The sequence below is a fragment of the Anguilla anguilla genome, chromosome 11, assembly GCF_013347855.1.
Source record: "Anguilla anguilla isolate fAngAng1 chromosome 11, fAngAng1.pri, whole genome shotgun sequence".
NCBI classification, from domain to species: Eukaryota; Metazoa; Chordata; class Actinopteri; order Anguilliformes; family Anguillidae; genus Anguilla; species Anguilla anguilla.
In genome coordinates this window covers 8,529,094-8,601,182 of record NC_049211.1, presented here as the reverse complement: position 1 = coordinate 8,601,182, position 72,089 = coordinate 8,529,094, and the positions used below count along the sequence as shown (strand labels likewise).

The 72,089-nt window shown below is 40.2% G+C and overlaps 1 protein-coding gene across 1 annotated transcript; it reads right to left on the bottom strand.

Annotated features, from left to right (window-relative positions):
- Positions 1-15,123: 15,123 nt before the first annotated feature.
- Positions 15,124-65,244, bottom strand: ajap1 (adherens junctions associated protein 1). Its single transcript, XM_035380570.1, has 6 exons — positions 64,261-65,244; positions 39,961-40,724; positions 26,794-26,881; positions 26,250-26,492; positions 24,027-24,159; positions 15,124-20,590 (listed from the first exon to the last, which is right to left on the bottom strand). Exons 1-5 carry the CDS (start codon positions 64,287-64,289, stop codon positions 24,087-24,089), a joined length of 1,197 nt encoding a protein of 398 aa, XP_035236461.1. The 5' UTR covers positions 64,290-65,244; the 3' UTR covers positions 15,124-20,590; positions 24,027-24,086.
- Between the last annotated feature and the right edge of the window lie 6,845 nt (positions 65,245-72,089).

The following is a 72,089-nucleotide window of genomic DNA, read 5'->3' as shown; positions in this document are numbered from 1 at the left end:
CCAGAAAGCAAAAGACTTTGATTCTACATTTGCCCTTTAACTTTGACTACTAAACCAAAGCTTTAGCTTATAAGATTGAATGTTTTATTAAATAATTAATTTAGTTAATGTGAAGAAAAATGCTAATTAAAGCCCAAAAACTTGTCTTGTCTATATAACTAAAATGCTGCTGGTTAAATATTTCATAATATGGAATGAATGCCAAGTCGAATTATAACCTTACTTTGGTAGGAGGGCTACCAATGCTAGTAACCCCTTCCTTTAAAAAATATTAATAGCAAAATAACAAATGCAACTAAGCTAAGCCAGCAACTAAAGTAGGTAGCTTGCTAACTAGCCACCAATATGTCATACAACCACTTAGCAACAGGTCACAAATTATTCATATCTGTATAAGAATCTGAATAATAATGTCCTTAAATGACCAGCAAGCAAGCTTCAGTAAGCTTTCACAAAACAGGTTTTCGTGTGAGTGTGTGTGTTTTTGTGTGTGTGTAATTTAAGTCAGTCATTCTGTACAGCATTGACTTCAAAATAAATAAAAATTGGTTGGCAGTGCTCATTACTTTCGAGTCAAAAAGCCTCAAATTTATAATTCAGGCAAAATTTCTCTCTTCCCCGTGAAGGAGTGAGGCTCCGTCTCAGCAGAACGGAGACAGAGAGGCTTTGACAGCAGAGCTTTGCACATGCAGCCGGCTCTCACTCTTGAAAGAGTGAACCCTGGAACCCCAGCGCTAAGTGCGAAGCGCTAACCTTTGGAACCATCCTGTTAGTATAGGAGCTGCCTACAAGGAAGGGACCGGTTGTTTCGGTTTTAGGTTACACTCCCGAAAACAGACGTAGATGTAGTTACGAGTTTTAGTTTTAAAACCGGTTACTTCCGGTGACTCATGTCCACTGAAATCCACAGAGCAAATATAAAAGCATTCCTAAAGTACACACACCATGCCTAACAAGCAAACTTTCAGTAAATAAGTAAGAAAGTCGCCAAAAAAACAAAAAAAAATTGGCATCAAACTTAAATGAAGGAACCACTACTGACAGTCATTGTACATGCTCACAGCATTTCACTTCATCACAGATGCCCTGAGCCAGCTGGTCTTAAATACCAGCTGGGCCAGCACAGGTGAAACACACTCTGACTAATGAGGTGGCACCAGGGAGTGCCACACCTGACTGAAATTGACCTCAAAATGGAGCGGGAGAATGAGTAAATGCGTCATATTTGCTTAAGGCGGGGGCGGGGATGGGGGCGCGGGGGGGGTGGGGGGTTTTTTGTTCTCAGAGGCCCAATGTTAATCCACCAATTACCCTGGCTCAATTAGCTAATTAGCTCTACAAACCAATGCTGGGTCCCTTGTATATTAGACCACAGTAAACTGTTCGCTGTAGGGACATTATAACGGTGATAAATTCGAGATTGGTGAGTTTATCTGGAAATTTTGTGAAAGTTTCAGTACAAGTAAATTATTGGGCTAAATTAAATCATTTGGATGCAAAAGTCCAGAAACACATCCGGTGCCACTTGCCCAACCCTGGTGTAGCCCATGCTAATTGCAAATGTAGCCTGCTTTAAACAACACCTAAAACAAGGGTGTGAAAGTCCAGTCCTGGAGAGCTGCAGCACCTGTTGTTTTCCAAGGTGTTTCAGCATGAGTGATTCATTGAAGTCACTGATTGGCTAAAGAGTCCATGCACCTTGTTTTCAAATCCTTAATTGGCTTCTGTTTGAAAGGAAAACACAAAGACCAGCAGACACTGCAGCCTTCCAGGACTGGAGTTTGATACCCCTGGCCTATGCCTTGAAAGACTTCACAACAACGAGGAAAAATTAAGCACTTATTTTGGGACCAGCAGGAGACTTGCTGGAGATCAGCTAATGCAGTGGTGTCAAACTCGTTGCCATGGAGGGCCGTGTGTATGCAGGTTTTCATTCCAACCAATTAATGCTGCCTTAATTGAGTCCAATTACTCATTCAGCCATATGCGTTTAATTGCATTGAAGCACAGAATATAAGAAAATTTTTATTTAGACAATGCGGGTCACCATAGACGTCGGGTCACCATTGTGCACAAACCTGCATCCCTAATTCAGCAAATAATTTAACTAATTATATAATCAAGATCTGAGGCTGGAATGAAAACCTGCATACACACGGCCCTCCATGGCAACGAGTTTGACACCACTGAGCTAATGCATAACTCCATTGGATGCTGGAATAAAGACCTTCCTGAACCTAATGCACAGCTAACCTCATGTTAGTATGGTACTTTGGAAACCCGTCTTAATATGCAGCCGTGTACTAAAAGAAATTAGGGCACGCAATCGATCCACAGGGTCTGCTGGTTTTTGTTTCTCGCCGTGTGATCGACAACCGATTTAGACTCGAGAAACCAGGTGATCTGAATCTGCTGTATAATCAACAGTTTTTTTAATCTAATCAATTTCTGTACTACTTAATGACCCACGAAACCAGGTGATTTGAGTTAGCTGTGTAATCAACTGCTTTACCTGATCAATTGCAGTGCTACTCAAGGGCCCAAGAAACCAGGTGATCTGAGTTGGCTGTGTAATCAACTGCCCTAACTGATCAATTACTGTGTTATTCAAGTGTTGAAAAACAACAAAATCCAGGAGGACCTGTGGACCAGGATTGAGGGCCCCAGTCCTAAATGATCAAAGGGGCAGGAGCTCAGTCTCTAGTTTAATAGTCCTAATATGCATAGCTGCAGTGAACATAGCACTGATGCTCCTGACCTCAGTAACAATTAGAGTGAGAACTAAATTAAAGTGCTGTATATATATGTATCTTAAATTGTCTAAATTATTACCATTTTCTGCTGTAACCCACAGACGATCTCAATGACTGGATTCTGTCAGTGAACTTAAAAAAAAAAAAAAAAAATTTTTCAGAAAATTATTCAGATTTCAAGGAAATCAATAAATTCCATAGAAACAAACGCCGTGGAAAATTCCATGAATCACATTTATTGAGGATTGATATTAATCTTCAACAGAGAGATTAAATCTGGCAGTAAATTAACTGACAGAGAAAGCTTCAAAGCATTTTACACCATAGTGAGGGAAATTAATATTGAAATACCAATTACACTTTGACTTTCAATAAATCTGTTGCTGTTATTCAGCCTACTGGAACATACAGTGAGACAGCAGCGTGTGGTCCATCAAAAAAACTTCAACCTAAAGTTCTATGCTTTCAAAGCTATACATAAGAGATATTTTATGTGTGGAAAAAGGATTACCAAAAAAGACCCACAAATGCTCTCTCCTCCTCGGACACGGCCCCGAAAAACCAGGAGAGGCCCAGAGAAGAGTCACTGGCTGATCCCGAGATTTACTGCCGCAGCGCCAGAGAACGACGATTAATATTCAAAAACCCAAAAGCAATTTCTCTCGTACCAGACTGTGCAGAGAGGCTTCACCTCGAGGCAGGCCTTTGACAATGGGGGACAGATCAAAATCTAAGACCTTGACAAAGCACAGACTCAGTGAGCTCAGCCTAGCCCAGGGGCGTGCGGTTCTACTCCCACAGGGGCCCGTGAGTGTGCGGGTTTTTGCTTTCACCAATTACCCTGGCTCGATCAGCTAATTAACTCTACAAAACCAACAGCGGTTTCCCACGTATATTAGACCACGATAAAATGTTTGCTGTAGGGACATGAGGCACTTATCAGTTGTGATTAATGGGCTTATCCAGAAATTTAGCAAAAAAAAATGTCAAAACACCTAAATTATTGGAGCTAATTAAATAATTAGGAGCAGGAGTTGGAATGAAATCCAGAGACAGATACTGCCCTCCCTGCCCGACCTTGGCCTAGCCACCGCACCCTCGCACCCCGCACCCCGCACCAACGCCGACCATACATTTCTCCTTATGCTAGCCTGACAGCGACAGAAGACGTCTTAGGGAGAATGGATGGGCTTGGTGGTAGAGACCAGCATTAATCATTTTCTTATGGTTTTGGATTATTTAATGCGCAAGACTTATGAGGCTTATGAAGACGGTGCTCTTAATTAACATTAATGAATTCATTAATAAAACATCATTCACATTTATTGCACTCTCCGTCCTAAAGCAGGCATTACTCACCATTAGAAAATTACTTTAGGACAAACACTGGAAAACAAAGCAACTAATGCTTTGAATTAACTGATGTTCAACGAGCATTCACAAGTACTACTAAGTGGTTTACAATTTATGAGAGGCGCAGTAAAACAGTTATTATGAATGATACACATTGAAAAGAAATACATTTAACAGCATAAATATTTGAAATTAATGCATTACTCAAGCGCTAATTAATGAGACCTTAATACAGATTAATATCATTTCTGGTGTCTCATCATGTTAGTTGTGGAGCTATTGCTTTGTTTATGATGCATACCATATGTAAATATGATCATGATACACTAGCAAAACTCTACACTAAATCTCTCTCTCTCTCTCTCTCTCTCTCTCGCTCTGCCTCTGCCCCTCTCTCTCTCAGACGTGTGCATTAGAGCACACACAAATACACTAAGACAAATCGCCATTGTCCAGCATGATTACAGCAACTCTGAAGATGGACTAGCTATCCAAGTATGGCCATCAGAGCCAATCTCTGTCCACTCGGTGACCAGGAGACTAATAAACTCAAACTGGCACTGGCTAGATGGGCAGTGAAGTCTCTTTGATGCCTGCCTCTTGCAGCGAGTACTAGTTGATCACATGGCACCAAAAAGCAGCACACTAGCACACTAGCAGCTGTTAGCATATGCCGTCCACTTCACTGAACAAGACGTCTGTGCGGCCATGCATAATTCTTTTTAATGTACGGGAGTCATGGAATTCAGGGACCATCAGGGTGGGTAGATACTGATTACTGATCATCTGCAGTTCCTGCTAATGCCAGCTGGCATGGGGGGTGGGGGGTGGGGGGTGGGGAGTGGGGGGACAGCCAGGCAACAGGAGCATCATCCCTGTTAATGCAGATTCATCAGCATCTGTGAGGGCCTTGTTTGAACCCTGCTTACAAGGTGATGCCAATGCCCCTGTCTTAAAATTAAACTCAACTGAAGAATTAGAGGAGGTGCGTTTGAACGGTGCATATAATATTTACAGCCATTTTTCAACCTCTTAACCAGGGGTGTCAAAGTCCAGTCCTGGAGGCCTGCAGTGTCTGTTGGTTTTTGGCGTGTTTCAGCATTGAATGATTAAGTCATTGATTGAGTCCACGGACCTTATTCTCAAGGCCTTAATTGGCTGCTGACTGAACGGAAACCCCAAAGACCTGCTGACACTGCATCCCTCCATGACTGGAGAGTGACACCCCTGCTCTTAACCAAGCCTGAGCTCCCTTGGACACTGCAGTCCATCAGAAGACCTTGAAGGGTGTCTCTTGGTGTACTCAATAGTGGGTACTATCAAGCCTTCAGACAAAAATAGTCCATCCATCCATTATATATACCCACTTCTTCCTGCTCAGGGTCATGGGGGGTGCCTGGAGCCTATCCCAGCGTGCATTGGGCAAGAGGCAGGAATCTATCGCAGGGCACACATAGCATTCACTCACACACTCATACCTATGGACAATTTAGAGTCTCCAATTAGCCTAGCCTGCATTTCTTTGGACTGTGGGAGGAAACCGGAATACCCGGAGGAAACCCAAGTGGAGACGGGGAGAACATGCAAACTCTATGCAGAAAGGCCCAGGCCGGGATTCAAAACCAGGAACTTCCTGACAAAAATAGTAAATAGTGGAATTGCTTAACAGAAACACAGCATTAGAATTGGCCACCTTCTCTCTCCTGCATGCAAAAAACATTTTACGTTTTCCTTCAAATTCATCAACAGTAATAACTTTATCTGTACACCACATTCTGCACAATCATTAACAGCTATAGGCACCTTGGGGGGGGGGGGGGGGGGGGGGGGGTTGGGGTATGGCCCGAGGGAAACACTACTGTTCAGGTCTTACAGCTCTGGCCTCCTTCCCTGTACTCTGTGAATGGAAATGTTTGGAATGAGATAGTATATTAATTGTCATAGCTACATCTGTACAGACCTGGTTACTCTCAAAGTAGCATGATTTTATGTGTGTATGTGTCTGTGCCTGTGTGTGTGTGTGTGTGAGGGAGAGAGGGAGACAAATAGAGAGTTAGAGATGGTGAGGGATAGTGTCGGTCTCTCTGTCTTTGCATTAGACAAGTGTGCATGTGTTTCATTGAAATGTCCCAAGTTTGTTTTTAATCATAGGAGGAGATATAATACAATGTGACAGCTCTGGTTTTCTCACCAGTCTTCATTGAGAATATTTCAGGTGGGGCTTATGGTGTACTGAAGCTACGTTCTGTCAAAATGATTTTTAAAATGGCTGTGCTTTATCGGCATGAACAAGCACATCATAGTGCTCATGGTCTCTTATAGATTTGACTTTGTAATGTTGAGATGGCATTTGGATCGAAGAAAAAAAAGGGAAAGTATTCCGGCAGCATGTGGGTGCACAGCCACTGCCAATACAGTTTTACAAGAGAAGGACCAAATAACAATGAAACTCACATCCTACAAACCCCCTAAAGTTATCAACCATCTGTATCAGTCACAATATAAAACACCCCTAAATCTATGCATGCTAAGTAGCTTGCAAATAATCTTGAGCAGTGAAAATTAGGTATACTGGCTGGCTGATTAGCACAGTTCAATTTGGCCCAAACCCCTTATAAAAGAAAACCATTCTGTTCATAGCACTGACCTCAAGAGAAATAAAGACATAAAAAAACAGGAAACACTCACAATATTGTCCATGACAGAAGTGTGAGTAAAAGCCATTGCTGCAGAAAATATAATATCTGACATGCCATCGATATACATGCTGATGCAGAGAATTTCACCAATTCACCTTTGGTGCTCCCATTCAACTTTAAATCCGAAATAATATACATAAATTACAAGACAAATTACAAGGCTTGTAGGAAATGACAGTTAGAATACAGAATTGTGTTGTTTATTGAATACTTTTTGAATTATTTATTGTTAGAGAGTTTTCTTAGAGTCAATACTGGAAGAAAAAAAAACACACACTTGTTGCACTACTCTGTAGCTGTTATTCTGGTCAGAAATATTAATATTGGATACCCTAAGTGAGGAATTTCTGAAACAAACAGAAATTTCTTAAGCCTTAGGGCAACAAAAAGAGAGGAGGGAGATATTGCATATACAGTACTTGAATAACTGTATCTTCTGTAAAACACTAAAATCTCATCATTTTGATCCAGATGTCCAAATACATCAGCGGGCTATGAACACCACTGTTCCACCATTCCACCAGGAAAAGAAAAAAATATTACATTCCTGTCAGTCGAAACAAGACAAATGAGAAATCTTTTACAACACTGGTAATGTTCCTTTCAAAACTTATTACCTAATTTCCGGAAACACAGGTGTATACCCTAGAGCACCCATCCCATCCAAATCTTCTCTGACTCCTCATTTTTATGGGACTGACTGAACACCAAAAACAAATAATGACAATGTGTTATTTATCACCACGGGACACTGCATTCATGATGCTTTGCTGAGTGGTGTGTTTTCTGCTAATTGTAAGATCTAATTATATTTTTTTAAGTACTGACTTTTTCCCCCTTGAAATTACAAACCATTAGAAATCAATCATCTGTGACCAGATTCTCATCTGTGACACAGATTAGCTCACCCCCGTGGACTCAGATTCCTGGAATCCCCATTAATCCTAATTACAGAGCTTACTAAACCTCATCCTTCTGTAGATGACTAATAATGCATTTAAATAAGTAAATAAATACACAAAATATTTTAGAGCCGCACACTCTGAATACGGATGAGATGACAGCAGGCTGTTTGGCAGTGCAGAGCTATGCACCGGATGGATTCTGGTGAACCATGAATTAGAATCCCCCAACCAGGACTGCACATGCATTGTGGACTTGTTTGAGTCATTAGGCCCTGAGTTTCAACCAAAGATATTAATATGAATAGAGATTCATCTCCCCTTTAAAAGAAGTCCATTCATCCCACAAGTGTTATTTTTTGTTGTTGGTGTTGTTTTTTTTTTTTTTTTAGGTGTGCAGGTTGTTTTCCTGAACAAACTTACCTACCATTAAAAGAAGCGGGAATTTTTCTAATTCCCTTTGAAAAACAAGAGGTATACACATTTTTGACATTATTTACTGTACATTGCTGTAAATGATATAAGATTAGCAGGGTTGCGCAACATGAACAGACCAAACCCCAGTACCTCAGCAACTTAAATCTATTTATTTTATTTTATTTTTATGGTCCCATCAGTCTAAAGGATGGTGTTTCATTTACACTGCATTTTTCATTTTCTTGTTTCATTTCATATGGGTCTCTCTTTCCCCAGAACAAACACCAAATATACATTTCACAAGATATATTTCATTTTTAATCTTATTCCGCAACCACTGGTGCAGCATCTGCAAACATTTCATACATATCCATCTGTAGCGCATGCACTGCAGTCATAAATATAATACAATATGATATAATGTAAAATAATACAATATAATAATGTGAGGGAAGTGGTTGTTAAAAGTGAATGTTAAACTGCAGTCTTGTTTAGTCTACTGTATGTCTTTGGCATAGAGCAGGGGTATCCAGTCTTATCTGAAAAGGGCCAGTATGGGTGCAGGTTTTAGTTTTAGGCCAGCACTATAACACCTGGAGGACTAATTGACTAGTCCTAGTTTTCAATGAAGACCTTGATAAGTATAATTGGGTGTCTTCGTGCTGGGTTATAACAAATACCCACACCCATACCGGATTGGACACACATTACAGAGAGTGTATGATTTTGTATGTGGGCAACATGCCTTTTTTATGTTTAAAATGTGTTTATTCATACATTACTTCTTTTTAGTTTTTACTGGCATAAATTGTATGACTTTTAGACGTGCAAAGACAATAGAGAGACGAAGCGTTATTTTTATTAGAAAAATAATTAGAGCATGACTCAGGACTTTCAATCGAGATATTTGTTTGTGAATGTCACCCATGCTGGCAAGCGGTCAGCAGAATTGACGCTAAGCAAAGGCGACATCGGTGGTGATGAACAGACAACTGTACTGTGGCCTGTATGGAATTGGGAGTGCAATCATAATGTGCATTCACCATGCGGAAGTCTGCAGAATAGACACTAATCATTCGCTGCACACTGCTCTGCCCCAGCATTGTGATGGGTTGAAATGTGCTGGTCTTTGTTGAAACAGACATTGACCAATGGGAAGAATTAATAATAGTGGAACTCGAGGCAGTAAAATTAAGGAGAAGGAGATGGAAAAACAGACACAGAAGAGACACAACATTATTCAGTTTTGGAGCTGTATTTAAAATACTGTATCAACTGAATATGCTGGCATGAAAATATATGCATATGTTACCAGCCATTGTAAATTATTTCAAATATTAATATTATCCTATCCCAATTTCCAAAGGCCAAAATGGAGCGAGCCTCCCCAAGATCAAGACAAGCATCTTGGAGCGACCAATCAGCAAGCTTTACATGCTACAGGAAGCATCATTGAGCAGTATGATACATACCGACACCTTATGCATACGCATCTAAACTGATTTATAACTGAACAACACTACGGCCTTTTGAAATTGGAAAAGTGAGGAAAATAATAAATATTAAATCGTGTCTGAATATTAAATATTGCTCACAAGATTTAAAATTAATTGTTTGCCATTCAGAGCCACAATTAACAGGCTGGGATGAAGGGGCCATTTATGTTACATTAAATATTATTTGTTTTTGTTTTGTTTTCTTCCCCATAATTACCTTAGTTTACCTGGGTCGCCCACCCTTCTGCCCTGTCCTTTCATGATTTATCTGTTTTGTCCCTGATAATTATATGGTGAGGTAGGTGGGAGGGATGGGGGGACTAGTGTTCGAGTGAGGCACACAAACTGTTTTTTAAACATATTGTGTGCTTTGGAAACTAACAAGGGAGAATTATTTGCTAAAATGTATCTTCGGATCTCTCTTCATTGGAATACTTCCCCGGGTAAGTGACAAGAGCTCTTGTTCAAGATTTGCCACAATGCCATACTGACAAATCATCGTAATACAGCTGAAATACTTTCCGTTCATAGTGTTAAAACTCCCTCATACCATCATTGAGACGACCTGCATCATGAGCACAAACTCAGTATGGCGGCTGTCCTCTCATGAGCGTGAACTGCTTGAGAACTGCACTTCCAAACTCTGCCTGGTGATTTCCTCTGATCAACCCCTGAGCTGTCTCTCCATTGGTTCCTCCCAGTCATTCAATTACACTGTGTCCTCCTGTTGGTGGAATTAAAACATGTCTGAACAACACCCAGCCAGGTTTAACTAGAGAATGTACTTGACCTATTGATAACAGTGTAAGTACAATTACATCTATTCAAGCCTTTTTTTAGGTCCAGCTAATGACCAGACATGGTTTTTAACACACATTTAAGCCAAAGAGCATGCATTTCTAACACAGCCAGAGTTTTTCTTTTTGTTGTGTTAATTAAAAGTACTGCTTCCCTAGCGCCGTAAATCAAATCCTCTTAGCGGTACATGGTTTGATTGATTTTGAAATAAAAATCTGCCTTGTTAGCCTGTGACAGTACTGTATGTCAAAATAGTTTGTATGTTTAAATGTAACATCAGCTCAAATTCATCATAACAGGCAGGAGTAAAACCTGTCCACAAGTTAAGATGTGAGGACATAAAACATTAACATGTTAAGAACAGACCTCATTAATTACCTATTAGTCAACAAAACAACAGCCACATTAAAATATACCACATTCTAAATATTGCAAGTATATATATTCTTTCAGACAAAAAAAATGTAGTCCTTCTATCAGAGAAGCTGCACAAGGTCATTGAACCTTGAAACTCACAGTTCTGGCCCACAAACCTGATTTTCAAGCCTAAGGTCTAAGGAATGCAAATTGGTCTCTAGGGGAGCGAAAAAATAATGTGTTTTCTAGTTTCCAAAAATAGAATAAGACACTCACTTTTTTAATAGAGGAGGAAGGTTTTTTTTTCCTATTTGACAGACCTTGTAATAGCAGTGGAAGTCAGGTCATATATAGCAAACAAAGACAAATTACAATGACCTTAACCTCAGGTACTGAGGCGATAATCAATAGAAACAGTAACAAATTAAGAAAAGAGAAGGCCCTCAAAGACCATTTGTAAGGACCAGTCACTTTGGGATTTAACAACCCCCATTTGTTGGTCATTCATCCATATTACCAAGATGGCAAGAGGTCAAGTCTACAGTACCATTTCATTCCCGAGGCAATTTGTTGGTATTATGGTGGTCAATATTCCACATTTTTCTTTCAGCCCCTTAGATGTATCTGAAATGTTTTGGATGGGCTTTTCATTAATCTTTTCTCCCAAAGCATTTACAACAGCAATTTTCACCTGGGTGTACGACTCTTAAATAAAGCCTGACATAGTCTAAATGGATTCTTGTCTGATTGAGTTGAAAATGGACCTAGCTAACAGTGTTAGCATGAATACAAACAGAACAGCCCATTTTTAAATAAATTGTGGATTTTCTTTATTGACGTTCCATGGACGCCGGTGCCCACACCACTAGGGGGCAGGAGGGATGGGTCTACTGTATAATGATTTACTTAATGCATACTGCAGCCAGGAAAGGATACATATCAGTAATTAAAGGCTAGGGGCTATACTGGGAAGTAAGTTCTTTCTTTGATATAGTCCTGGATTAGTAACTGAATTGAGATGTCAGCATATTCAACATCATGGCATCTTTCTATATTGCAGCATACCAACTTAGTACAATCTAGATATCTAGAGGGGTAGAAATCTAAGTTGAGGGACATTTTGACACAAACTAGACTAGACTAGAGTAACCCTAATATAGCTCAAGTTTTGCCCAAATTCCACCCGGCTATGTCCTAGTCAGGTAGAAAACTTACACTTTTCAAACAAATGTTGCCGGGTTTTCACCTGAACGACTAGACAGCATTTCACTGACTTTTTTTGACCACAAAGATGATCTCACTGCATCATTGTTGCGTGGAATTTCACATTTTAAGTGTCAGTTATCCTGTCCAAAGTAAAAGATTGATAGCTTAGAATGCCAGAATCATACTTTATCGCCTGAAGCAATGCTTGCTGGTTCCCTGAAAGGAATTCCTCTTGTGCCACCACTATGCAATCCACACTGATTTGCCAGGAGCAGCACAGAGAATTTTGATCGGGAGGTCTGCCATAATTGCTCATATACTGTACATCAGGGGAATGAAGTTATGTTCTCCTTTCGTGCATGGCATGCTGCTAAGCGGATGTGATGCAGTTGGTCTTTCTCATCCTGGAGGAAACTGTAACAATTCTCCAAATGAAATGTGGACTCACAGAACCATATGAAGGCAAACCTAATCTAACATGAAAGGTATGTACAATATTGCTTTATTAATTTACTGAATGTGTAAATTTTGGGTTGATATACATTCGTAGCCTACAGTCTGGAAAATAATTCTTATTTGGTAAGAAATATTGATAAGTACTTTTGGTGTCTTCAGAGGTGTCTGAACCTAAATAAGACTATTTGTTTCATGTACTACTCTACATGAGCTTTTTGCATTTCAACATATTTTTATGACATTTTTAAAAATCAATTTAAACACATCATTCAGTTTTAGCAACACTAGTTGTCAAATTCAGCAATCAGCAAAATTAACTGAAGAAAAGCATTGCTTTGTTCCAGGCCCGATATCTAAAATAAAAGTGTAAGGACTTAAATGAACAAAAAGTAAGCTTTCCCCTATGACCAGTAAGTTAAAAATGCAATAAAAAAAGCTCTTTCAAAATGTGTTGTTGTTTGCTTGACACCAGTCATTGCAAATTCCTCTTTTTTTCTCTCTCGTTCTGCCTAATTTCTGTCTTGTAAGTTGAATGCACAGTCTTCATGGTTTAGTGCCCCAAACGATCTGTTTTTACCACAGGAAGCAAGGCCCTTCTCTGACTCCTGCATCGCTGCTCCACCAAATGAGCTAGCAAAAGGCATCTCCTTTCAGTCACCATCCTCCAGCTAATGGAGGGGTTGGGGTTTGGGGGGGGGGGGGGGTCGCTTGTTTTCAAGTTCAGCGTAGCATGAACAAGGGACATGAAAAGAACTTACATTTCAAAAGAACACAGAAAAAAATATATATTTAAGGTAGATCCTGCCCTGTCTCTGTCGGTGCCTCTCTCTCTCAGCCGCCCCGTGTTGGATTGCTGCTCTACACGAGAAACATTTCGCCGGAGGAAGGGGAAATCACTTCACCCCGTGCGCCGTATGCGCGGTTCTCTCAGCATAACAGCGATCGCGATCGCGCCCGCTTGATCTGAGATGCGCTGTTACCCACCCGGGGCACTCATAGCTGCTGTGTGTCCACTTGACGTGTTAGTCTGTGTCGCTCACATGTTAACACAAAGTGATTATGTACAGTAAGAGCACTCTGCCATACAATGAGCTGGTTTTGCATGCAAGGGGAAACGCAAATTCTAATGTGTGGATTGTGTACAGTATGTGCCTTATACTTGGGTCTCCAAATTGTTCTTTTTCGTTAACAACATTAAAACTTCATAGTTTAAAAAGCCTTCAGACACTTTTTTTTTTTGAGAAAACAACTCATGTAGTTTTATATTTTATTAATAGCAACATCAGAGTACTAAATGTACAGAGGAGGAGTCTGATGAGAATCGCATTTACAGTGCTTGCAAATACAGAGCTTAGAAGTACAAGAGTAACCAAATCAATATCACCTGGAAATTTTAACATATTACCAATACTTACAAAAAGAATAGAGAACTGTGATCCATAAGACAGAAAAGAAAAGTATACAACAACTGACACAGGAACTGCATCTGGTTATAATATATTTTTGTATGTCCGTGTGTGTGTGTGTGTGCATATGTGTGTGTATGTGTATTCTATTCATAGATCTTATATAAAAGTAACAGAGGTACTCTTTGATATATTAAACACAAATATAAAAAGATAAAGTTTTCACTACGTACAAAGTTTTCATTTAAATGGCACAACAAAATCTGAATCAGGTTTTGTAGAGCAGTATGGAGCAGTATGCGGCATATATCATAAGTTCATTCTACTGAACAAACTAGGTGGCATCAACTTAATGTTGCCCATCAATCAAATGTAAAACGTCAAAAAGGATGGTGCTATCCGCAAACACATTAAGCTTTGTAAGTAATTTTGTATGATGGAAAATCATTAAAGCATTCAGATTGGTGATGGTCGCAGAGTCTGGCTTTGTATCTCTTGATGGAGGTGTCAAGTGCTGCACTATAAGTGTCAGCGTAAATGGATTACATCATTTTCATTTCTACATTTTCTGAAAGACTCACCTGACCCCCAGTATACATGAGATATTACACATCTGTATTACAGTTCTGTATTAAGGTCTTTGTGCCTGAAATGTCTTTGTTTTTTTTTGTTTTTTATAATGGACTGGAGAACTAGCTGAAAATATCCTTTAAAACAAAAATAAAGAGGGGGGGGAGAAAGCCTACATTTATAAAGTGCAATTTGTTTCCGTTACAAGTTTGACAGAAAATGAATGATTCAACAGTGATTCAAAATAAAAAGTGTTCACACGGAAATTTGATATTTCCAAGACAATGTCAAGCAAAGTATACAGACTGTCCTGAAACACAATTTTTTTCACATTGCTTGGTATATTTCTGTATTGGCTTCCCGCCAGCCATTCCCTCTATGTACCCACATTTATTGAAATTACTCTGTTCCGATATATTTAAATTGCCTCTGTAAAAGTTACATACACCTGTACGCTGTACTCTGAGTGGAACAACAATTAAACCATGCACTAGGACTTGAAGAATAACTGCTTTAATCCAGACCTCAAAAACATGTATGATCTTCCACAGTGATTGCTATACAGTGCTTTTTTTAAGATAAAAAGTCTGTCATAAAATCAAGGAGCTATTTTATGAGGTTGCTGTCACATTACTTTCTGAAGTATAACCCCTGGAGACAAATTTGTAGATGGCGGCCTTTTTTAGCTAGTGTTTTGGCAATTTTTTAAAAAATTTGTTTATCTGCTTATTTTGTCCTCCATGAATGTAATCACAGACAATAAATAAATAAATTGTGTTCAGAAAAATGTTGTCATGGTTTTCTAACTAAATTGCACCATTAAAACACACAACAATCAGCTGAAGAAAAAAAAATCATACGTAAATTGTCTTCACATTTTCGATAAATAATATGAAAGTGGGAAATCTGCGGCTGGTTAAATGGACAAGTTGAATGTACAATACGAGTGACGTTCGTTTAGCTGTGAGGCCAAAGTAATACAACTCCATTTTATATCAAAACCTGACCTTTTACATTTTAGGGGGCCATTGTAAATCTGATTTACATGCTCAACCAAAATGGTCAAACATGCAGAACACAGAGGGAGAAAAAAATACAATGCATCTAAAATTTGACCTGTATGCATGAGAAGCATTAGAGCCATTCCCCCCATATATTATTTTATTACCATTAATTTACAGCCAGTTTATGTGGCCATTAAGCAGCATACAGTATTTAGGACGCAATTCACAAGGGTCATTACGGAAATGACCGCGCATCAGATCGGCTGGTATTCATCCATGATAGTTTTCAGCTCTCCTTTGCTTTTTTTTTTTTAATCTCTCCGCATGCCAATATCATCTATAATTACTCTAAGGGAGCAGTCGAGATTCTGAAGAACCATAAGTACTGGACGGCCTTCGAACCCATTTGTGTTTGAATGACGACGACACCACAAGCGCATAAGTGCTGACGGGATGTTTCAAAGATAGGCGCCACGCCTCAACTACCTTAGTTCCAGTTTTTAAGGTAGATTTTGTACTTTTCTAAATTTTGAGACTGCATGTAATACTGAAACAAATTCTAATGATATAGCAGATACAAATGGGGAATTTCTGTCCTTAAAAGCGTCAGCGAATGACGTAAAGCAATTTTTAAAAAACAGTGTTCTGAAACTACAAAGGCTTACGGTAGCAATTTCTTCCCTTATTTCAGGCTGTGGAAGGAAGTGGAGAGGGTGAGGGCACAGAGCAATGGTGCATCATGGGATATCATTCCGTCTCCATATCCAGAAGGTAGCAGGTTTCATCTCAACATCGCACCATCAACAGGTGCTCAGTCGTTTCTAAATGTTTTGTGAAAAAGTTCTTATTAAAAAAAAACAAGACCACCAGTGGATGCCAGCACATTACATCATCTGCAAAAAGAGTCTGGACTAACAGCCAAGACCAACACACCGGGTCCTGCTGTGTAACCTCTATTATGATTTCAATGAATTGACACCATAATCTTGTGTCCTTAGAGACATTACTTGGGTCAGAGAAAACAGATAAAGAAACACACACAAAACAAGTACAATCCAAAACCAATAATAAAAACCCTAATGTCAAGATTTGAAATTTACATATCCTTTTCCTGGAAGAATGTATCAACCAAATCATATATCAGGAGGATCTGGTGGCTGATTTAACACATTTGTTCAATAGCAAGTGTGCCATTTTACAATCAATCGAGAATATTGTTTTCTTGTTTGTCATTTTGAGAAAAAAAATACATCTGCAATACAGTTAAAACCATTCATTTTTATAGCAATATATAATGTGAAAACTGAAAGACTTGAGCATGTGTTGACACAATATATTCATATTTCCAAAAAAACTGAGGTATAGTGTAGGAACGAGAAGCATGTAAACAGTTCTGTACTAAACGGGTGTGCTCCAGTGCACTGCTATGATAAATTATTCAGAAAATGGTTTACACCTGAATGATTGGCAACAGAATGCTTTACATGAGGCAAAAATAGTTGTTGGACCACGCTTAATGACCTTAGAATTAATTACTTGCAAGAACATCAGTTAAAACATTATCTTTGTTACAGAACCAGTTTTGACAATGGCATAGCAATGGGAGAGTGAAACTTCACGAATCCCATAATGGGTAGACCAGCCCATCCGTCAATCCCTAATTCATATCAACCAATCAGTCTTTTCATTACAAAAGACTGCTGTTAGATAAATTCAGTGATCCATTCATAACAGATGATGCTGCCACTAAGTTTGGGGTTTACAAATCCTGGCTCTGCCACCACTATAGTGGTGAGTCTTAACTGATCAATAAATGCCCAGTTTAGGGATCATTGTCATTTTGTGCCAGATGAAAACCTCTCAAATCCTGCCCTGCTCCAGTTTTTTTTCTTCCTGAAGATTTAACATAAAAATGGTCCGCTCTTGATCTCGAACATGGTGTTAGCGTGAAAAAAATACAGTAGCCTCGATGTAAGCATTATGTACCCTATTTTGTTGGCTGAAGATATCGTACATACTGCTTGAATGCGCGGACCAGAAGTTTGGCACAAGGTCAATCTGAGTTATGAAAGAAATATCATTGTTGTACCCATTGTAGTCACAGATGTAAACAGAGACACAATTTCCCTTTCCCAGCCCCAACACTCCCAAAAAGAACAGGTAATCTTTTAAAAAATAGAACACCTGTACAGCAATGGAAGGATTTTGTATTATATATATATATATATATATATATATATATATATATATATATATATAATATATATATAATACATCTACACATGTATATTACAGCAACAATATAATAATCAGCCATCAGGCTCTTTCAATAAAAATATGAAATCAGGGCAGCAGCAGAACCAGCTCAGGTCACTCTCTGGTTGAGAATGAGGCATTATCTCTTATAGGAAATCTGAGGTGAGGGGCAGTGGGATATGCAGGCAGCAAAGCACAATGGGCACGGCGTCCGTGAATGGCTAGCACACAGCAGCGCACGGTGCTCATTTCCTCTTTCATTGTGTGATCTGGCGGGACCAACAGGTGCGTGCCCAGAATAGGCCCACTTGCGGGGGCAACCCACATTTACACTGTGTGCTGCCAGATGGCACCCAGACAGGTCCTTATGGGCTCCAGGATAACTGGGCTGAGGAGCGCAACCATAACATTACGGTGTCAGGGTACTGTCGGCCACGGGGTCACTGACTCGCATATATTAAAACATAACAAACATTTTTGGTAATTTCCTGCGGTTGAAACTGAAGCTAGCAAAACCGTTACATGACAGTAACTAATATGGGTTACTTTTTTATTTTTAATTGTTTTTTCCTGGATACACATTCTGTTTATAATAACATTGGGCTTCATTCACAACGTATGTGTACAATCACATTTAATCGTAAACTGTGTCTAAGAACGTTTTAAATAACATTTTGGAATTCATCTTTTTTTATTTATCTGTACTTATTTATGGCTGTTTCCTTATACTAATCACATGAACATGATTGCGCATAAAATTTGCAAACTGTCAGCATTCATTATCTCATACAATCATATGCACAAAAACAAAGGTCTGGACATGTGTCATGAATTCCATATTGGTATTTTTGTAGGAACATTTTTAGGAACAAATGTACAGTAAGAATAATTTAAGAAAAGTTATGTGAATGAGGTCCATTGTGTTTTAAGTCTTATACTATAATTTATTCATGTATTTGCATGTCCAATACGTACTGGAAATGCTGATGTCACAGATACTATGTCAACAGAGCCATATAAAATTGAATTGAGTGGCAGATTCAGAGTCTTCTCTGGTTTTCACTGGAGATGTGAACCTGGCACTCAATTCACCTTATATTCATTTTACATAACAAAATGGGCATCTTTAGGGACAGGATTTGGCCATAAGAGCTGTGGATGCCCATCGTAGGATGTCGGTATAATTCGTAAAATTAAATGGTAATTCTATTAATCAATAAAGCTTGCAAATAAAAAATCCCCAGCAGTGTCTGAACAGTCAACTAACACCACATTTAAAGCACATGAGTATTGTCAGTGGGTGGTTTCATGGCAGTTGATGTTGCAACTGAATTCAGTTGAGGAATGACACTTTATTCATTTGTATTTTTGATGCCATACTACTCAAATACTTGATCCAATAATAATGATAATATTTGTGGTTTTTAAACTGTCAATAAAGAGCTACAGTTGTTAATGGAATGGGAAATTCTGCTGCAGGTTTCAAAATGGCACCTCTGTCGACCATGTGACACACCAGAACATGTGACTGTCACCAGCGAATGAACCGCACCCTTGTACTGGCTTTGATGGGTCATGTCACACCACACAGCCGTCACTGACATGCTCACTCACACAGTACGCTACACTGAGACTGATTTTGGGCGCATTAGTAATTGCATTTAAAGATAAAGGCTTTCCTGGACTTGGATTAAGACGAGGAACGCGTGCGATGATTCTCAAATGCTGGCAGTGATGATCTGTTTTGCTTCCGCTTGCACCTCAGCTCCTCCTTGGCTCGGTGAAAAAGACATAAAACTGTCTTTTATCATTTAATAAAACTGGGATATGTCAGTTTAAACCAAGATGTATTAGAGACCTCCCACAAGAGATAGTGCCATTCTCGTTGTATTTTTAAAAAAAATGGTAATCATGGCTTGAATAAATGAAAATAAAATAAAAATCTCCCCCAAAAATTACATTTTAATGGCCAAGTATTAAAACTGTATTCCTATGTTTAAATTATCAAAAGTGAAACTTCATTTGGGAATAACCCTTTGACAGCATCATTTATTTTAAGAGTCTGGTCTGTATCTTGACAGTCATCTCAAATTGGGCACCAGAACATGATTAACAGTCCTGAGGTCCAGTCACAGTGGACCTAGATGTCGTGTTGTGATTCAATTGTTTGTTGCTGTATAAAAATACGGTTGGGATAGGCTGAATTTTTTTGTCTTTTCTTTTCTTTTGTTCTTAAAAGGGGATCTGGTAACAATGCCTGGAAGAAAAGTCTAGAACATAGCATGTACTGTAGAAAGCAATTTCTTCTTTTGTTATCACCGTATAGTGCTTTATACATTTTCTCTTTTGGAATTTACCACAACGCTTTATAACTATGTTAAAACATATTCATAAAAATATTTTTTTTTATTTTATTTTTTTTTTGTTTCTTTTGTTTCAAAAAGGGTACTGGATTGATGTAGGGGTACGACTTGGTAAAATGACTTGCCCATAATGTCTTTATTAATCCATGATATCCTGGATGGGGTCCTTCTGTACAGAATGTGGCACAAGTGGCATTATTGGCACATTGTTCAGTAACACAGTTCAGCTCGCACTGGCAGCAGCCATTGGCTAGTACACTCTCTTGTCTTCAGCGTGTCTGTGATTTGATTTACTCTTCGGTGCGCGCACGCACACACGTAATATATATATATATATATATATTCGCTCTAAATATATATTTTTAAATCACCATCGGTCTCTGGAAAATAATCTGGAGAGGCATCCGGCTCCACTGTCTCAAGCTGTCATTCATTTTAGAAAAATAAACTTCTGCGCTCATGTTCGGGCAAGGTCCCATTATTTTACAAAATTGGCTGTTGGTTCTTTGTGTAATTGCTTGTTTCGCTTGGTTTACAGGTTGACCAATGGAATCCTGTGAAGAGAAACAAAGCATTGCATTAACATATTTTACAAAAAAAAGTTTGTTTCATTAATTATTTCCTTGACAGTAAGGAAGCACAAAAAAGGATAATGTGTAGATCAGAATTAAGTGCAGGCCATTGTTTGATGTTGCTCTCTCAGATATTCCCATGAAAGCATATTGCTTACATTGCTCATGAAACATATACAGTACTTTCATGCTGCATGAGCTGTTGGGAATTAGTTGTCCACATTTATTTGGGTAACATCCAAACCAAAGAAAAATTAAACAGGTCTGAATGACAAAAAAATGTTTAAAAGACTTTACATTTCCAAAGAAATTGTGCCAAAACAGCTACAGTCCAAGCACTGTCAATGCAAAGATTATTCTGAGGCATCCAACATCAACTAAAATAACATTTTCACAACAGGTGCAGCAGTCTCAGAGAGGTTTAAAATTTCTTAATGAAAAAAAAGCTGAGAGACAAAACTCACAAGCTAAAGAGATGCGGTGGCAGACCAAAATTGTGATTTTTTTTTTTTTTTTTTTTTTTGTGAAGCACTACACAAAAACAGAAAAATTGGTCTTATCATTCAGGTATGTTTGCTTGTCTGTTGCATTTCTTCATGATACAAACCACATGAACTCAAGAAACAGAGTCCTGGTAAACCAGAGTCATGCCTCATAAAGGCATGCCACGAAAGTATAAGTCTTGGCCTCTATGGCATTATGGCCGGATCTATTCCAGTCCCGATATTACAAACATTTACAAACATTATTCACATCATTCACAAAATACATGCGCACATTTAATCATGAGCAGATTTTGAGAATGTTCACATTTCATTGACGGGTTTCAGCATATCTAGTTTAGGTCATTCAGCAAAAGGGAGTTTATAATTTCGCTTAACGTTCTTTGGATCGGTGTGCGGTGTGCACAGACATGTTCCCCTCACCCGCACAGATCCTTACCTTCAGGCACTCAATTCCCTTTCAAAACTGGGTCAATAACAAAGACTTGTTTCTTGGCCCCCCAAAGGGTTTGGACCGTCTCAGTATTCTCAGTATGTGTGTTTTTTTATCGTTAGTATTTAGAATTTTAAATGAATGCAGTTTACAGTTCTGGTGATGAAAAAGAAAAGCTCATTGGCATTCTGTGAAATGCACCACCTTTGATGTTTACCTCAGGTTTTACATTGCAACTGTACCCTTTCAACAAGCGAGTGGGAACATTCAGATGGACAAGTGGGAACAGATGAAACGATGCCATTTTATGGAACAAGAATGGCTATCATAGGCTTTAAATACAGACTTCCAAACACATGTATAGCACACATACACACATGTGGAACACACCATTGGATATAATCCTTCCAAAAATGACATTTCTTATATGAACAAGACCAGGTTAAAACCTAGTATATGGCTGGACCGAACCGGCCGACGTCACAGACAAGCGCGGTGTAACTTTATCACTCACTCAGTCAGTCCGTCACTCAGTCAGTCACAGACATGCGCGGTGTAACTTTATCACTCACTCAGTCAGTCAGTCACTCAGTCAGTCACAGACATTCGTGTTTGTAGGGCTGGCCCACTGTTGAGGTCCAGCCAAAAATCTAACAATGTCAGGCAAATGAGTAATCATTCCCTGACTATCAAATGACCGGACCACATATCACTTTAAATGTGGCCTGCAGATTTCATAAAAGTCCTTATGAAATTCTGATACCAGAATTAATGTGCAGGCAACAGGAAATAATGTTCTTAAGTAAGTTTAAATATAAAGAGAACATTCCTTATGTCAAGAATGATTTCAAGAGTACAGGACTTTACTTGCTTGCTATACTTCATTAAAATGGCACTTTCAATTTTACAAACTGATTATTCTTACTGTTTTTATGTCTTTTTCTAATATTAGTTACACAAAAGCAAACCTGTTGCTAGAAATGACAAATCCTAACTGCAATAATACAATTTCGCAACACCTGCTGTGCTGGTGCAGAAATTGTCATTCTGACTGCAGATATAGTTTTCTTCTACATTTTGTAGATATAAGCAACAATAAAAAGGGATTTAAAAAGCAATTCAAGCATAATAAAATTATTGCAATTGTAAGAGATGTATGATTAATGTTTTGTTCAACTCTAACACACAGAATGTGGTAATGTGATAAAAACTTTCTAAAGATGAATCTGAAAATGAAACAACATATATGATTCCTTAACCAGTGGGTTCAATTTAAAATCACTATACCCACCCAATGATGTCAATGAAAAGCAAACAATGTTTTTGTAGTTCAAATTATGTTCTTGCACGTGCAATCGTGCAATTGTTACATATCTTTTCATTCGTGAAGTCTAGTGCGTATCCATAGAATCACAGTTCATTTCGCCCGAAAAGCAGTCAGAACAAACTCTGTCTAATTATATAAATAATGGCTCACAGGAAAGATGCACTGACTTCTGACAGGAAACAATAAACAAATTCATGACGGGGCTTTTTAAAACAGTTTGCATCACATCAGTGCATGCTATTCTGTTGAGTGCATATTTTCCTTCGGTAGGCAGTCTGGAAGCAATCAAGTTACATTAGAAATTCTTACATTAGAAAGGTTGGCTGGTGACCTGAATAGCTTTTTAACATTAACAGACAGAGGAGAACAACTCTGCCACAACAGCTGTTGTTTATTTCACTGAAATATATTGTCTCACCAAAAAATTATATCCAATGTAAAAATGACAAGTTACATGTGCAAAGCATACACTCTATAGATTTGTAAATCTGTCTGTATAAAAAAATAATTGATATTGAAAGTCACAACTAAATGTCACCAGTGTGTTTCACAGAAACCAAACATACCACATCACAAAGCAATGCTAGCCAGCTATGTTTCCATAGAGTCCTTTGAGTAACTTGGCCCTGCGTGTTATAATACCTTTAATCCTGGTAGAAGACACGGTTACGAAAATGCATCTTTCACCTGCTGTACCTGAGTACTGGAATCCAAATTCAAGACTAATACATTTTGTGGGAACATGGACATGTACTTAATAATAGATGAACAGTACACAGAGTGCCACAACATTACGTCAACATAACATTTTTAGTGAAATATCAGGTTGGACACCTAAAAATTTCATAATTTAGGCCAATAATCTGGAAGTATAGAAAGATTTATATTTATTTATATATCTATCTTTCATGCTTCCATCACAGGATTCATACCAGCACAGCAGCACCGGAATAACGTATCACAAAAATTGGTAGTATAATGATGGACTTTGTGTACTTGGTGCACCAGGTGCAGGTATAACAAAGAAGGACTGCCTGAATGCTACTAACAGACAGTATCCAGCAGCAAACACATGGCTACAAGGTTAAAATAAAGCAAGCCGTAGGGCGAAGGCACAATTTGGCTATAGAATATAGAAAAGAAAGCAATACGTACCAGAAACAAAAAAATCAGGAAGTCTGAACCACCGACAGGAAGTAAAGGGACACCGGTCGGTCAGCAGGAGATCTCAAACCATTTCTCAGACACAAAGGCCACAGGAATTAGCTGCCGTTCAGTGGGCGAAGGTCTGCAGGGGGCGGAAAAATGTGTTTGCGAATGCTGGTACCAGACAGAACACAAAGGGTCCAAGTTAATTTGTCAAATGCACGCTCTCCCACACACAGGGAACAACGCACAGTACAATTTACTGAAGTTCATCTGAAGTGAAGCAGACCTCGGAACTTGGCAAAATTAAAGCAATATATACTCCACCTGCAATGGAATTACTTTTTATGATGCAAGAAATATATTTTTTTATATCTTATAATTATTCTTTAATGATCAGGCGAGTGATTACAGCTTTGTTCACTCATTGTAAATCAAGAGGACCTTGTGTTACCGTTTCGAAAAAGCCATCACGCATTGTCATCAAAAAGCCCTTTTCCAATAGTTTTGATAGACTTTGGGTTCCAATGGGCACTGTCTGGCTCAAAAGGGTTGGTGAGATTAGTTACCATAGGAACCACACCTGTGTCCCTCATATACCCACGTGTTTACACCTTTGGATGGACTGCATTTATATAGCGCTTTTATCCAAGGCGCTACAATTGATGCCTCTCATTCACCCATTTACACACACACTCACACGCCAACGGTGAAATGCTGCCATGCAAGGTACCAATCAGATCGTTGGGAGCAATTAGGGGTTAGGTGTCTTGCTCAGGGACACTTTGACACGCCCAGGATGGGGGATCGAACTGGCAACCCTCCGACTGCCAAACAACCGCTCTTACCTCCTCAGCTATGTCGCCCCCACCTTTGGGGAACTCTGTATATTCCTTCACGCCAGTCTAATATAATCTCATGCCGTGCAGTAGAACAGGGTGAAACTTTATTTTCTTTATAAAGTTATCATTGCGTTTCAACGTTGAGAGCTTTTACTGTTATTTATCTTTTCACTTCTCACTCAAATTTAAAATATAAAAATTCACACAGATATTTCAAAAAGCTATGAACTGGGGGTTTGGAAACTATAAAGCTTTATTGGTGTGTTTTTCTGCATACTGCAATTTCTTCTAAATAAAACAAAATTTACGAAGCAATGATTGAATGCTTAAAATTAGCATCACGTCTGCGTCGTGATCTGCATCAGTAGTTCATCGCTGCCGTTTGCATTTAATCACGGGAAACACGACAATTCACCAGAAACTCAGCCCCTTAACACCTTCCCACAAATAAGGTAGAAACAAGGTGCTTTGTGAAGCTATTGGAGTCGCTGGTGTATTTGTGCATGACAGCACGGAGAAATAAATGTAACAACTGATTTAAGAAATAAAAATGTGATGTGACACAGCAACACATTTTAAAATATTTTTCCCCTTCTCTCAATGACAGTTTAGCACGAGCCCAATGGCAAAGAAAGACAACAACAATAATAAAAATCAATAGAACAATCAAAGCAGAACGCAGAAGAGCAATGCGGTCATGTCTTTAATAAGAAACTAATTAATTTATTTTCCAAATTTATTTTCCAAATCTGTCAGTAGTTGCTTTCAGCAGCCATGCAATATCTATCGGGGCGCGCTTGAAATGAAAAATAAAAGTCGTGCACTTTAAATTTGACAGATTAAATTTTATAACTACAAGACTGATTGACTTGGGCCTCATACAGCCTCCTATCACATTATTAAACCCCGAACAATATCTCTTAATTCCTTTAGGACTTCAGGGGTAAAGAGGACGTTGCACAGGGCTGACAGACAGCCGCTCTATTAAATCTGTTCGCGGATAATCCTCCAAATCTCTGCAGCAATAATACACACAAAGTGCAAGGAGCCGCTTGAGCAGAAACCACATCTTTCCAATGTTGTCTTCCCTACGAGGAGGAATGCTGAAAAACAACGCAATCAGACACGGGCTTGTAGTTTACCCAAATGCCCAAAGGTGGTTGACTTTATAAGATTCGGGCAGTCAAGTTCAAAATGAGTCTTCACAGCCTTCAATGCAGTGTTTGAGGACTCCTTGCTAAATGAATCTCCTTCTACATATACACAGCATTCTTGATATGAACTTTAATTATACTTCAAGCATTCTTAAGTATAAAATAGTATACTTCAGGTATACTACACCATACTATTTTTTCTCTGACCATTGGCCTGAAAGTCAGCCGGGCCTTACCTATTTCCGTTGTATGTTGTCTTGTACACGGGGGTCTGCTGGATCATCTCGTCCGTATAAACGGGCACTGCTGTCCGTACGCACTCGTGCGAGCACTGTAAACTGTCGTTGTAGGCCGTGAAGATGTCCACGCTGCTCGGCACCCGCGCCGGGGTGAAGTCCGTCAGGTTCTGGCAACTCTCCTCCTGCTGGTTTATCTTCCGTTGATGGCTACTGTGGCGACCACTTCCGCTCTGTGCACAGCTACAAAAACACGTACCAAAAACAAAAAACAAAAATAAAATCGTACCCCGTACAACCGTCAGACCTGGAATCTCCACGTCTTAAAATCACACATTCTGTAAAAAAAGTTATGCCAGGCTCCCAAAGATAATTGAGGATTCTGCCTAACCATACAAAAAACCTTGCATGGCCCAGTGGTTATCAGTTTTATTGGTCTTTAGTCAAAAGCACCATTCTAGCAATGTAACACAATACCACAGATTACAGCAAATTAATGTAATTAAAATTCAGCATCTTAATGGATGAAAGGAATCTTTCCTACCAGTTCTTAAGGACCAGTGTTGTTATCAAGGCTGCGATTACCATGATTAGAGACACAGTGATTGTAATGATCTGGTGAACAGCCAGACCTGGAAACAGAGAGGAAAATCAAGGTATACAAGAGTCAGGTAATGGAAAAAAACATGTTTATGCAGAAATGCAAATAGCACAAATGGTTGGCGTGCAGCAAGAAAACCGCATTTCATTTCAAAAAAAGTAAACACATGGCCCCAAATTAGCTGTGATTTGGAAGTTAATAACATATTTCACCAGCTACCTTTTTTTCCAAATGTGTCATTTAGTTACAGATTACAGCTAATCACGAATCGTTGCCGTACCCACACAGGATGACGCATGGCCTGCCAATTTTGCACTGACGCATAAATCAGTTACGGTCCCATATTTTCCCATTTGACTGAAACAGAATGCAATCGTATACATTTAATCCACCATATCCCACGCTGCTTGAAGGTCGACTGCAGCTGAGTCTGAAACAAACTGGAGGCACTGTATCTACACATGGCAGTATTATTCATTCAGCATTTGTCTAAGACTACCATATGCAGATTAGACAGAGAAGGAGATGGAGTGAGTGTGTGAGAGAGAGGGGGGGGGGGGGGGGTCGAGGCCCGTTAATGCACTCATTGAAAAACGAAGAGGAACTTAGACTGGCTGCTGATGTGCCGAGCCTCAATAGAGATGAGAATCACAAGGACAAGCAGATCTGTGGCACTGTGGGAGTGTGCCCAGAAAAGGGCATCTGAATGGAAGTGGACACGGGGCATACCTTCGCTAAAATCGCTGCACACACACTTACATGACAGGCGTATCTTTCATCGCAATTACATTCCGTTTCTTGTTTTCCCCGAAAAGCACTACAACCAAATTTCAAATGAAACTGATCTTCCATTTTGCTTATTAGCCGCTACGACCCATTTCTCACACGCCATTTTTTGACATCTGTTCCCGTTGCTGAAGCCCATTAACACCACCGTATCAGACGACTCCTTTCCCACAACTCATGAATTTTGCATATTTCTCATGTGCATAAATTCAGAGGGTATTATCCGGCTTCCAGACATCCTCAACTGAAGCACCACAACTTCCTTTTTATTGTTTTTTGGGCCAGGGTGTTCATGCAAAGTGACCTAGAAACCCCCCTTGACAAGGTACAGAACTACAGTACACAGAGCTGTTTCAGCCTACCAAATAATGCATATGTCATTTGTCAGTGTATTTCCAGTCGATTACTTCAGCTGACTTGCTCATAAAGTGCACTTTACCAGACCATTTGACCCTTTGACTTTTATACTTTTTGCAAAGTCTTAAATACTGAGACCTTAATATCGCATTTTAAATCTCTAAAGCCTAACCAATCAAGTTTGTTTTCCAACAGGATTATCACTGCATCTGAATTGCTTTGGCTTCAGGCCTTGATGTTTGCTGAGGGCATCACATTATTTACCCCGTGAGAAGAGGTGTTTAAGGTCTAGCAGAACCACTTACTAGCCATGGTTACAAACGCTGGCTTAATGCATTTCTGCTGCTCATAAATGTCTTGGCTTCAATGTATGTGCAATATTTAATATGAGCTTGCTAAATATAATATCTACATTTAAAGACTTTAAATTTTAGTAAGGTGCAAATTTGGTTGGTGCTATGAATCTGGATAGAGCGTAATTATATGTCTGTGTAGTGGAAAGAGACCAGGGGGGTATTTCACGAAGCAGGATCACAGAGATAGTGAAGATATCCAGCTGAATAAAACCCAGAACAACTCTTTTTACTTCGATCCATGTTCCAGATTTGGGACAGTTCCGGGTTTTACTCCATGCAGTTATCCAGGTGACTCCGTAATCCTGCTTCCTGAAACAGGGCCCCAAATTGTTGAGTTCCGTTCAGACATTAACAATGCCAGAACATCTCCAGCAAGGTAAAAAGGCAATACAGACATCACCGCTTCAAATGGCTTCAGCTGAATGTAGCTCACATCCCTTTCCCCCACTCTGGAACTGGCATAAGTTTGCCCTCATTCTTACTAAATCCCTGCAGGACCCCACTTTTATCAGAATCTCTGCCAGTGCCATGCACGATTCCACCACTTCTAAGGAAGTATAAGACGAATTCATATCAACTTCAGCAGTTAAAAGTAAATGGCATTAGCCCATATAATGAGCCTGCCTATATAAGTAATATGATCATCGTATAAGAACTGACGTAAGAGAGCATGCTACAACACAAAAGATGCTGCATTCTATGTAAACCACTCATTATAAATTGGCAATTACTGCAGGCAGCATAACACTGCCCAACATCTTCCCCATTTACGTAATGTTCTCAAAATCTATAAAAACAACAACAACAACAAATATAGCTGCAAGCAGCAATGTCGGGGGCCACACACCAAGGGTGAGCCATAGTCCCATAGTATTTTGGTCATGGACTGTAAACCTAATCGAAATACCATCCATACCAACTTTAGTGTGTATTGATGGGCACCTCTGTTATAATTATTTGATAATAGCAATCCTAAAGCAGTGCTGTAGCGCCACCTATGGTGGTAATGGCATGAAATTGGATACATATGTTCTCCAATCCTTTTCAAAGAATGAAGAAGAAGAAAAAAGAAGATCAAAGAAGAATAATTTTAAAAAGAATCCTTGGCCCAACAACAACAACAACAACAACACACACACACACACACACACACACAGTTAGTAGACAGCAACCAGAACTGTGCTGTTCTTCCATTGATCTTTCAAAAGCATTTTATGCAAATGACCAATGTTAATTCTAATGGAAAATGGTTCCAAGCAGAAAAAAGCAGCTGGCTGCTTTCGTAATTATCAACCAAACAACTTTCTTTATTAGTCTGTATTGCATAAAGAAATGTAATAAAAAAACCAGCTGATCATATTTTTTGAAGGTAGACTAACAAACCGCAATTTTATTTAGTAAATCTGTGGTCAGTGGGTTCACTGCATCATGCTTCTCACTTCTCCAAGTGTTTTCTCTTAATTCATTCAGGCAGCATAATTTGAATGCAGGCATATACTTGTAGCTTTAAAAAAATAAAACTCATCAGAGTTTGGAGAAATACATTTACCTTGTGTTATAGATCATAGGAGAGTTTTTCAACAGCTTGTGCAGCACTGTACGAAATTAAAAAAAACCTTGAAAAATAATGCAGAATACTGGAACAAAAAAGTTTTTAAAAGAATACATGTCACAAAATGTGTTTAGAAATGGCATATGATGTTCAATAATTGCCAACACAGAGGTCACAACATTCAGAACCATTAATTTGTATGCCATTAAAGCATAAATGACCCTCAAAGAACTCAGGTTCAAATCCACTCTGCTCTGAATGCCATTTTATGAGTGAAATACTATAAGACTGATGACTAAAAAAGCGTAAAAACATACATATTTTGAAATAGCAATGTTGCCAATCGATTTCAATAAGATACAGTAGTAGTTGGCATATTTGGTTCGGGCCGGAATAAATCTTGTAGTGAGAGCACAATCCAGATCTGGCTACGTGCCCAAAATTCAAACCGATTCCATTCTGTATGTGAAGTACTTCACAGGCCCCCAAAGCCGAGCGGAGAATTGAAACTGGAACAGCTCCAGGAGTAACTAAAGTGTTATTTTCATTTGTATGTACATATATATGATTTGCATGGATATGTGTATACTGTAGGAGAAAAGGAGAAAAAGAAAAACATGAACGGACTGCTTGCTTTGCCTTGCAGGGTTAAACCATTACCCAAGTCTGAACGGCGAAGCATTGTGCTGCATTATTTAACCGGCAAACTCGCGGTGCTCCGCCGATCTCACTGTATTGGCACACCGGAGCGGCCTATACACACCGATGAAGTGCGTGTCAGGGACAAGGGTTACTCCACTGTCACACGGGCGGGGAGGAGAACAAGTTAGTATGGCGTGCGCGCGAGCGGCACTCAGAGGCGCTTCTGCTCCCGCGATTAAAACCGTCTCCCGAGAGAGAACGCCACTGTGACTGCCCACCGGCCCACCTTCCTCACAAACGTGCCAGCTGACCCAGGTACCGCGCATCCACACGGTCTCGCAGTGCTAACGTGGAACCGCGTCCAGGGGAGAGGAGGAGTTCGCTGTTTGGACGCGTTCCATCCCTAAGACGAGCAGCCACGTTTGCTGTTTGAAGATACTAAATGGAGCTGTCGCAGAGGTGCTTTTTTTTTTCTTAACTGCCATTCCTAATTGTTACCTTACCTCACCTTACCTCGTGTCTCTGAACTGCATTTGCACTTGGATGCTTAGCAACTGCAGCGTGACAAGGTGGACAAGTCGTCAACCCCTGGAACCATGACAGCACCGCCAAACTGTACAAACTCCTTGCCCTTGCAATTAGGGTCATTCCGTTGCCAAAGACACATTAACTTAACAGAAAGCAATTTGCAGCCCTCGTTCTTGAGTCTGACATCACAAGGCTAGAGCCACGAGTGTGGGGCTCTGCAAGAGATTAATATCTGTACAATTTCAGAAAGAGACAAACGTTGCCCTTGACCTTGATCAACAGCAACGGGTCTGCTGATGTGGACCTATTCTTTTCAAGTCTGATGTCAGCAGTGCTGATTTAAATGTGAGCTTGCTTGTAGAGGGACTCTTTTGAATTAAGCAGATCAAATGTACTCAGGAGATAATATCAAGTCAATCAAAAATGCATGCAGTCAACTAATCAGCACTTTTTTTCTTAAACGGTAAACACTTCATTATGGAACAGTAATGTCTTCTGTTTGTTACGCAAACATATTTGACAAGATAAGATGACACTTCCATGATGTTTTCAAGCAAACCTATGAACGTACAGGCAGGCTGAAATATTTTCTCATTTCAGCCAACCTACCGGAGAAAGAAATGGCAAATCATGTGGCTCCAACCTCTCATTCGCATCTGGGGTTTTGAAAAATGACTCTCTATGGTCACCTTGCTTGCAGAGGTGCAGGGATACTGGCTTTTTTTGGACGAATCAATTCTGATTACCAAGAGGAAGAGGAGTGAGCAGGTGTCTGACAGAAAGGGATAAATCAAACTTTGTCAACTCATTTCGCCAAAATTCTGATCGACTCCAACAGGAACACTATTCAAACAAGAATTCAGAATTCACGATTCAACTCATTCAGAATCCCAGGGGCTCACCCACACAACTCAAATTTCAGTATTTGCCAAGTATATATTAACACATAAAAAAGACCTCCAGTTCCAAACCCTAGAAAAAAAAAACTTGGCACAGTCATGCACATGGTATGGGAGAAGATAATGCCTATAACAATCAAACCTAATATGGAGAGATATGCCCAAAAATCCTGTTGTCTTGCTCAGTGATGAATGACAGGATTTCCAATCAATGAAAGGCAGTGGAAAATCTGGCTAGCAGGCCTGACAGCAGCAAATAAACTAATGACACCCAATAAACTGTTTGTAAGGCAGTGGAAAATCCATTTTCAGGATACTATACTTTTTCTTCTTTTTCAGGATGCTATAATTTTCAAAAAAGCGGATAAGAAAGCCCGTGCCATTTTAGGAATACCTAGAAGATACATAAATGTTCATTCATGTTACTCATTCAATAAAAAAACAACACATTTATTTAATTTCAGAAATTCTTTTGAGGAAGGCTCTAGTAAAAAGTCAAGTTATTTATTATTGTTGGCATTTCACAATTCTACTGAATTATTGGGAATTCATTACTACTGTAAATTGACAGCGTGAGCTATGACAGGTTGCACAATGGCAGTTGACAGCATTTCAAATGGAATATTCCGTTGGCTTTTGTGTCTCTTATTCTTCAAGTAAAGCCGCAGCTGGCATGATTCTCGGCACAAGAGAGACTCGGAGTTGAAAGTACTGCGCTTGAACGAGTTTAAGAAGACAGCGCATCAGGAGGTAGTCCCTCTCCGGTTTCCATCCAACACATAAAACCAGAATAGTAGTAGGGCCTTAATGGTATTTTTATGCTTTAGGGTTCATTTTGATTTGTGCCTAGCCTCTTTTTTTCCCCCTCGTGCTCTGTACCGTTCTGCACTGCTGCTAAGATGAAAATCGTCCCAACTGACTCTTGCAAACTGAAAATGTTCCTCATCTATAATGCATTAAAGGTCCGAGGGGGGTCCAGCCTGCATGAACCTTAATGCACGCCACCACCCCACCCCACCCCCCCCCCAAATCCACCCGCTCATTGTCTCTCCTGTAACCTCTGTAGCATCCCCGCGCAGAGAAAACCGTCCGTTAGGCCGCACTGACGATTTGCCGTCGGCAATTAACTCCGATGTCAGAGTGTCAATCGCTGGTTTCCATGAGTCACGGCCAGCCAAAACAGTTATTGCAGGAGAAAAAAAAAAAGAAGAGAAAGAAAAGTGGTGATACACACAGCCAGATCCATAGTTTATTTGAAACTATTTTTGCCAGAGTCCAGCATTATTTAACCAATCTGCACGCCAAACGTTCACAGAAAAGAGAAGGCAGACAGACTCCCACCTATCCATCACTACTTGGTACTAAATTAAGTTGTCCCTGTATGTGGCTACATAAAACTACCTTTTTATAGCTACCTGGTGGCACCTCACGTGCGCGTTAACATTTCGCTTTCGAAAAGGCAGTTTGGCAAGTAATTTTCACACGGGGCTTATGTCGTCAAACTGCATCCATGAACAAATAAAATGAGAACATAAGTTTTAGTAAAGTAAAAGTTTTTATTTGTATTAAATCTAGGTCAGCTACTGAATTATGTGGATCCATGTGACACATTTGTTATACTGTGTTAAACATAACAAATACTGTAATGGTGTTGGAGTTTTGTATGTGACAACCTACAGTCCACTTCACTTTCTGTCAGCTTGTGAACTCATTTGCTGAAAACGGTAAGTACCTTACAGCTGCTCATATGTCTTCTTGGGTAGGATTAGTTTAATCAATGCAGCGCTTGACAGAATTTTTCGGTCAACAATGTCAAGCCAAGATTAAACATTTTGTGGAAAAATACTCAAGTTTATTAATGCAGAGTAAAGGCCAATGCTATTTTTATGATTTCTTCAATCGCCATGGTAACCAGATCCTCCATGGATAAAGCCGAGCAATCATTCCCCCCCTCCCCCCCCCAAGAACACGTAAGCGCTTTTATGCATATTTAAATGTACGAAGTTAACAGAAAAGAGCATGTCTGACAAATAAAAATCTAAAACTTGACAAACAATCCATTCATAAATAATCATGTCCTCCAGGGCTACTCAACTCCAGGTCCTGCAGGCCGCAGTGTCTGCAGGTATTTGCTCCAATCATGCACTACAACCCCCTAATTTCACTAATGAGCTTCCTTCCTGAACCAAGGAGATAAAATAATCATTATGAATAAAATAATTATACATCCCTTATTCATTTTTAAGGAACTGATGGTAGGGCTGGGCTGGATATTCTTGTTGTTGTTGCCGTTGTTTTATTTTTATTTTTAAGTGTTTAATTAACCTTTCAACCTCAAGAATATAATAACAAGCCCTGAATTATTGGGAGTGAGTCCTAGCACAGTTTTAATCATCTCGTACGCGTAGTCGCGCCGACAGCTCCATCTGCGTCGCTTTCGAAACGGCGGACAAGTTTCCCCGGGAACGGTCCGGGAGCAGCTGCAGCATCCTCAGCCATAAATCTCCGGTACGTTAAAGCGCGATGATCAACAACGCTCGCCGCGCCTCATCACAGGCCACGCCCCTCTGCGAGAGGGCACGCGTGCAGCAGCCGCTGAATACCACAAAAACAGCCCAGTGGGGGGGGGAGAAAAGATTAATCGCGCTCACGGCTGCCTACTTCTGTCCATGTGGAGGGTTGGTGGGGGCGGCTTCTAAGTAGTTTTACGTGAATACCAGCAGTGTGCTTTGTCTTCTGGAAATAGAAGAAAGTACAAACGACTTTGGGGTCAGATTAAAATGAAAATCCAGAAAGGTATCCAAGAGCCAAGTGCCCTCTGGGCTGACAATATATGGTGGCAGGATAATAGATTGTAGGGACACATATAGTATTTCCATGTGGGATTTAGGTAGCATACATAACACAAGGGTGTATTGTTCTTTTTCATTTATGTTCATTGTCTTCAAAGGCATTTAAAAAAAAAAATCTGCCCCGATATAAGCCAGAGGATTACGCAGCTGTGCTTTGGATGTACTTGCTACTGTGTTTCTGGCTCTACTCAAACCATGTCATGTGGAGGGTCAGCATGATCTTGACTGAAATTAAGATTTAAAGTAATGTTTTGGCAACATTTTGGATCTTCGTCAAATGGGGAAATAAGGAAAATATGTAAGAAATAAGGCCTAGCTGCCTGGCCCAGTCGAACAGTGCCAAAGTGCTACGATGCCACAGTGCCCGTGGTCTAACTCTGATGAGAAATATACCTTGTCTGTAGGAGCAGCTATATTTTGGGTGAAAGGAACACTGCTTGGCAGCAAAATTAATCTTGTGTACTCAGAACCTGACAACATCAAGGTGCAATATGTTTCTATTTTCGTCCAGAAAAAAAAAAGAAAAAAAAAATGCTGATTCACCCAAGATGCCTGTAGGCAGAAATGGCAGAGGGGAAATTCACCTTTTGAAAAACGCTGTCATTTTCATCAAGCGGTCTCTGTAGTCCGTGTTTAGTAATTATACCCTGCCCTCCAGCGATTGTTCGAGACATGGGCTTGTACATCACATGAACGTACAGCCCCGCTGGATATCGCCAATGGAGACCAACTCTGCCTCCCAGCAGCGTACCAGACTCCACCGTGTGTAATAACTCACTCTCTCTCTCTCTCTCTCCATCGGCAAAATACCGCGCACGTATACTGGCTCTAAACACACCTGTGTGAACAGAGAAGCAAAAGCTGTCTGACGATCTATGGCACAGGTGGAAAGTCCAGGGGTCAGAAAGTAAAAATCCTGCCATATGCTTCTTCCGCCCCCGAACTCAGCCAGCTGATTTCACTAATTAGTTCTACCTCCTGGTTGAAGAATTGTTCTAATTAGCACATCCAGGTGAATCGGAACAAAATTCTGGGGAGGACTTTTACTTTCTGAACCTGGATTTTCCACCTATAATCTATAGAGTCCTCCTTAGTTAAACCACATAGGCTTCATGGTCTTCTATATTCGAGTGACATGGGCATAGAAATCGTAATCGCACGTGTGGGATGATAATAACGGATTCCTTGAACGTATGGAATCTGGCAGGCAAATCTATGGGTGGCCAATCTTAATTAAATTGTCTTGCATTTATTTAAAACAACTGTGAGCTATTAACAGATGGCCAACCATTTTTTTAAAATCCCTCTTGGTCCAGTAGAGATATGTGTGTATTACAAGACATCTTTGATGATAAAGGCTTATGTTCACTCAAGGACTTCACTCAAAGTGGAACCTTCCTGGTTCTTATTTTCCATAGTCACAGTTGAATTCATTGACCATGTGTATATGCATATCATTATTCCGATCTTTTTCAGAATACCAAAGTACTCCAGTTATGGTACAGACCATGTGAACACCTTATTACTTGAAGTTCTTACTTCAAATATTCAAAATCAGAATAACACAGCCTGCATATGCCAGTAACTAATCCAAAAATGAAAACCATGTAAACACCTTATTCCATTTACAACTCTTAAACAAAGTCTGTGCACCCATTCAGAAGCTACTTTACTGATGTTGGGGTAAGCCTGAAGCCTTGACTTCTGGACCAACATTGTGCAACACATGAATGGCAGAAAACACCAAAATAGCAATTTGTTTAATGAAAGATGCTGAGTACAGAAAAAATACACGGATGGAACCCTGAAATCAATGCATCTTAAGCAGGCTTGTCAAATTTAACACACTAACTCAGGTTAATTCATTTTAATTACAATTTAAAATGATGGTTCCATTGTTAAAAACAGGATGGTAGATGGGAAATTTGGTCATAGATCTACACTTATGGGGACCACTAGAGCCAAAATATATACATTTTCACTGCAATTAATTGTGTTTTAGAAGTTTAGCCCATTTAATACATTAATCATTAAAATTACCCACATGATATTATGTGTTAACATCGATAATTCAAAGACAAAACAATACCAGCAGGCCCGCACCCAGATAATTTTAAACACTTCATGCACATGAAAGAATTACTAGGACGCCATCCTTTCGGGCTGACCAAAGAATGGACATGGAATATTGAGAACCAAATGGAATATTGAGCTAACCATGTATATGGTGATAAAACCAGTCTATTCTTTCCACGATTTATGCAAAGGGCATAAATCGGAATATGACCATAGCTAGAATAAGGATTCCGTAATTCCGAATATGGTGTGCTTGCAGACGTGATCACTGATGCGTGCATGTGGCGTACCATGGAATTCTCCACTTCTCGTTCATCCCGTGTCAGACTGGATAAAACAAGCACCCAGCTCTCGAGACGCTGTGCCAAAAATGTATAATAAGCTATTAATTTTACTCTTTATCTTCCTGTGGCAGTGAGAGATGAATAGGTGCACACCGGATTATTCACTTCAAATTCATTCAAAGGGCATATGCTACACCTTATAAATGCAAACAGGTGAGAGTGAACCAAAATTATCACTGCACATTTTGCACCAGCAAACTTCCTGGATGTTTTTCTTAAAAATTACTTTTATATTTTTTTTTCAAATTGTCTTACTAATGCTAATTTTTTTGGAGTTTTGTGAATATGTCCCTGAGTAATATCATTGATCAGGGCTGCCCAACCCTGTTCCTGGATATCTAATGTCCTCCAGGTTTTCATTCCAACCCTAACAAAGTGCACTTCATTCAACAGCTAGGGCCATCGATCTCCAATCTCACCCACTGAAAATAGCGTCGGTCCATCGTCCATTTATGTACTGTCACATGGCTAGAGATTTGCTCAGCTGCTAATTAATAGAATCAGGTGTGCCAAATTAGGGTTGAAATGAAAAACCTACAGGACAATAGATCTCCAGCAACAGGGATGGGCAGCCCTGTCGTAGACATTCAAATCGATCCTAATCCCCGTCTATGCCTACTGAATGATGACTCTGCATAAACATTAAATCTTACTCAACACAAATTGCTGTTTGCTGGCTTTACTTCAGCCAAAAAAAAAGGAAATCAATCTTACAATGGCTCCTGATGCACAACACAATTTGTAAATGATGTTATGTAATCCACTTTATATTTTGTTATGTTAGTTGTGTGGATAATTTCCCCCGTTTGTTTTGCTGGTTTGCCTGGTTTGTCTATTGCAGCATATCTGATGATCCTTGCGCCTGTTATAATTCCAAAATATTCTCTCATCTCGGTGTACTTTGTTTTTCTTGTGAAGAAAATCAATGAAAAAATAAATTTAGGATCGCTCATGGATTATGGATTATGTGCGCACTTGCCTTGTGGTTGTGAACGAACAGGCCCACAGACCAGTGAGAGACCACTGGCCCAATCAGCGCAAGTACAATTTCTGTGTTACTTTTTCGTCAGTGGTCATTTTTCACACAAGTTTCAAAAACAGGCCAAGACCTTTCCTAACAGTTCAGAGGGCGAAAGCACAAATTCAAGGAATAACACAGCGTGTGCACAAAGATTAAGAGAAACTGGCAGGGAAGAAAACGGTCTGGTAACGGCGTAATTATAAACATCGATAATGTTAATTAAAAACGGTGCTACCGACTGTATGGAAACTCTTACCTCAACACTTCTAACGCAGTTTCGCACCGCATCCCACTCCTTTACATGATACGGTGATATAGATTCAGTACCCGTACAAGTCAATAACATTATTTGTGATATCTTTATAACAGTGTGTACCTTTTTACTTGTACACCAAGTAGGAACCATGCATAGTGCATATATGAAAGTAATGAAGGTGTGATATGCTCATCTGACCCGATTCACTCTCTGCTGCTCTTGTTTATTTGACATATTTGTATGTGTATCTACACTGTGGAGTTTCTGTCAGCTCTGCGTGTAATCCTGGACATGAATAACATCTTCATGGTCACCTGCTGTATATACCTGGTGTAAGATTCCACACATTCCCTGACAGTAAACTTCATTAAACGGTAAATCTAACATACAACGCCTGGATGGATGCGGAGGCGCTAGTTCCAGAATGCTGCAGAAAAGTAACCGTTTCACATTTACATTTTATTGGCTGCTTTTAATAATTGTACATCGGCACGGTGAGTGGTCTTGTTAATAGAGTTTGCAGATAGCGTAAATCTCAATCAAGAATAATCACGAGGAATGTCAGTGCCCACATCCTGGAGTTGCAGTGATTACTAATCAATAAAGCCATTCTGCATGCATTAGCACATCCATAAATTAATTCCAGGGGGATTAACATATGCATGAACTTATTATATGCAGCCCCCCCCTGCCCCCCTCCCCCCCCAAAAAAAAGAAGAAGAAAGAGAATTCACTTATTTTCAGAGTCCTAGCATCACACCTATACAGAATGACAAGACATAAGCACCCACACCAATACAGCATTATGTGCATGTCTAATTCTGTAAGATGTAGGTCACTGAGTTTGTTTCTTGTAGATAATCTTATATTAAATTAGAGAACCCAATTATTATGCAGAAGAACTTGATTGGGTCTATACACATAAACAATAAAGCATCAAACATGCAGTACTATTGTCATGGTAATGTCCGTGTGTATTATGCATAAGATATGCCTCCATGTCTTTTTTGATACTGAAACACAAATCATTCTCTGTTGCAGAGATGGACCTGAATCTAAAATCTGAATCCAAATCCTAAAATAATCATTGTATTATTAATTCACTGATTCACGTCACCAGAATTAAACAAAGCTTTTTATGGATTCCAAAAACCATTTACTAATTTACCGTAGGTTTACACAGCAGCAATCCAAGAAAAGTGGATAAACATGTCTTCAGTGATGCATCTAGGGCCTACAAGGCGAACTACAGAATTGCTTTAATCACAAGATCACAGCCATAAAAGCCAAATAGCTTCTCTTTGTTATTGCCTTACCTAAGAGGCTTTAAAGCTCGACAATGGGAATGCTAATTTCCCCCCAAATGGCGGATGTGAGATCTTAGCACCTGAAGCAATTTCACACAAGAAGAGTCAAAAGAGCGCTTTTTCTTTTATTTTACCTGCTGTGTCTCCAAATGGCTTTGGTGGTTTGGCAGTCACCCCGATGATAATGCTGGATGGCGTTGTGCTCTGTCTCCGGGGGTGGATGGTTGTCACCGCCACATAGTTTGTTTGGGGGTGGCGCTTTGTGGTGGTGGTGGTGGTTGTGGTGGTGGTGATGGTGGTGGTGGTCAGGGCTTTGGTGGACACAGTGGAGTTGGGCACCACCCTGCCGTCGTCCTCGCCTCCTTCCTCCCCGCCCGTCGGCCCCCAGTCTATAAATCCAGGCACCGTCGTCGTCCTGCCGTCCTGGGACCTGTCGTAGCCGTCCCACTTCGCCTGCCTCCTCGGCCTTATCAAAATGGCCGACGGCTCCGAGTTTCCTCCCCCCGCTGAAGAAGAAGGAGCCAGGGAGTCCGTCGCCTTGGCGGAAGAGCGTTTCGACTGGCACTCCGAACAGGGGGGGCCTCTGTGCGCGGCGGCGGGGCCCCTGTGCTTTTGACCCGCGGGCGCGGGGAGCTTGTCCGCCCGCTCTGGCTGCGGCGTCGGCCGCAGGGTCCTCTGCCACCACGGCCCCGCGCCCCGCCACAGCGGCTGGTTGGGCGGGTCCCACGCGGACCCGGGGCCGGCCCTGGAGCGAGGCGCGGGTCTGGAGAGGAGCTTGAGCACCGGGCCTTGAGTCACAGGGCTACAGAAGGTGAAATCCATGGTGAGGTGTATCATGGCGAGGAGGATCCAAGCGTGGCGTCCTGGCGAGCCCCCGGATCTCAAAGCAGACATTGGACTGGAAAGAAGGAAAGAAGCACATTTCCTGTCATTATCTCTTACAAGACCAGGGTCACCCTCACAGCCGAGTCTATTAAAATGATAATAAATGGACCATAATTGAGTAGAGTACATTGTAACAAGTGGAGTTCAGTCAGTAGACATTCTTTTTTTTTTTATCCCAAGAAATATATTGGGGTGAACATACTCACAGGCTATGCAGCGAACAGTCCCAGCAGATACAATATATGGCCGCCTATTTCGAATAAGACAGATTTTTGTGTCAGCTTTCTCATAAGACATATTTTTGTGCTAACTTTTCACAATAATCACTTAACTTTTTTTTCACAAATAAACCATATCTTTATCTTTTTGCATAGTTATATCCTATGTATTACTGACTATAGCTTTGGATTCTGCTGCTTTTACATGTTGAGTACACCAAGGCTGCATCCTTTATTATTCTAGTAAATGCCGAAACACCTCCATGTAAATAGAAGAAATCGATGTAAAGTGTCTCTATAATTTTGCAATAATGCCAGGCGTAGTACACTCGTTAAGAGATTGCGATACCTTTCTTCCCCATGGACAACACACATTACAAAAGGATAATGCACTTATAAGAGGGGAAAAAGCAGTTAATGTGATTTGTGCATAAAGCAAATATTTTCACATTGTATTATATTCAGAATAGGAATCTATTTCTATGCGCAAACAATAAGCCTCAGAGTGTATTTTTTGAAAGGCTTCCTCAATCGTTTGCTGGGATCCATGAATTTAATGGGACATTTTACGAACGACAAACCCTATATTCACTATCAACTACTGAGCAGGAAGAAAATAGCAACTCTAAAAACTGTAAACTGGGACTCTTGAGCATTTGTGGAAGGAAGGCTATCGATTGGATGTGGGATTATCCTCCGGCTAGCGACTTCATCGAGAGATATCTGTAATCTCCATTGTCCTTGGAGACTTCCACCTCAAATCAGGAGCTAATTCAGGGGCACTGCAGAATTATGCAAACAACAGAGTGAATAGCTACATGGTCACAAATGAAGGGGATGGGGAATAATCTTGGGCTATATATCATTCCATTTATGGTATATAATGATATACACCAAGATTGATTCCAAATTTTAGGATATTCCATTTATGCCACCTAATTGCTCCTCTTACAGAACAAAAAAAAATGTTTCGGAAAAAGGTTGTCGGATTATGCAGAATTTTAACCTTTCATAGTAAATTGCTGTATACAAGAAGAATACAACTGTGATTGAAGAACTCGCAGAACTCACTCTAGGTGCCCAAAAAAAATAAAAAATAAAAGAAGTCCACCTATTATAAAATTCTGATCCTTCAAGAGCTGCTGCTAGGCAACCCATCTCTTTAAACCATACATACAAAATGTTTCTGACAATCAGGTTCCTGAAGCCCATCCAATTCAGCCGAAATGTTTTGTAAAGTGTACGCCCACAGCCTTTGCTGCAGGCAAGCAGCGGTCACTAACAGGCTTGCAAACCCTCCGTGTGAATTGCACAGTGAATTCCAGTATTCATCTCATTTGTAATGGTCTGTCTTGACAGAGGTTTTCTAAGAGTGTTTGTGTGGGGTTTTTTTCTTCCTCTGCTTTGTTCAATTGTATATGTTCCTACCTATTTCATTGTAAATTTCCAGCTTCAAGGTTTCCAGGGCCAGAAAATATGAGGCATTTCATTAACTGATAAATGGCATGTGGGAAAATGGTTCAGATGTACAGCCAGTCATGCAGAAGAGAGCAGCATAGCATTAAAGTACAGTATTAAAAAGACCCGGGCCTTCTCCTCTTCCTTTGCTGACAAACTGGACATGCGAATAGCAATCGTGTGTAAATTTCAGGTGGCATGGAAAAGGATGTTATCTGCGAGGCTGAGTTGATACCAGAAGCAGATGAATGCGCAGTATCTCAGCAGGCTTTACATTGCGTTATTACACTTACAATGAAACTAGCAATTACATAGCAATTATTACATAACGTTTTTAAATAGTTTTTAAATTTTAATTTTTCTTTACCTGTTGCAAGCTGTTTTATCGTCATCACTTCTGTGTTTTTTTGCCAAAACAATTATCTACGACCAAAATATCATCCACCTAAAGTTCATTTATCCTATATGAACTGTTCGAAATGCATTCATTTTAGAAGCATAAAAGCTGCTTTAATGTGACCTTGAATAAATGTGTGATGGAATAAATGGACTGCATTTTTATATAGCGCTTTTATCCAAAGCGCTTTACAATTGATGCCTCTCATTCACCCATTCACACACCAACGGTAAAAGGCTGCCGTGCCAGGTACCAGTCAGCTCGTTGGGAGCACTTAGGGGTTAGGTGTCTTGCTCAGGGACACTTCGACACGCCCCAGGGCGGGGGTTCGAACCGGCAACCCTCCGACTGCCAGACAACCGTTCTTACCTCCTGAGCTGCAGTATGTCGCCCCATATAGTTATGATCTTTAACTATATATAACTATATATATATATATTACTTTTCTTTTTTTTGCATTGGGTCTTTTTTGTACTCCTCAAATTTTCTGTCATTTCTAACAATCACTTATATGATGCTCTCACATCACAATGACACCCCTATCCACACTGGGAGCATTGTGTCTGAAGCACATGCACTTCTCCCATAGGCCAGTGACGTACAATGACCAAATTAACCAACCCCATTAGGATGAAAGCACCGGTGTTCCACTGTTGCAATCTCCTGGTCACAGTCCTAACATAGCCCAGACAGTGCCATCACAGCTTTTGGGGCTGGCAAAAGCCTTCGGTGTGTGGGCCATTTGAGACAACTTTCAATGATCCACCTGCCCTTCCTATGTTGTTTATATGTAGTCCTTTCCTTCGATTCTATCACATAGTAATTGTAATCATACTAATACACCTTAGTAATAATTTGCCTATCAATAATCAGCTACTTGGGCGGTTGATATGTGCATTTACAAAAGAATTGTTTTTTTTGGTTTGAGTCCATCTCGAAATATTTCCCATTTTCCCCCACTTTGGCCTGCAAATGCAGATTTTAATACCTTGAATTTCCCTCTCTTGATATACCATAATTGGATAACGCCTAAGGAGAAATGTAATCACTGATGAAGAGACCACACATTGATATGCATATTGTTGTAAGGAACGACGGAGGATAAGTTGATTGTAAACAACATGCATTATTCAGCAGCTCTTCAGACTTCCTGGGGACAATCTGGGCCTCCATCTCATTGCGCCACCAATTTCCAGCTGAACCATCGCAAGGAACGAAATTACTTTTCCCCCCCAAAACTACGAAGCGACCCATTAATTAACAGGCTTTGCTTGACGGTGGAGATCACGCTGAAGGTCAAAAAGAAGATGATTTGCTTGGATGTGGTGGGCTCTGCTCTGAAATGTGTTGAAATAGACTGAAGGATTCAAATCAGCTAGAGGCATTAAACGACATGATTGTGATTACAATTTCATCATGTGGAATGTTTTATTGATAGCATTAAATATACTTTTAGATATACATTTTCAATTGTCCAAAAATTCAATTAGCATTTTTATTGTATACTATTTAAAGTTCCTTTTCATGTTTCAAACCAAACAAAAAAGTTTCAAAAATATAACCTAAAATGGTATTTAAAGAATGACCCAAAATGCAAAATAATCAAAGCTCATACTAAAATAACTTGCATAGTAAAGTGAGTCAAGCACTGAAAAGACTGAAATATTCATTTGAACGGGACTTCAAAACGCGTAATTTTTTTTGAAAAAAAACAATGGTTTTTCTGGTCAAAGATTTTGAGTCAGAGTGAAAGCAAACTTTCGTTAAGAGTAAACATTTCAGAACTTATCCATGGCATGTTGCAGCAACACTTGATGTTCTCAGACTCAATGGTTTGTTACTCCTTTGTTACTTTGTTTTTTCCCCACAAACAAAGTTTAAAAATATACATTTTCTAATTGCCCAGTGGTGGTTGAAAATGAACCCTTGTTTTTAACAAAGTTTAAGATAAGAAACACGCTAATTAAACCTAAGCCTCTGTATTGAACTACTGTACCATTTCCATGAAATGACAGACAATTGCTGGTTTTTAAAATGGTACATTTAAAACAATCATGGCTTTGTACAATAGCCTCCTTGAGTATTACCACAGCAAACATGAAACTATTTTACAGTCTGAAATTATGAGATATGACCTTTCAAAAAGGGACCAGTTGCTTAGATGAAGGATTTTGTTCACATTTACAGGGAACAATGACACCCTCTTTTTCTGTATAGTGTTACCAGGCAATGAGAAAAGATGTTTGCAAGGCACCATTTAAATTAGTTAAGATGTCTCATGCAGACAGGCTTCACCTGCTGAATGTTCTTTGATTTTCACCCTGAGCTGTATATTCTCTTCGTATGTTAGTGTAGAATCCTTCTCTCACTCCAATTTAGTTTATTATATACGACCATGGCAACAGAAATTACATGCCACTGCTTCAGAGGGCAAAAATGAGGATTGTGAAATATGTGTTACATCCCGAATGCACACAAAATTAACATATCAATATGTTGTATTAATTAATTGTCCGTATTCTTACATGTAAATTGAATACCCTAAAAATTAGGTTACCCTTTATGCCTTTATTTCTCCAAAATTATGTTACCTTGAGTTTCCTTCCTTCCATGTTAAATGATTTCCACAGATTTATTTATTTTTTCTCTGTAAGGAGAGAAGAAAGTGTTAGTTCTGTATTCTGCTTCCAAATGTCTCGCAGCCTATTGATATCTGCTGTAGCGGTGTCTGCCAAGAATGGCTAACCACAATGCACAGGGGCTGCAGAGATCATGTTTATTTTGGATTTTCAGCAGGCCTATAGGGCGGACAGGGGCCTTTAAGTTTGGCAGTCAGAATTGTGAATCAGATACTCCCTGGCCCGGATGATGTTGTTTATTTTTTATTTTTTTCTGTCTCTCTCTTCCTCTGAACCCGCAGCCGCGTTCAAGGGTTGTACACCTACTGTTGTGGAAAGCGATACGTTACGCCATTGAAATGCAACCGCTCACCTACGCACCGCCCGAAGAGACAACGTTTCGTTGGAGAAGAGTACTACAGTACAGCGCACGGGGAGGTCTTCAAGAATGCGATGTGAAAGTGTGAACATAACACCGTGGAGCCAGTCGCTCATAGCCACAGTGCTCAGATTATCATGCATATAAGAGGCCCTCCGCTATTCGTGCACGTTTGTTTGTGATCCACTCCAAAGCAAAAATGATTTATACACGTGTAAAGAGAAAAAGGGATCCATAAAGCTTGCATTGAGTGATGAGACCTATTTTTTTTTTCTTCCTCTGACTGTTTTTACTTAACAGCCCTCTCTTGCTTTGGTAGCTCCAGGAGAAAGGAAGGAATCTGGGGGTCAATGGTATTCACAAATGCTCCATTACCCCCTCATCCATGCTATTACCCCCTTGGGAAGTGGGTCACTGCTTACCAAATACATATTGGGCCCGGGAAGAGAAGTCCGGGCTGCGTGTCAGTTATAGTGGGAACGGTTTTCATTTTCCATTTTTATTTGTTCAGTGGAATAGGCTGCCGCATGCATGTGGAGCCACGAGGTCTTTCCCTATGTGGACGACCTCATACTATGTGACATCATTACTAAAACTGCTCAATAAAATGTGTAAAATTCTTGACTTCCACCGACTGAATAATGAACAGACAAATTTAATGAAAATGACTGGAGAATGACTACATTTGAAAGGCCATTAGCACAAACTGAGCAAAAATACACAAACAGAAGCCTGAGTCTGTCAGAGAAATATAGCTCATCAACTCCGCAGCCATACTCAATCCGATTTTTCTTTTTATGCAACAAAAACCTTGGCATATAAACCATGCCTAACGCTGCATGGCAAAGGTCAATTAAACATTCATTTACAAACGAAGGCTTGGGCATTATTAAAAAGATATCTTATTATGCGCAAAGAAAATCAACTCCATGTCACATCAGTGCAGTGTGAGCAGATGCGGTGTGTGCAGTGATCTATAACATTCCGTCCTCGGTGTCAAGCCTCAGGGGAGTTCAATAGTAGTGGTCATGTTCCCTGACAGAATGACTAAGATGCTTGCGACAGAAACCAGTGACATTTAATTCATCCCTCTATAGCGATGACAGCACGGGCATCCTCTGCTCGCCAGAAGTACGACTTTCACAAAAATAGCATGCCAAACGATGAAAAGGAATACACCTTTAAATCACCCCGGGCATTTTTATTAACCGTCTCTGATGACAAACAGTGCGATTAAAGTTTTTTTTTTTACAATCAGGCAGCCTTGTGACATCACGCCAGAGACATTCCAGTTAGTGGTCATCAGTGTTTGCGGGAAGACAGTGATTCCATCAACTGCTGGGACGTACCGTAGGGCTGACTGGCCAGGGGGACTTGTGATAGACAGCGTCAGTGTATAATGAGGCCTGTCACAGCACCACAACCTTTTGGACAGACAGAAAATGTCCCCCATAAGGTCTTCTGCTGTTGTTGCTGTTTTTGTTGTTGTTGTTGTTGTTGTTGTTAACTTCAGTTGAAGTTGACGTCATTTTTGCAGTGGGTACCCTTAACTACGACGGTGAGGTTCGGCACACCGAAAGCTAAAATCCAGCAGCGGTAGTTATGCAGTAGGGAAGCTTTCATTTTCAAAGCAAATACCCAAGAATATTTATTCAAAAAAATATTTCTAAAGCAGAGGCGTATCAAAGGCACATTCTTCGGCCCGTGCATCTTCAAAGAGGAAGCAAGAAGCAAATACGCAACGCTACAGAGCGATAATGAAAGAGCTTTAAGAGGTGCCGTATATCCGAAGCAATTTAGCCATTCATCACTCTGGGGGCACGCGTGTATTTGTGAACTCTTCCACGAATATGAGATACCATAAATAAATCAAGAGACTGGGCTCTTCCTATACACATACACACATACACACACACGCACACAAACACACACGCACACACACACATCAAGGCCAGCAAAACAATTAGACCAAACACTTCGATTTCAGCTGCCAAGGACCGATGCAGGAACGAGGCAGGAAGGACGAAAGCTGACTTCTAGTTGAAATTCATCACTTATGAGTCATTCTTTCTTTAGGTGGGGGGTGGGGGGGGAGATTATAAATTGAAAAAGATTTAGACCTAGATTCAATCAACATTTGTCTGTGTTTGTTACGGGAAAAAGGTATTGCTTAAATTTATTTGTATGTCTTACCTAAGACCAAATATTGATTTAATCCAGGCCAAAGTATCTCAATGTTAAAAGTTGAGGACAACTGTTTATTGAGTGCATGCCTTCCAGGTATTCAGAGAGCAAATGTTACGAGTAAACTTTTCTTGTTTAATGACAATTGCATAATTGCAAAGGGTGTAAGAGGACAACGCAATAAATCATGAGTAATAACCAAACACATTTCTTCTCTTGGACAACCATGAAACTAAAATAGCATCAGTACTGAGCAGGGCATTGTAATTCTATTAAGAATATCATAACTAATGGTGATTGCGTTGATGGATGTCATCACATACTGTATGCCTGTCTTGTTTACATAGTTTATCCTAATTGCCATTTTATATCTCTATCACTTTACTGAACATGCATACCACTGTCAAAGACGAGTAAAAAGGGTGTCCATTCATTTCAGTGCTGCTATGTTCTAGAGATAACAATTCACAGCACTGTATGCAAGTTGACCTTTGAAATGCCACGCTGACAAGCCTGTTTTTAAAGCTTGAAGCTCTTTATGATTGTGCCGGTTTGCAATAAAGATCCCAATCAAATACTAATTATTGTCATCTTCTCTGAAAGGGGACAGACTATTGTCAATTTCAAATGGCTCTCTGATATTTGGCTGAGAATCACTGGGTGCCATTGATTACAATTCTGATACAGTACCAGGCAAATTGCATTTGAAGTGCAACAATGCTCCTTGCAACAGAGAAACTTGTAACATAAAGTGCATCTAAGAGTGAAATCGATATTAATTGATTTTTGAAATATCAACTCATTCAAGGACAGGGGTGCTCAAACTAAAATTGTGCTGTAGCAAAGTGTGGGCAACATAGGCGGTTTAAAGAGACCTGTTCACCTCCGTTTCTCCAATGAAGTACAGCTGACGTTCAGAATCAAAGATCCTCTTGTTGCTTCTCATCAGTGCGCTTACCCAGGGCTTTTATTCTCTGCGAAATCTAGTGCACTCAGCTCCACCGTACAGGCTCCATACAGGCTGCGTTCATAAAACCACCATAGCGGGGCGGTACTTAACCTGCATTGCTTCAGTAGATATATCTCCAGCTGTATAAATGGATGCAATGTAAATGCTATGTAAAAAAAAAAAAAGTTGTGTAAGTCGCTCTGGATAAGACCGTCTGCTAAATGCCTGAAATGTAATGTAATCATTTCACTCCAGGAATTATGGATCTTTGTTAAATTCTAAATTGCGTCAATGGTAAATAAAGGTAAATTGCAAGCATTATATGCGATACTGACTGTAGCTTTAAATTTACTGCATGATTTAGCAGCGTGTCTCAGTAATTTGCATTGATAAATTGCTAAATGTTTTAATCCTGTCAAAGTCAAGCTGTTCTCACTTACCTTGTCTGTAACCAAAGATGTTACAGTACCTTTCGCCTTAAAGTCATTAAATCATATTCGTATATTTGAAAATTTATATAACCAATGGTCGTATGGTTATTATATTGTCATTATTATGAACCTGTCTCTCCAGGGACCCAGCAGGTTGTCTGCTCTAAACAGCAGCTATAATGTGTTCCCAGTGCTAAGTGCTTGGAGAGATAAAACATTTTCTCCTGCAGATTCAACACAATAGCGTCATGCTAACGTGAGTGCAGTACCCTAACTGGACACAGCAAACTGACAGATATGCCAAAAATTAATTACGCTCTCAAATACCGTAGCTTTTTGCAGTGAGGGTACTTTCAGTTAATGTTCTGCATGTGGAGTATCTAAAAAAAATCTGTTAGCAGAACCCTTTTGAACCCTCCCTAAAAGTTTGGCTTGATAACCAGGCTGATGCCTTTACCCACACCCAGCCCCAAAACACACACACACACACACACCCATACACACACACACACACACACACACACACACACACACAGACACACACACGCATACACACACACTGTCATACCCACAGGCAGTGACTTTCCCTGCCCTTTTGTGGCACATTTTTTTTGAGAGGTTAGTCTATAATTGGCAGCTGTCCCCTAGCCTGTGGCATGTGAGCAGGTACAAGGTCAGCAGAATGAAGCTCCTGTATCTTACTTCAGTCCTGAGCCTGTGAGACATACCCAGAGCTTTGAGAAATGGTGAATGCACCTCATCAGCATCACAGTTTCTTTGACATGTAAAATAAAAAAGACCACAACGAGGTAACGTAAAAACTCAAAACAAACCCTGACATTAGCGTGATACAAAATCAATGTAGCCCAAGCATGGACCGCATTGGCAAAGGCTGCCTTTGCATTAGTGGGGTACAGTTTTACAGTAGTATATGCTATCAATCAAACTGAAGTGATCTCTGCTCTCAGTTCCAGGTAGCATAATCAGGTCACTGACTACATTTACATATTTGAGGGAAAAAAAACAGTACATGGGTTCAGCTATTCAGCAACAATACCCATCATCAACATGGTAAAGGCACAGAAGCAAAGCTCACCTATTATAAGACAAAGTTTGGTGTTTACTTAATAATTGTTGTTGCTGTTGGTGCTTTTTTATAATTTATTTTTTTACATAATGACCTCGTTTTACAGTTTCTTGGAAAGAGAGCTCTTTACGAGCAAAAATAAGCCAAGCACAGCATGGGTCACCTGGTATAACAGACACAAGGTATAATAGATCCTCTGTGCTTCAGCCTTTCTGCAAATTCTTGTTAAAGGTAGCCTGTGCACAGCTCGTTTCCGGCTCAACGTTTAGTGTCATTACACTCACCCCCCCCCCCCCCACACACACACACACACCGCGAGGCACGTGAGAAATCTTCCCGATTTCAGCCGGCCTATTTTTGGCTAATTCATTTAAGCGTGTCCCCGGATCTGCCGCGGCAAGCCAGTCTCCCCGTTTAACACGCGCCTTAATTATACGTCGTTTTCCACCGCGACTCGCAGCGCTGAAAGGTCGCCAAAACAAGGCTTTGGCAGACGGGGTGGGGGGGTGGGGGGGGGACATGTCCACCACGGGGAGACGAGCCGATCGCCGCCTCTTTCGCCCGCCATCAGCTCCTCCATCTAATCGACCCCCCCGCTGCCCTCACCTCCTTGTCCCTGCTATCAATATATCAATTTTATCAGCATGGCCTTTTAATAACCCCTGTGTTTAGCGAGCGTCGTTCTCATTCCCTCCCTGCCGTTTCAAAGGCACTTCGGCTGGATTCGGTTTACACTGAAGGCGCATGTGCTGGCAACCGTTACTGGCTGTCCCATGTCCCATTTCCAGGGCTTTCTCGTCATGTATTTGTCAAGGGATCACTTTTGCAGTTACTTCTCGTGTAAAAGCATCCAATTGTCCATGTGCATCATTGGACGCAACAGTCTGAGCGGATGATCCTACAGCTGTTCACAACTAGGCCTACAGTTCGTATACGCTTCGTCTCGCCATTGTAAAACACACTAGACTTGAGGCATTATTAGTGGACATTATACACTGGATCTCTGTAAAGCCCACAGCAAAGGGAATACATTTCCCTACATCTGCATTTCTACCTCAGCCTGCAATTGACAAGGACAATATTGGCCATATTTCACCCGTAGCAGACAAAGCTAAAAGCGCTGCCTGAGCGAGTGGTCAGCAGTTGGGCAGAAGGGAGCTACAGTATATCAGCACCAGCTAACCAAGCCGGTCTGGCCCAGAGTAGCCTCTGATATCTCGTAAGAAACCGCAGTACACAAGACAGACTGAGTTTGAGTCGTGTGTATAACAGCTGCACTGGGACTTCTTGTCAGTGTTGCATTACAACACCGCTGGCATTAAAACATAATTAAACAGTCTTCGCAGTCCCGTCGTTGTCTTTGATGAATGCAAAATGGCCTGAGGACTACACACAATGGCCTGGATTCAAATCAACATTTGTCCTTAATTTTGACTAACAATTTTTTTTTTTCTTCAAAGACCACAGTTTGGCAAATTCAGCAATCACTCATAACAACTCACCAAACTGAGTTTGTCAAGAAAAAGCGTAACACTCGCATTTACTTGTAAATGAAGGACAAATGTTGATTGAATACAGCCAAATACTTCATTAAGGGTAGAATGAATACCACTTACTACCATAGATATTCTATTACACGGCAGCTTCTGAGCGGAAAAAACCCTTCTTGTCACTTCACTAGATCAATGCTGGAGGAGAGCTCCATAAAGTCCTCATTACCAAACCCTCAGCACCCCTTCAGGATCAGTTCAACTTGATTCTGGACAAGTCCAATGCCAGCAGCTCAGCAGTTGTTTGAAAGCCAGAAGCAGCATATGAAGGACAGTTTGCAGAGATTTTCTCTGGTGCTGCAAGCCTATATAAACACAAGAAGATCAAAACCTTATAGAAACGGAGTACACTGCAATATATTATAAATAGTTTGACCTTTTGAAAATATAACGGTAAATATACATCACAGCAATACATTCTTTAAATATGTATATATTGCAACATCTGAAAGTAGAAATAATGTGTATATTAGCGCATATTTTGCTCAAAGAGTTGCTCTGATACAATACAATACAATTTATTTCAATACTTTGCAGTATATTTCATTTCTGTAAGCAGAATTTTGAAGTTGAGCACAGCCAAAAAAAACTATGTTGAAAATATGTTGCCTTGCCTCAGTATCCTGTATATTGAAGGTGCAGCCCAAGATGCAGTATAAGGAAAGGGGTTTTTTTTATATGCTCGTCCAATCAGAAAGCTAACACACGAGTGACGTAGTAGACGCATTTCAAGCCATACAAAAAGGCTGTCAGGTGAAATAAGTTTAAAAGGAATCTGCATAGAACTGCAGGAAAATTTCAATGTTTTTTCTGAATACCCACGGGGCCTGCACATACTCAAACCATATGACTCACGGCACAATAAAACACACGCCGAAGTTCTGTATTGAATAGCGGTGAAAAGACCAGTGTAAATGCAGCAGTCGAAGCCAAACACACAATGCGTTTCCATTCAAACCCCTCTCTCTCTCTCTCTCTCTCTCTCTCTCTCTCTCTCTCTCTCTCTCTCTCTCTCTCTCTCTCTCTCTCTCTCTCTCTCTCTCTCTCTCTCTCTCTCTCGCTGTCGCCGCAAGCGCTAAGCGACCATCTGCATGTCGTCACAGAGGCGCAGGCTAACAGCTAGCAAGAGGACGGAGGGATGGGGGGCGAAGGGGGGGGGGGGGGTGCTCACAGAACCCCTGCGTGGCTACTGAAAGGCACTACGGCAGTCCTGTCACCTCCAGGAAGAGATCTGTGATCCTACGGGGGAGCCCCGGGGTGGCGGGTGAAAGCCCAAACGCTTTCATCTTCGCAGCTGTTGTGCAGGTGAAGCTACGGATTGAACTCCAGGGGCGTCCGAGCCAGACACCAATATCTGCTCTGTACAAACAGCCACTTCGGCCAATTAGCACGGGGGGCTCAGCCAAATCTTTTCACCTCAGGTTTTCACCTCAATTTGGGTTCAGAGACAATTGTGTGCGGCGAGTGTGAACTCGTTTGAACTCATTTTGGTTGCAAACAATAACTTACTTAGGCCTATTTCCCCCCTGAGCTCAACAGCCTTGTTTTTTTTATATTCTATTCCAGGAAACAAAGCAATAACAGAAACTTTGTACATGACTCGCAACCAGCATCCAGTAGTATTCCACGTTTTCTTCCTTTGACTAAAAGTCCTATATAATATTGTACACTTAAGTACAGAAGCCTAAAGAAAGGCACTGAATATGTCTACCTCTCTCCTCATGGCTCTATTGCCCTTGTATTCACTTACCCTGCTTCCTGTCGCAGGGTAAAAGAACACAAGGGCGTGCGAACAGTCCTCACACCGTCCTTCTCTGTACCTTTAATGAGACCGTGCCCCTTTAAGGGAAGCTGACCCAGAATAATCAGTGTTCTCGAGATGAGGTCAGCTAGGATGCACTTTAAAGCTGGGGAAGGCCCGAAGCAGCCCTGCACAAAATGGCTCAGCCTGGCACGCCTGATCTCTGCACATTAAACGCATGAGCCCCTGGGTGAAACGAGCCTAACATGGCGTCCCCCTTCCCTTCCCCGTCATCAAGACCAAGGGCAGCACACCACTGATTCCTCTGGAAAGACACTGAAAGTCGACGGACAATGGGGTGTGCCCTTCTGTAGAAGAACAATGGCTCGGCTCGCTCGCCTCTTTCATCATTAAGAGGATAGAAGGGGGGTGGGGGGGCGGGGGGGGGGGGGAATGGATTCCAATTAGTTTCCTTGTTTAGCTATGAGATCACGATCAAACACGATGAACCAACAAATGAAACTGACACAGCTGGAGCCAAGTGTTGAACTGTAACATATGGAATGTGCTAATCCCATTCATTTTTTATAGATATACTGCAAATTGGAGATTAATCAGACTGGGGCACTGGCCGAGATTCACATTTTTGTAATATTTCTGCATGACTGACACTAGGCTGACCGTTTTTTCTATGACACACAAAAGGTTTCGTGAAATACGCAAAAGGAGATTACCCATTTCCTGTAACTGGCTGGAATCAGGCATCGGCAGATTAATACCGCACAGGTGCAAAGGCAGGTTGAGGCGTTAGAGCCGAAGCATGAACTGCTATTATTTTAATTTACATATAAAATGCGCACTGATGAGGAGCTTACAAGCGCATTTATTAGACTGTTTATGTGACCGGGTTTTCATTAACCAACAATACGGAGGGAGACATTACACGTACAATAGAGAAGCGCCGTGGATCAGTTCTGAAATTTGGCACGCCGTCTGTTGTCCATCAGGTACTTAAACCACATTAACAACAGCACCGACGCAAATTCAGGTTCCATAAACAAAAGCTCATCTGAAATTCAGGCCGCTAATAATGATGTCAGCCGTTTTTTTTTTTTTTTTCAATGTGTTCACAGCCAAAAACCTCCGGGCTTACTGCTGAGCTGAGGAGCAGAGGCTTTTCCTGTGGATTACCGATGCAATAATGTCCACATTTCAGAGATAAATACCTGCAGCATGTGTTGCATTTCTAAGCAATCACAAGTCCCGTTGGGCCAAATAAGTGCTAATGTGCGTAACATCATTTCCACATTAACTATATGTCCATGAAAGATGATGAGCAGTTAACATTATCATTAAACTAAAAAAAAAATGTATGGATAGAATTGGGATCAAGTGTTTTCCATGGGTCAGTTTCTTGTCATTGGTGGATTTTAAGTACCTGATACATACACCTATCCATCCATCCATTCATTATCTATACCCACTTATCCTGGGCAGGGTCGTGGTGTGAGGGGAGGGGGGGTGTGCTGGAGCCTATCCCAGCATGCATTGGGCAAGAGGCAGGAATACACCCTGGACAGGCCTCCAATCTATCGTAGGGCACATACACCATTCACTCACCATTCACTCACACACTCATACCTATGGCTAATTAAGAGTCTCCAATTAGCCTACTTGCATTTCTTTGAACAGTGGGAGAAAACCGGAGCGCTCGGAGGAAAAGTATCTGATACAGTACTGACAATATGTGTAAGGGGATTTGGCCTCTGGTCAATATGTTGGTGAACAGCTGTTATAACAAATATTAGTAGGACAAAGTATTTAAAGGTACCATCAGTAAATTTTCACCAATTACAGGAAGAAAACCAAAGATCGGTTTAAATATTCAAAGGTGTTCAAAGGCTAATAATGATTCTTTAAACAAAAAGCTCCCGGGGTATGCAAATGAAATGCAAATGGAAGCAGAATAACAAACAAACACAAAAAAAACAAGACAACAATAAACAAGATAAAAAGCCAGAATTAATCAAAACTGAAATTATAGCCAGAGACAAAGCAAAATGGCAGCAGTCACCCTATCAAAAGGACAACTGTACTGCTAATAAATATGATTGAAATTATGAGTGAAGCTTTATTGATAAATGTTGATTTGTGAAAGTCGAACCACCCATTTTATCAAAAGCAGCCAACTGTGATGGTGTGGAATGTCTAAAAGCAAAGTGTACTATATGTGTTCTGTTACACACATGAAATGACACTGACTTAAATCGCATTGACTTAAAATGTCAGCCAAGAGGCGGCAGATAAACATGACATGTTCAAAATAACTGTACATTTTCTGGCAGTTCAAAAACAGATGGAAAGGGTAAACTTAAGCCCTTGTGGTTTAGAAAAAGAAAAAAAAACCTCATTTGCACATGTGCAAACCAATCAATTCAAGGAATAAGTAACACAGTTAATGCCATCATGAAAATGTGTCCTACATGCTAACAGAATATCTGATAAGTCTGACTGAATGCTGCGGCTCTTGGGCTTGACATGAATAAAGTACGAATTGCTCTTTTAATGAAAAACATGGCAGCCAGTATCGAATTCAACATCCACAAGCTCGCCTACCCCCAGTTTTTAATTTAAAAACGTTATTATTTATTAAAGATCTGTTTTGTGAGTTCAGCTCTCGGGTGGCTGTCCACATGATTACGTTATAAAAATATAAATATAAAAATATGGTAATATAAAAAAATATATATATATATATAATGAAAAAAAATTTCATTTATGACAGCATAAGGTTTAAACACATATGACAAGCATGTTGTCTGATCTGGGAATTTTTGGATATATATAACCAAAGCATATTATTTTTTCATCTGCATTTAGAGAAAGCCCCTCTCTGGTCACTGAGGAGAACTGGGAGATCACTGGTCAGCGTTTTCTCAGCCTATGTCGGCAACATCGGCACATTCTTCATCTTATAAAACACCCTCCAAGGAAGCTTTTCATCTTGACCCTAAATCTAAATGGGTCAACACAAGATGCCACAACTTCAGGTGTGCACTGAAATGAGTTTTACCTGTTTTCATTGCATAATGCTTTTGTGCACATTATGTGTGGGAGGATGTGTGTGTGTGGGGGGGGGGGGGGGGGGGGGGGGGTCATGTGGGCGCATATGGGACTGTATGTGTGTGTGTGCGCGCATATAAAAGGTGGTCACACATGCATGACTACATATCTATGTGCGGTTGGTGAAGTACACAAAAAAAATTATTTTAGTTGAGCTATGATGCATGGAACTGTATCATAACTGGTGAAGAGTCCATTTGAGCTGAAAGTGGCATCACTCAAATGGCTGATGCCCACAGACTCTCTTGCATTTCAGAACAGAATTTACAATCCAGGCTTTTACTGAAATTACGAGTTTGTGTGCTTCAGCGTTCAGAGACTGACACCACAAAGAGCTCAGTAAGTGGCCATAAACGTTTTGTTGTGGATTCACTGCCCAGAAGAGAATGCAAGGATTCATTTATGCACCAAAATGTCCTCCATTCATTTACGGAATGAGCGAGCTAACAATTAACAAACCTGTTCACTGTATCGTCTCCTTGCCTACCCACACAGAAGACCTGAGACTGTGCTACCTTTCACAGAACATTAAATTAGCACAAGGATGTTTCGTCTAAACTCAGGTTTGGTCATTTAAAAAGAGATTTGATTAGCTGAACATAATGAGTCACATTTCATTCCCCAGATACAGCAATGCTTCTTGTACGCATGGCTGTTTCTGTGCACGGTTTATACAGCCAGTTATGCACGCAGACTCTGACCGAATAGCCTCCAGTAAGTTCAGTGCATCGAAGGACATGTGCCTTGTTTCGAACGCCTATGGCATAAACCTAAAGGCAATATGGAACAAGAAACCATGCTGGAGGCCCAAAAAGAAACAGCCGTTATTTAGGACATTACAACCAGGATGTAGCTAGCATTAGCCCACGCAAATGTTGCAATTTCAACTATTTCAAGGCTTTTCCTCATAATCCACCACAAATTAATCCCTGCTTGGACCACGGTTCTTAGTTTTTTTTAAGGCTCTATCCTGACATGTCAGATAAGGGGACTTCCATTTTTCTGCTTAAGATAACATTTCCGGACAACGCATGGTCCACTGGGACTGTGCGATGTAAAATTGGAATATCTTATATAAGACAAATTATCACTGAAAAGTATGTTGTCAGCCTGATTATCTCTCTATCCATCTGTGCTATTCTTCTGGAAGGACTTGGGCTATAGGAAGGTTTTGGGGGAGTTGGGTTGTTGGTTGAGTTTGTAAGACCATCTATTGATGAATAATGAATATTAATTCATCTCAAGTTATATAACTGAGTTAACTTAATCAGATATATATTTTGTATGAGAAATTCCTGAAGAATGGAATGCCACATCATTAACACCTTACTTCACTAATGGTAAAAAACAACAACATTTAATGCAAATATTTGCTATCCATTGGTAAAACTGTGGTAGAGATGTTCAATTTAAACTCAACTCATAACAGAACTATACTGTTGACAACATGTTCTCATTTGTTGGACTTTTTCCACTTTAGCAATGTTGTTCTATATTTCTCTCTTTTCATTTTACAGGCAATGATTAAAAGAATTTTCCTCTTTTACTATAAGAGGAGTATGCAGTATTTCTCTTTTATCTTTCTTAAAGAAATAAATCAGGTAGTATTTAAATTTCTCATTAACATACATGTGCACATTATGGCATATAAAATATGGAATGCAATACTGTATTTTGCTCGACCCAGGCCTACTTTTTAAGTTTACTAATAATTTTCTCTGATGCCATACTTCTGGATTCTTATGTATTCCCTAGCAATAAGCCTTCATCTGGCAAGTGCTCATGGGATATGTTGACAGCCCAGTGTCTGTGTTTCAGCGGCTCGTCTGTAGGAGTCCTGCTGGCCGAGCGGACGCGAAATACTGCCTGAAAGGACCAATCAGATCAAGGAAAAGAACAGCAGCTGTTCTCTCGGATGAGTGGAACAACATTACATCAGACCTGCGTGAGCCTCTTCCCCGACGCACAAAAGTCGGGAGGAGCCAAGACGTAGCCGCCAAAGGCACTTTAACGACCTACTAATTAATCCCCCCCTGCACAATATCTTCCGCCCAAAGCACCCAGAGCCCGAATGCTCTGCAGGGAATCGGGGCCCTGCCACCCACCGAATGCAAAAGGGAAGATTATCTCCCTCTCTCCAGATCAACTACCCAGAGAGTGCTATTAGACAACCCACGAGAAGATTTCTAGGCTGTGTTTCCTATGAATTATTGACCACGGCTGTATGTATATGATGTGCGCGGAAAAAACATTATCCGCTACTAAGAGCACACAGGTCCTTCCCCACTTGTTCGTTTAGATGGTTTTTCTTTTTTTTTTTTTTTTTTTTTTTAATGCAATGTGAGATCTGAGGTTTTTTTGTGGACTGGGGGGGGGGGGGGGGGGGGGATGGAGAGTGCATCTCGCCGCTTTGAAGCAGTCCAGTTAGCGAGAATCTCTGAGACTGAGCGATCTGATGCTTTGTGGCGGCGGTATTGATTAAAGGAGAGCGCGCTGTGTGAACAGAGAGGGCGTTAGATTTCCCCTCCCCCCCGCCGGGCTCAGCGGGGGGTACGCGAGGCTCGGTACGACCGCGTCTTCACTTTTTACGGGGGGGGGGGGGGGGGGGGGGGGGCGGTTTTGTCTCGTCTCGTTTACTTACGCTCGTTTCGAACAAAGCTACCTCATTAATATTTCACGCCACGGCTATTGACTCCCGAGGAATACACATTTCATAGCTGCAAATTAATTAAGTGCCATTTTATTTTTGCAATACGGCTTCCAAATAAGGCAACCAAATCAATAGCGCATCTCTCAAAACTACAGAACTAAAAGGAAGCCCCAATTGCTCCACCGACTTTTATTTCAGATGATACTATAATAGTCGACTGTTTGCATGTGTCGACATTCTGAACCCAATATAATCACAAGAAAACTAAATTTTTTTTTTTTAAGTTTCAAAAAATAGACTAGCCAAGGGTCGTACAGGACGTTCCACTTAACAAACGAGGTTCACCGCCTCTCGCATTTCATCGAGTTAATGGAGGCTGCACACACACACACACACACACACAGTGCATGTACGTACACTGGAAAGCAAACGAGACATTTAGGTCCCCGCACTCCCGTCTGTGTGTCGCACACACAGTGTAGTATGTGGTCCTGCTCCATTTTCTCTCCTTCTCGATGTGCCCAGCTATGTAATCAGCAGGCCGTAATGGTGTGGTGAGCAAACGGGACTGCCGTGACCGGAGGGGGGGGGGGGGGGCGGTCCGACCGAGCTGAAGGCCTCTTCCACTTCCTTCACAGTTTGAGACGGGTCTTCAATTTTACCCCTTGCGGCAGAAAGCGGCGAATGTTTTTTTTTTTCACGCCGCGTAAGGCCCCCGGAGAGCCGGAGCTCAGAGACACGACAAGTCCTCGTTTCGCTACAAATTAGGTTAATGATGCTCGGGAGAGATATGTGGTGAATCACCCTCATAATTGCTATGGGAGAAGAAGAAGAAGAAGAAAAAGAAAAAAAAAAGCGAGCGAGCGAGCGAAATGCACATAACTGAGCACTTGATGTTTTCATCACGAGTCTTGCGTCCTGGCGTTGGAATTAAACGAAAATGGCGTCCCCGGCCCACTTTCTGTAACCTTCACCCATTTCGGCACGGCACCCAGACTTTCTTCTTTGATTAACAGTTGAGAGAAAGATCAGCTGTGACCGTATTTCCCCATTGACACTTCTGGGCAGGGAAGGAACACAATGATTAATGGGTTAGGAGGGCATCATAGTGAGAAGGGGACGTATATATTGTATGTCAGGCTACATTCACATTACAGGCCTTAATGGTCAATTTCGATTTTTTTGCTTGGATTCGATCTTTTTGCATCGAGTGTTCACATTAAGGTTTGTAAGTGGCCCATATCTGACATAAGCATGAAAGGACCTTCGCCCTGAAAGAACCACATGTGCGCATTAATAACAAAAAACACTGAGAAACAGGCATCTACATCTGTGCAGTGTAGTGGGACGTTAAAAAAAAAAACACCTGAATTCAAAAATGACGTGGTCGCCTGGCTACAGTTCAGATGTGTATCCAATCAAGGACCACATATAGAAGTGGCCCAAAGCCTGAAATCTGAAAGTAGCTTTATTGTTCTACAACAGGGAGGCCCAACCCTGTTCCTGTTTGCCAATGTATTATGAAGTACTGAAATATACTTTCTGATCCGGATAATGTTATAATACTTCAATATACTGTAGTATGTTCCACTTCCTTAAGGGATTTGTCACAGAGTAATTTGTAAGGGATTTTTTTTAAGTACAGTATGTACTGATGGAAAGACTTGGTCAAGAAAAACAGAGAAGCAACCGTCCCAACCCACCGAGTAAACCTATCCATGCATTGGTCAACTCCGTACCAAAGGACGAGACACTCAATTGAGAATTAAAATAATTTCAAAGGCTGAGTTGTCTTCGCCTGAAGAATAGAGAGAGGGTTCCAAAGGACTTGAATCCAACTCCAACTAAGTCCTCAAATCAGATGTGAACTGACTTGACAAAGCTTCTAGCACCACGTTCTTCACCACACCTGGTCTTGATATTACCTAGGCATATGGAAGCTGTCATGCACCCTATCACATAATTGAAACAACCCCCTGATATTCCATCCCAGCAGTCAGGCAGAGTGAAAGAACTCAAGTCGACGCACTGAAGCTGTTGCCGAATTCCAGCGCAGATCTAGAGCCCCCACATTCCACATCGATGCAAAACATGAAACAGACTGCGATAAATTACACACAAACGCCTGGACTGAAGTACCTACTCACCACGTTCTTCTGGATCTAGGCAGCCATTGAGATGAATAAAATGGACCTAGGCTCACAAGCCAAGATATAAAATCCATATACTTAAAACAGTGAACTATAAAAAAGCAGCAACCTGAACAATTATGAGAAAGTTTTGACTTGTTGAGCATCTAAATCTAGGTAACACTTTTAAAAATGTTTTATTTATTTTATTGTCACAGTATAGTATTATTTATGTCATGGTCAGTAAGTAAGACAAAACAAAAGCATTTTCATTCAATTCCATTTCACAAGCAAAAAGACAGGGAATCAATACTGCTTATCCTCTGGTCCTACTTCATTCATTTTCTCAATGCATGTCAGTCAAATTTTCCCCCCCTTTCCTGAAGTGCTCCCATGGCTTTTGATTATTCAAACACAATGATGAGACAAGGGTGGAAACGTTACACGACCTTTGTTGGTTTTTATGGAGCAAAAAAAATCTCCACAGTGCAATCTATTCCATTGGGAGCGATGGTGCTGTCGGATGTATGCCCTGTATTTACTGGTAAAGATTTGAAGGACACAACACGGACCCAAAGGGATTCTAAAGCCGTAGACACTTCAATTAGTCTTTATACACACATGACAAAATACTGACACAAGCAGGGTGTCAGCAGATCGCCTCAGTATGACGAGTAACAGTGACATAGCCGTCTATTCCTCATCAGTGGCCACACAAACAGCAATGGCACAACGTGAAAAGGAGAAAAAGGCTCTACTTTTCGTAATGCAGCGCGCCTTAGAGAGCTAAGCCCTGACTCAAGCGCCCACTTCCACTGCTTAGCTTAATCTGGGGTTCTGAAAATGGATTTAAGACAGTGAAAGACCAGATGCAACCAAGTTTTTATTGGGAACCAAAATATCTGTTGTTGCATTCGACTGCATGTTTATCCAAAAAAGGACACCCCACCCCCCTACCACCTACCCCAACCCCCACTCCACAACATTAAAACAAGCTTGGCTTTATAGGAATGCTTGAATATGCTTCAGAATTTCACAGAGGCCAAGTGCTTCAGTCAAAATGTGTCACCGCCCATTCCGCCACGTTATACCGACTGTGAAGATGAGCGGGTCGCTCAGCACACCGCAACCACCTGGCGTAGAACGAAACGGGGTGCGCGACCTGCACCCCATTTCGTTCTTGAATCGAGCCCCCCAATTCCTCTCGACCCCTTCCAAGGGGAGAGACCGGAAGCTACTGTACTTTCCAAAAACTTCAATAAACGTAGCCAGTTTCCATTCTGATTTATAGTGGGGGAAGGGGGGGGGGGGGGGGGGGGGGGAGGGTTTCTCCCCCACAGCCATTAACCAAGGCTGAGGCGAAACTGAACAACATGACACATTTCAGACCTTTACAAAAAAAAAAACCTTCTTATACAATGATCACAACTGAGTTAAAATCAAGAAGTTTTCGAAAAGCACTCGGCTGGCTCGTGTCACATATCTTTTCAATAATCTAAATAGATGTAAGTGTTTGTTGAGTGACAAAGAAATCTGAATGTCAAAAGAAGATTAATTAAATTGTAAAATCGTTTGATATTTTGAAAATCTGAATATTTCCAGTCATGTTGTCAGAGTAATGCTTTAGGCTAAATAATTCAGACCAATCTCATCACGATCTTTATAATTATCTATATAAAACAACCCTGTTAATGTTGCTGTTCCAGTGGTAATTGATAAAAACATAACTGCTGTAACAGAAAGGCATTTCATGTCACAGATTATGACAACAAAAAATGTATATATTTTATTTCAATAGAGATTAAAGAACGAAATCTTTGGATAACAACTTACAAAAGACACCACGCTTTTACTAGTAAAAACTAAGACAGAGTTATGAAAGGGAGTAAGTTAAAGTAATTAATGAAATAACCACCTGATTGTATAATCGTCTGTATTGTGGCTACAAAGTATTTTCAAAGGTGTGTACATTGCCACAGTGTTATAAACCGTGTATTTTCCATTGTCCTACATTTCTGTGTGCCTGAAGACAAATTTGTTTTCCTATATTACTATCGCGTTTCTTTATTTGTATTTGTGTGTGTGAGTGCGCGCGCGCGTGTGCGTGTCGCACTTTTTTTTCTATAGATGATAGAGGAGCTATTTGCCCAGACTGATGTGCCATCATCATTGCTGCTCGTTTAATATTTTTTCGCGTGCATTTGGCGACCTCCAGTGTTCAGAAAATTAATAGTAAGCACCGTATGTACTTGAAACTGAGAAATTTATCACATTGTTCGTTCCTATTAACCAAATTATCGGAGATAAATACACAAAAAATACATAGCAGTACGGATGAGCCATTAACATATTTTCTAAACGCATGCTTAATCATCCGACTTATTTATTACTCGCCTACATGACAACTAGCTCCAATACAGTCATGCAAAGCAACTCATTTCATGGCGTAGTGGGAAAAAACTATGAGAAACGTTTTGCTATATGAGCTTATATACGCGCAACTGATGCTACTTAATGATGATGCGTCCGATCTAGCCTTTACATTTCTTGGTGACGCATTAAAATCTTATTTGACATTGTGTTTTTCACTACTCGAGAAACAAAATAGCCTAAAAAACTAAAGTCGGAATCTTACCTGCGTGCAACAATCCGTTTTATCCACATTTTCTCGAAAATAATTCCGAATCAGTCCTTTAGATATCCTCCCATTTATGCACGTTCCCACAATTGTCGTTAGTCGCACATGAAAACAGTTAAGTTAAATACCTTATTCCAGGCATCAATAATGCTAGCATTCTGAGCTTCTGCTCCTCAGAATATTGGGCATGAATTACTCCGAAAACGCTGCTGGTCCTCCCACAACGCACAAATGTCGAACAGAGATGAGACAAAATAACTGGATCATATGGATATCATGATGTGTTTTCTCTCAGTGGCCGGGGTTGCTTTATGATTTAATTGAAATCAGTGAATGAAGGCATCCGAAGTAGTCCCCTCCAGGTGCTCTTCCTTAAGTTATTCAATATAAGGTGTCTTCTGTCCATTGGTTTGTGTCGATCAAACTTTAGGTTAATTCAAAATGAACAGACGAATTCCTCTGCCAAGTCCGAAAAAGCCACGAAAAATGACAAAGCGACAAGGTGAACCGTCGACATCCCCTGTGGCTTCAGCTTTGAAAATTACCACGCACTTCAAGATAATTATTCAAAGACAGTATAATAAAACACACGCGGAAATGTTTGGTGTACGTTAAACTAAAAGCTTAAAAATAAATGACCAGAAATTTTCAGTCCAGGGTGTATTTTAAAGCAGACTCGATTCCTACATTTCGCATGTTCTTGAATTATATAAAAAAAGAAGCTTATAAACAATGACAAACAAACAAAAAGAAGCGACAGTGAGTCTAGTTCTGTATGTTTTGTAGAATCAGTTTCGCAGAGGCAAACTGCCTTTCGTTTTATGAGAAAGAGGGGGAAATCATGCACTTATCAATCGGAGAGAGTGCAATGTTATCACCCCGCGCTGCATCTTGCTGCCTCTCTCTGCTTCTCTCCGACTCACTAACAACCTGCCAGCCCGGCTTCGCCTGACACTCCTGTGACGTCATTTTAAAGTAAAATATGTAATATCGTTAGATCCCCACGCAAGTTGAAACTACCACCTTCTCCTACACCCTCGACACACACTCCTGCACACGGACCCACAAAAAAAATAAATAAATAAAAATCACACATTCCCTCAACACTTTGAAACTCACGCACCCGTGACACGAGCTCAGCTTATTAATAAACTAGGAGCCACCTGACAACTTGGAAATTGCTCACAGAAACCTCAATCTAATTCCTACACAAAGGAAGCAAATTCTTTCATATCTCAAGATTGCTAGCTTTGCTTTGTGCCAGACTGCTGTTTCGTCGCGACACTGAATTCATTTTTGTCTATAATCGGATCGCGATGCTAACATGGTTTTCCCATTTCCTTTTATCTTGAGAGAGCAATTACAGTAAGTAGTCTTTTGTTTTTTATATAACGTTGCATAAACCTCATTTTGCCATAATCTAAAAGTCAATTCTTCAAATCACTTCATTGTTTTTTTCATAATCATACTCGTTCTTAAATATTTTAGAGACTCAGGTAGGAATTGACCGGCAACCATTGATATTTTATGAAGACTCCAGATGTACAGCTACAGAACAGAGGGAGGTTTTGCTTGATGGATCCAATGGCATGAATTCTTCACTTCACGAGTGAAACAACTAAAGAGACACATTCATCACAAGAATCCACCTGCTAATTGAGCAGACAACATATCGGTGGCCTTTTTTTCAGTTGGCCAGGGTAACGTTGCTCAACAAAACCAATTAATCTGGCCACAGCACAGATGCGCGCAGTCTCGTTCTAAAAGCAGCGCTCGTGTCTTGTTGTACATGAAACTAGAAGCAAAACAATGAGCTTGTTGATACTCCAAGCATGAATAATGGCTTGCCTCCCAAGCAGTATTGAAGGCAAAGTTTAGAACTTTTGAATCCATTGCATTTTAGATTCCAGTCAGAAAGAAATCCTGTATACTTACTCAATTAGAATGGGTTAACATGTCTATAGTGAAAGGTGACATGTCCCAACCTAGATTTACAAGGCTGGGGCAAATAACACTGGTCTTGTATGTAGCTGTACGGTATGTAGCATTGAGATGAGTGCACCATTGTGTTTGTACAAGTATGTTTTAAGTAATAAATTATAAATAAATTCTGGATAGCGGTTTAGCATTTTTGTTTGCCATTGGTATGATTAGTGGTTATTCATAGCTCAACCCCCAACCCCCCCCCCCCCCCCCCCCCACCACCAAAAAAAAAAAAAATAATATAACAATTTCCCCAGCATAATGTTTGTGGATCGACGATTACATTGTACTTCATACATTACGTTGTACATTGTATAAGTTAATTCATCTGAGATGTGATGTCACACAGATGATGATCAGTTCACTGAAGAGTTGAAAAAAACAGAAAACAATTAACATTTTATCTGGAGAAAAACTGTGACATCAATATTGTGGAGGCTGAACTAATATTGGGCACTGTCATTCACCATCTGAGCTGTTCATTGTCAACAAGTTCATTTAGCCGGCAACAGATTCACAGAGTTCTTATCAGGAAAACTGAAAATCAAATTTTTAGCGGGCCTGCTTATTTTTTATTTTTATTAATTTTTTTCTATGGATGAGATGTGATGTGGGAAGACTTTTACAAAATATGAAAACAGGGTTGAACTGCTTATCTACCTAAGCAGACAGTGCTGGTTCAATTTTTGGGCGTTTTTGTTTTTGCCTCTCACCAGACTGTACGCTCAACAGGTAAAATCAGCCATGTCCAGCAACCTCTCTCGCTAATCAGGTTGTGTTGCACTTCTGCAAAGATCAATATCACCCAAGACTCTCACGTCGTGAATGACACTGTACACTGATCAGCTTGATACCGAAACCATTCAATCAATGTCCAAAATTTATACAAACAATTTATCTTCAAAACCCCATTACATTACATTACATTTATTTAGCAGACAATTTTATCCAAAGCGGTGTACAAAAGTGTATATCATGGTCATTGGAATAACTGCAAAACACAGGTTTGATAAGGTACAATACTCATTTCGTACAGCTATTTATAGCCAAGAATACAGTTCAGTTCACGCCGTGAACATTATACTGACCTAACTTATGCCAAGTCAAACTAGGGGGAGAACAAGCTAAAATATCAGGACGGAAATACAAATGACAAAAAGTGCTGGAATGGGGGTAAATGTAACAGGAGTGCCATGAAAGGGGCGATTGTAAATCATGTGTAAATCATGTGTAAATGGGATGAACTATTTGCTTTCCTTCTTAGTGTTATAGCCAAGCGTGTCAAAAGGAATGTGCACCAAAAGAATATTTTATGAAGGGGCCGTCTTGTAAAAGTAGAAAGGACAAACCCTGTAATTGCTGATGATTGTCTTTGTCAAAACAAGACAAATGCAATGCAGTGTTTGTCTGTGAAATCTCCCCCTGAAGATCAGAGTTAGAACCATTTGTCCTCTCCCAGATATTAAACAAAGGAAGAAACACAGTCTCTGCTCCAGGTCTCATTAGGGACTAAGGGGTTTTCCGTGGCTCCAATTGAAATACATAAATTTGGCAACCAGTTTGAGTTCTCGATAAAAATTTTTTTTTAAAAGATCACTTTTCTCCTGCCCTTCCATGTGCCATGCGTCTCCCTGGGTGAGAACACAATTTTTCCTCAGTACAAAAATCCCCTTTTTGCCCCCCAAGTGCATTTAATTGCCATTACAGCGAGTGGTTGATGGCGAATCCACCCCCCCTCGAAAATGAGATGGCCTTGGACAAGGAAGGGACTGCTTTTATAAAAATAAAAATTAAAAATTAAAAAAAATGTTTCCTGAGCAATATTGAGCGAAAAGTACCCATAAACCCCCTCTCATTAAAACATCACTGCCTTTTGCTAGAGCCGGTGTGTCCGGGAGAAGAACAGATACGCCTCCGCGAACAGCCGTCAGGAGATCCTGGGCAGATTGAGGCCGCCGTCTGTGAGAGGCGAGTACGGTGGAAAGAAAAGCGGTTCCCTGCCGATCTGTCACAGGCTTCCCCCTGTTGTCAGTTAGCTTTTGTTGTGTGCGTGTGCGTGTGTGTAGCAGTCGTAGTGCTCGCGTCGAGAAATCGTAATTAAATACCTGCTGTGGAAATGGCTTTTTACGACCACCGGTGGACATGTGGACGGAGTGAAAGGATTTCGGGGGGGGGGAGGGGGGGGAGCCTGTGAGCTCCAGTCGGAAGCTTCAAGATTACATCATTTTCTCAGGGAAGATGCCTTCAGTTTGATCCTTTCACATGTGAACTTGCTTGTGGCAAGCTTTTGCTAATAAGGGGAGAAACAGAGGAGACGAGCAGCTAATATACAGCAGGGAAACTGTCCCTGCGTTGAGAGGAAGACATAAAGGTAGGTTAAATAAAAAATTTTAAAAACTCTGAACCCCTTCAAAAAAAATTCAAAAGATCACAGAGCTAGCACACACATACACACAAAAGCTTGAGAGAGAACGTGGAAATAACAGCCCTGTTACTCTTTGATTCAGCTTTGGCACGTGTCAGAACAGCATGGCCCTTTGCGTCTGTAGAAGACATACAGCCAACTATAACTGTAAAACAGGAGCTATATCTGCATGACACAGTAGTGGATTATTCTGATAGTGTAACAATTCAGTTTTAATGGGAAAATGTCTTCTGGACGTCATAAGAGTATTTCTGTAAAGTTGGTATTGTTTTGTCCAAATGCCTGAGGATATCACAAAATAAATGTGTTTTAATGAAATCGTAAGCATTCACAAGAGCGAAAAATCCCTTCTCAGTTCTCTTCATCTGTTGATTCAACAGTTCTTGGATTCCTCAGAGTATTTGATTAAATCATTTTTATGGACGTATAAACAACAATGGGCTTAATTGCCTTGATTCAATCATAATTTTTTATAAACTTTGACTCAAATGCAAATGTTGGCTTTTGTCTTCAGAGACAGTGAGTTTGATCAGTTCATTTTTTTGCCATTGCTGAATTTGATTCACAGTTTAATGAAAAGTATTTGCAAAGTTAAATTCAAATGCTGACTGCTCCCAGTAGTAAATGAATGACTGAGTGGTAGAGATGTGACCTGCATCGTTATGATGCAGATTCCTTTTCTCAGTCAAAAAAAAAAAAAAAAAACAATCAAGCAAACTGAATTTTTATTCATGTTTTTAAAACGTGACCATTTATGCAGTCACTCGGTGAAATACAAAATGTTCAGTGTTAAATGAACTATGAAGAAGTACCATTTCACTGATGAAGTACATTTCATTTCTATTGGCCTCATTTAAACTCCTTGGGTCCTATATTGACAGCGCAAACAGTCTCTTTCCTGAATCTCATGTGAGAAAAACACAAGCATGCTAGCATGAGGTCACAGGCTGGCACTAATCCCTGATATAGCGTGATTTCATTTGTCTGAACGGTCTACCACAAAAATATAGTTTTAATGCAAGCATAAGGTGTTCCACAGGTGAACAAATGCTAAATAAAGAAATAGTAGCTTAAAGCAAGCCATGTAGCCAGTTATAACACATTCAAACAGACTAGCAGTGCCTATTGCCCATTTCTCATCTCATATCACTTGAGGTTATTACTTATGCAACAGTAAAATGTTCAGTGTTAATCCAGTCCTAGCAGAGTACATAGGAGTCCAATGGATACTATGTAAGACTGGATTTAACACAAAACATTTTTCAGTGTGGATAAAAATCATTGCCGGGGCATCTGGAATAATCTAATCTTTTAGATATAGAACAATTTCCCAGCCAAATATGTGTACTGTTTTAAATAAAATAAATAATGAGATTGCATTTGGTGAAGGCTAAGGGAACCATTGTTCTTCCTGCTTCTGCATAACCAGGCCAAAAACCATTTGGATTGCGCTGCTAATTATATTGCTAGCAATGCAGTGATGCAAGAGAAGATGAAATTCATTTTTTCCATATGGGAACATAACTTCCACGTTATGCATAATCACTGATTACATTTAAATGTAGGCGTTTAGCATATACTCTTATCCATACTGATTATGTAATTAATCAAACTACCCTTCTTCTTGCAGGAAGTGCTAAATGCAAGGAAATACATCATTGTGTGCTTAAAAAAAGTGCAATACTTAATACTTTCTTGGTTATATTGAACCTGTTCATTGTGTCAACCCATTATTAAATTAATCTTTATTTTAAATCTTTACATTTGCTTTGATCAAGTGCATGGCTATATTTCAAAAGTGTACACAAAAGTGCACTATGACTTTCAAAAGTGTTAAGCATTGTGTTTTGCTGCTTTGTCATTTTTGCTGAAACACTTAATGCATTGTTTAATAGCATTAATAGCAAATAATAAAAACAGAATATTTCACAAAATAGAGCAACATAAAAATATTAACCTGTTTTAGTTTAAGCTTTGTTTCTGACCAAGCAAGAATTGTTCTGTTTATAGTATGTCTGGTAACATGAATTGATTTAGCAGAACATGTAACAGACACGTATTTCAAGTAATCACATGGTACCATAAATAGTATGAGGGGTAATGGCTATATAATAAACTGCACAGTCCAGTTTTATTCATACACATTTTTCAGTGGCAGAGAATATTCCACGAACGTATTTACAACTGTATGTATTTTCATATCATAGGAGGATATTTCAGCCAATAAAATCTGATGAAATGATATTGTAATAATAAAAATGCATATCATGGAACAATATGGAGGCAAAGCTGACAGACTCAAAAAGTGCAGCTACAGACAGAAAATGTCTTGCAACCCCAAGGGTGGAAGAGGAAGTGGAAGAGTCTGTCTTGCAGGAGAATCAAACTAAAAATATGAATCAAGAGTCATGGACCGACTGGTCGACTGAACAGGATATGAACCCGGAAGTAAGGTATGCAAATATGCCTTTTCAAACCCTTTATAACCAATTCTCTTTGTTATTATTGCCAATAGAGAACATGAACATTTAAATGGAAATGAGTCACACCATTGATAAAATAAAAAAATTAAAAAACCGGAAACACACCTCTCCCTTTCCCTTATCTGTGTATCGGTTTTCATTTTAATAATCAAGGTAATAATTTTCTTAGGGAATGACATGAATTAAACGAATATGATCATATCTACTCATTTACAATATCTTTTTTGTACTGTTGGATGCATCACGGGTGCATTTATTCATTGTGCTAGAAGCAGTTTAAGTTATGCTAGGTGGTCAGGAGCTGTTTACTTGTCAGCAGATCACTGAACCCCTTTCAATTCTCCCTTACCAAGCGTAACCAGAATCATCTCCAGCTTGCTTCAAACTCATAGTCTTGCCCGGAAAATCTTTCCGTCCTATCATTTTCCCAGTCAATGGCATTCAGTTTCTTTTCAGTTGACATGCATTCATTCTTGATGACATTTCATTGTGATTTGTTTTCTTTTGTTTTTGAGAGATAGAGGCAATTTTTCTAAAAGCTGTCATCCGCAGAAAGGCTCTTGTATTGCTGTGTGTTTGCCTACTTTACTTAAGCTCACAGAAATGTATGTGTGAGCTATTATTAGAAAAGCCAATGCCAAAAAGATAATGCATTAAAGAGATCCTCTGTAACAATTTTCCTGCTTACATTTATATGCAAATCTTATTAACTAAGATGTGTACCTACAGTTGAAAAAGCAAAGCATTTCAATGTATTTTCCATTCAATACAGGATACAAAAATTAATTTGTATCTATTCAGCCTCGATTTTAAAGTGACACACATTTAATTATATTAGAAGTATTTACGACTTACGCAGCGTCTGCATTTTTCCATAGTGTCCGTTCATACAGCCTGCTATATGCTGAAGCAATTAAGGTTAAGAACCCCACTCA

Excerpts from the sequence above, each read along its gene's own strand:
- ajap1 (XM_035380570.1), bottom strand. The coding sequence starts at position 64,289 with ATGTGGATAAAACGGATTGTTGCACGCAG. Across the intron at positions 40,725-64,260 it reads AAACGGATTGTTGCACGCAG|TCCAATGTCTGCTTTGAGAT; the intron begins GTAAGATTCCGA and ends CCTTCTTTCCAG. Across the intron at positions 26,493-26,793 it reads ACACTGGTCCTTAAGAACTG|CTGTGCACAGAGCGGAAGTG; the intron begins GTAGGAAAGATT and ends GTGTTTTTGTAG.